Source organism: Lissotriton vulgaris, chromosome 10 (genome assembly GCF_964263255.1).
Source record: "Lissotriton vulgaris chromosome 10, aLisVul1.2, whole genome shotgun sequence".
NCBI lineage: Eukaryota > Metazoa > Chordata > Amphibia > Caudata > Salamandridae > Lissotriton > Lissotriton vulgaris.
In genome coordinates, this window is record NC_141698.1 from 999,192,308 (window position 1) to 999,264,396 (window position 72,089).

Genomic DNA, 72,089 nt, shown 5'->3' on the forward strand with positions numbered 1-72,089 from the left:
GGGGCAGGGAGGGCTGAATGAAACTAGACACTGCCTGGGGTGCACAAGGTGTCCCATGCAAAGTCCAGTTCAAACCGGTGCTGGGGCACCCCAGCTCTGGCGCGAAACTGGACAAAGGGAAAGGGGTGTAACCACCCCCTTCCTGGGTCCCACCCATAGGAGGGACCTAGCAGGAGATCCAGCCCCCTGATTTGGAATAAAGGTAGGAGCTGTGCCCATAGACATTAGATCATCCTGACTGAAACTTTGATACAAGACTCTGGACCCTTCGACATCCTACTCGACGTAGAAGACTGAAGAATCTCCCTTGTGGTCAAGGAGTGACCACCCTGCACGAGCAGGCACCATCAGCGCTCAAAGGTTTTCTTTGTTGTTGCTCCTGCCGAAGCTCGAACAACAGAGACCAACAAGATCTGGACTCCCAGACTTCCAACAGCCCGATCCACAGTCCCAGCAAAGCTGAGACCTGTGGAGGTGGCGTGAGACGTGGGACCGGCCATCTTAGAAAGCCAGCGAAGTGCTTCCTGTGCAGATCCTGAGGCACCCTCGAAGCTATGCATTGGAGATTGAGAAGCCCCAGCTCCGAGCAGCTCTTGCACCAAAGATCATCTCTCCACACTCACCGAGTGCTGCGTGGGGCCCTTTTGCATTTTTTCTGCTCGACCCGTTGTCCGGTCACTTGCCCGTTGGCTAGTGGCCTCTGTGACGATGAATCTTTGAATTTTCACTACTGGTCTGGTTGCTCCAGACTGGCCCTGCTCCCCTGAAAAGGAGCAGCCCATCAGACCTTGCCGGTCTGATCCAGAAGCCATCTTTGATTCCTGCGTGGGTTGCATTTGCCCAGGCCTGTTGACTCAGATTCAAGAACCGACACTGCCGACAGCAAGAGCCTTTATGGGACAGTCCGTGTCTACCTCCTGGTCATCGTCGATACCTCCTGGTCCACGTGGCAGCGGAGATAAGCTTCACAACATCACCTGATCGCAACCCGGCATCGCCTGGTTCCTTCCTGGTTCCATCCTGGTCACTGGCTAGTGACCCAGACTCTGTCCCCTCTGCTTTCAGGTACTCTACATCTTCGATTCACCCTTAGATCCAATCGGACTCTTCTCTCCTGGTCACCTGCAGCATCTTGTCCTCCAGGCTCCATAGAACTCCATGACGAAACCCGACGCACTTTGACACCTATGCACCCGCTTCCTGTGGGTAAGGTAACGAGAGTACTCTGGTGCTCCTGTAGTGGTTTACACCTCTAGTGTCCTAGTTTTAAGTGGTTAAGTTCTAGTTCAGTCGGAAGACTCCCAAATCAGTAACTTTCTAACTGTTACGCACCATTGACTTCTATTGGTAAACGCGTGTGCCTATAGACACTGCACCCACATCCTGTGGGCCTCCCCGACCTAACCTTCATTAGTCCAATGTAGCCCCAGCAATTCTCAAGGCCCTAGGCTTTACCATTGTTCGTGACGTGGTTCTTATACCACTATTTTAGTATATGGTTTGAGTGGCCACCAGGGCCTATCCATATTTGTGCAACTTTTGTATGTTATATGAAGTTCTTTGTTTAACGCTTGTGCTTCTGTCCTCATAAGGAGTAGAGGGGATTATTCTAGTAATAAATACATATATTTTATAATATATAACTTGTGTGGTATCCTTTCATTTGATGTTAAAAGGATTGCATATGGTAAAACAGCTGGCTTCACAGCCCTCTTGAGTTTAGCCTAAGACTGCTTTTGTCCATGCTACCCCTAGGATAGCTGGTCTATAAGGTTGACTTACAACCAATTACCATATGGGTCGTTTGGACTGGTGCAAGGTGCTCTCTAGAATAGTGATCATCATATACCAGGCCAACTTCTCACACCGTACTAGGGCCTTATTCACAGATTGCTGTACAGCGCAGTCCAGTGCATCCACAAAATCCAGCTCTAGCTGGTCATCACCTTGTTCATAGTAGATGTCTTCCTCCACCATATAGGGATCCCATTGTACAATTCTCTCTGCATGCATACTCAATTTACTAGGAGTTAAGAGAGTAAGGGGGGAGTGGAAAACACCCTGCCAGGCCAAGGATTGTGCCTTATTTTAAATGTGAAGGGAGCTGCCTGCACCAAAAAAACACTCTATTCAGAGCCTATGCAAATATATAAAGCCCTGCACACACTTGTGAGAAAGGGCTTAGGGGGGGCATTCACCCTTGCCACCACATACAGAGACAGATCACATTGTATGTAGAAAAAGCCAGCAAACGCGCTGATCAATATCCCTGAATGTTGCATTCGATTTCTGCACATGCGTGTTTTGTGGTCCTTGTTCACAAGTTAAAGATGCTGCACACATCTGCGAGTCTTGCGCTGTCCACTACCCTCTCCACTGAAGCAGCAAGCAGCGTAGGAGTCCGACCGCCGTAAGTAGCTCTTAGTGGGTATGAGTGCTTTTCAACAAATGTTCAAACCCCAGCTGGGAAAATTTGATTTTTATATTCTTTTCCATTGTTTTCTATTTTACCTAAATGAAAGATGTCCCATGTAAATCACCAATATCAGTGTCTCTGAGATCTGTGGCCTTTTCAGTCAAGCCAGTGCATGTCAGACATTTGTGACATGCTGTGGCATGTAGAAGGGGGGCAAGGTTTGCTATGAAAGAAATCCCTTAGTTTGTGGAATGAGACTTTGGGAATGGTTGTGTAAGAAAAAGAAATGCATGGGCCGAGTGCCAGAGTGAGAAAAAGGAAGGGGTCTTTGTTGATAAATAACGAAAATCAAGTGTATATTTGTGGCATGTAAAAGCAACATGACCTGAAAATGGAATAAGGACAGCACCCTTTTTCCATGACACAAAAGCTTTGGGCATAGCAAATGCATGTAGAATAGATGGTACAGTGGTAGCTAACAGGGGCTATGAGTGCTTTTTGACAAGGGTCCAAACCACAGTTGGGGAAATTCAGTTTTTCTTTTAACAACCATATTTTATTGAGTTTTTAAGACATCATTGACATACAAAAACATTATTCATATCATATCCAGTATACTTTACGCAAGATTATTACTCTCTGGTGTATTTAATTTAACACCCCTATTAACATAAAAGTCTCCCCTTGAGTTGCGCTAAAGTGGTCATAATATAACCCTAGGTATTGTTGGGTTCTCATGAGTTAGTCTTTTAGTTTCATTGTGATGTGGTGCCTATTGTCCCTGTTCCGGGTGCTCACCTCTCTCTCTTTCCCGTTCCGGCATCGCCAGCTGACAGGAGCCCTTCCCACTATTATCTTGTCTTTCTGCCGTCAGTTCACTCACTAGGTTTTCCCATGCCCTAGCTCTATCAATTTTACCTATCCCTCGACTGGCCTCCCTGAGCAGTAGTCTACCTTCTGCTCCCGCCCACTTTTCGTGTTCTCCCAGTGCCTTCTAATTCCTGGCTATCTCTCTTTTGGCCAGAACATAGGCCAGGTCTTCAAACTTCCCATTCGCCTAGTTTTTGGCCGTATGTGGGAACCATCCCAGCAGGAAGTGGTCTGGTGCTTGTGGGAGCTCTTTAACAATGAGATCACCCACCACTTGCCTTATCTCCTCCCAAAAGGATTGTAGTGTGTGGCAGCTCCATAATATATGAATTATATGTGCCTCCCTCTCTCCACATCTTGGGCATGCAGCTGTCTCCGTCCCAAAATATCTCCTAATGCGGGATGGTGTGAGGTACACTCTATGCAGCATGTAAAAATTGATTCATTTAAATCGTGCGGGGTGCGCTCTAGGATTTTGTCACACACCACCTCTGGGATCAGCTTCCCCTGGTCTTCTTCCCACTGTAATCGCAAGCACTCTAACGACCTTTGCATGTCTTGCCTGATTACCTTGTAGAGACAGGAGACTGTCTTGATCCTCCCTACTGATACCGCAAAATATCTGCATCAGGCTACTGCTCGTGGCTCCATGCCTCCCACTCCCCAGTGTTTTCTAATTCTTCTGGTAAGGGTCCATATGCTGCTTGTAATACTTAGAATGGGAGCAGTGTAGAATCTTGGTATATGTCCCCCTTCACTTTCAGGCCTGCCCCTTTAAAGTCCTCCAACCCCGTCCAGTGCTCTCTCTGTGGCAGACAGCTTAGTCCTGTGATGAGTAGGTCCGGGGAGTAGGGAATCTTGGCGCCTACCCGACTCAGGTATCTAGCCCAGCAGCGCACCACCACCCCGGTTTCCATTATGTTTTCTTATGCGTTCTGTCGCACCCATAGCAGGATCATCGCTAGGGCTGTGGCATCCGATACAGCCGGGTACCATTCCCTCTCTGGAGTACGCTCCACCAACAGCCATTGGATCAGCCAGCACAACTGGGCACCTATATAATATCAGTCAGTTACGGCTAGGCCTCCCTCCATCCTAGGATGCTTGATTCCGGTACAGGGAAAACATGGCTTAGCAGTTTGGCTGGACTGTTCCCATGAGGCACAGGGTCAAGATTGATTCGCATATGGCCATGTCTGAACTGGGGTGGTGTGGTGTGGTGAGCAAAATAACGATGGATTAAACACAGATCTGTGACTGGGGGTGAATGTTTTGCCATAGTGCAACATTCTATCCATCAATTGTTATTTTTGCATTTGTTCCTCCACTGTGGAGCGCTGTAAGGAGGTAACAGGTACTCTTCTGCGTTCCGCTCCCCAGATAAATGACGTGATCAGTGAGTCAAGGTCTTTGAATATTGCTCTTGGGATCCACACCGGGAGATCCCCGAAGTAATACAATAGTCACGGGAGTGCTACCATCTTTAATATTGCTACCCGTCCAGCTACAGATAACGGCAGCTTTCCCCAGTATTCCATCGCAGAATTCACTGATCTTATCACTCTACCCACGTTATCCTCTAGTAACTCTGCTGAGCTGTGATATATTTTGACTCCAAGGTACCTCAGGCAGCTGGGCTCCCATTTCAATTTCTCTAGTTCAGTGAGAAGTGGCAAAAGGGCATTGTGCATCATAGGATATAAGCTGGATTTCCACCAGTTAACTTTGAGGCCAGATATGGTACCAAAACTGGCTAGCATGCCCAGCGCCCCTCTCAATTCACCTGCTGTGTCACTGAGAAACAGCAAGAGGTTGTCTGCATACAGGGCTATGAAATGTTGCACCGCTCCTGTCCACAGGCCGTTATAGTCCTGCCCACTCCTTGCCCTGCACTCCAGGGGCATCCCTGCCTCTTACCCCTCTCCACCCCCTGTCTGGGTGAGAAGGTCCTCCCTGTGCGCACCTGGGCCGTTGGGGATGTGTACAGTAGTCGCATCCATGCCAGAAAGCTTCCTCCCAGTCCCATATTGGTCAGAACTTTGCAGAGGTGGGGCCACTCAAGGCTATCATAGGCCTTCTCTATGTCTCCCGTGACCACCGCCGCTTCCTGCCTGTCATACTTGTTGGAGCCCATGACAGCTAGGAGTAGTCTGATATTTATGGCCTTATTCCACCCCGGGATAAACCCTGCTTGGTCTGCGTGGACCAATTTGGGTATGTGGAGGAGAAGGAGCATCGCCAAGACCTTGCTTAGGAGTTTGTAATCCATGTTAAGCATGGATAAAGGTCTAGAGCCTGTATAGTTGTGTGGCTCTTTCCCTGGATGAGGTACTGGAATTATGAGGGCCTCCCTAGTGCTCTCCGGCAGTATGCCTGCTTCCCGAGCCTCTTGGTACACTGTGACCAGTTGGGGGGCCAGCTCCTCCACATAGGTTGCATTGAATTCCGCCGGTAGGCCGTCCGTGCCCAGGGTCTTATTCCTTGCCATGCCCTTGATGGTGGCTCGTACCTCCTGCTGTGTAATGTCCGCTCCTAGCTCTTCTGCCTCCTCAGAGTTCTGCCTCATCATCTGCAGGCCTGCGAGGTATTCCCTTGCTGACGCATGTTCATCTTCTTGCGACCTTCTGCATAGCTTTACATAGTAGAGGGTGAAGACCTCATTAATCTTCGCTTGCATATAGTGCCTGATCCCTTCCTCATCCTCTATTCCTACCCGCGGCAGGCTCCTGCTCACCGAGTTTGGCAACCACACCAGGAGTGATCCCGATGTGTCCTGCTCTGCATGGGTGCTCTCTAGATAGTTCTTATAGTCAAAGCATCTAAGTCTCTCTGTCTTGTCACCTTCTCCTAGGCCTCTAAAACTGCATGCTGAAGGCGAGGGTGTTCTGGTCTTCTACATTCCAGTCCCCTAAGGGTTGTCTCTGCTCCCTCTACTTCTCCCAGGATGATGCGCCTAACCCCAGTGGTACGTGTTATACATTGGCCCCCAGGACCACCTTAAAAGCACCCCACTCTGCATTCGGCGAAGAGGCCATCCCCACATTGGCCTCAAAGTAGTGCGCTATCTCCCCCCTAATCTCTTCTCAGAAGACCTGGTCTTCCAGGGTGTCCAGGCGGAGCCTCCATGTGGGGATCGTTGATACAGGCTGCCTCCATCTCAGGGACAGGACCTTTGGGTTGTCGTCTGATATCGTGAATGCAAGATATTCCGCAGCAACAACATGGCATTGGATTTCTGCTGCACATAAGAAAGTGTTGTGTCACGCATGTGCCTCATGCACTGCAGAGAAATAGGAGTAGTCTCTATCTTGGGGGTGTAAGGTCCTCGAGGCATCTATCCGTCCCCAACTCTGTCTCCAGGTGGTGAACGCATGCGAGATGCGCGCTGCTTGGGAATTTCACAGTAGAGGGTGGGATCTATCTAGGAGCGTGTTGTCCACACTATTAAAGTCGCCTCCTACTAGGGTATTGCCCATCAGATATTGCATCAGGCAGTGATTCAGTCTTGTGAAGAAGGCTGGTTGTTCTGCATTGGGGTGTATATGATAATTATACTTATTTCTCAGTCCTCTAATCGCCCTTCTATGGCTCCAAAGATTCCCTCTGGGTCTATCGACGAGTCCGTCAATTGGAATGGACCCTTGCTTGGATCCATATCCAAGTAGGTGATATAAAACAGCTGGACCCACCACTGCCTCTGTAAGGCTTGTCCCCCTTTCTATGTTAAGTGTGTCTTGTAATAGGGCTATCTGGGCTACCCGCCTTCAAATGTATAAGAGGACTTTATGGCATTTCGTCATTGTGTGCATACCTCTAACATTCCAAGTCATGCATTTGTTCTTTTGCGCATCAGCCATTGGATGATGTTACGATTCATGGACAGCCACCATCATCTGCCTCCTCTCTCCACTCGATCCCATATAGCACTTTGTGTGCTGCAACTCAAGGTGTCCACCCCATATTAACTTTAAACATTTCCCCCAAATCCCACTCCCCAAGATAAGCAGGAAAACCATCCCATCCAAACTAAGGTTATAAGTCTGCAAGTGACCGCTTGCAGTTCTATCAGTCAATTGCAAAGGGTGAAGGCTGCTTGTCCGCCGCTGTCCCAGTCTGTGCAGCCGCCGTTCAGTTCAGTGGTCCCACATGAACCCCCACAGTGCTCCCTCTCCATCAACCCCAGTACCTCATTGTCGGGTTAGGTGCGTCCAGTGTTATTCCAGACTTGCTCGTAGTGGGTCTCAGCCCTCTTCATCTAGGTGATATCGTCCGCCGTCTGCGGAATTACGTCTGAGAGTGCCACACTCTGTGCCTCTGAGTCACTGGACCCTTGCCCCGAGCCAGAATATGCTGCGTCTCACTGCTCCTAGGGGGTGCTGGGCTTCTCCCTGTACCACTGATCAATGCCACCATGTGGATCGTGTTTCGGCACGCAAGCTGTGCCTCTTCTTGCCTGGGGGCTAGAGTCTTTCTCAAGGCTCGCCGGCCTCGGGTGCTGTTCTCTCCCAGTAGGATCCTCTCTGTCTTTGTACCTCCCGGTAAAAATCTGGGAAGTGGTCCCTGTCCCTGTAATGGAGGAGCTGCGCTATCACCACCCGCGGTGGCGCTCCTGGAACAGGTGGTTTCGCAGGGACTCCATGCGCCCTCTTCAGGGCGAAGAAGCTCGATAGACCGTCTGGCGCTACTCCCTCTCGCAGCCATCTTTCCCCGTAGTCTATCATGTTGCGGCCTTCTATTTTTTCCGGTAGACCTTTGTTTCTAAGGTTGCTTCCTCGCAAAGTATTTCCTGAGTCTTTGGCTCGGAATTCCAATGTGCAAGCGCCGCTAATCGTTGCTTCATTGTGACTATGTCCGGCAGAGTCTCGGATAATTGGCCATCGTTTGTCTTAACACGGTCTGCCAACATTTTGTGATCTTCTCTGAGCAGGTCTAAATCTAGACCCAGCAAGTCGATTTTGGTTGCCAGGCGCTTGCTAGAGGAGCTGATGACCTGTAGAATGTCCTGCAGCGAAGGATCTCCAGAGTTCTCTGCCTGTGGTTGGCTCTTCCCCCTCTCCTCCATTGATTTTTCGGTTGGGGCCTCTTAACTGTCCTTTTGTTGGGGAATCTTCCCCATCGTGTCCTCTTTATCTGCGGTGCTTCTGGTGCAGCGTGTGCTCATAGGACGCTCCAGGTAGTCCGCGTTGCACGTGGGTTCTCTTCTTCTGGTGAGCGCTCTGTTATGTTATGTTATATTGAGCTTATAAAGCGTGCAGCTACTCAAAGTGTCCCGGCGCTAGCTCCTGAAAGAAAGAATGAACGTGTGTCAGATTAAAACAGCAAGGTCTTGAGTTTTTTTTTTAAAAAGCACTGGGTCTTGAGTAGTCCTCAAGGCTAAAGGCAACAGATTCCAGGCCAGACCGGCCCGACGCACAAAGGAGTTTCCACCAAGACGCTGACGCTTGAACTTCGGAATCTGCATCATCCTTTGGGCAGAGGACCGAACGACTCCGCCCAGCACATAAAAGTAAAATCTCCTTTGTAGGTATAGGGGGCCGGTGTCATACAGGGCCCGGTGAGCGATGGTTAGCATTTAGAATTTCAGGCGGGACTCAACTGGCAGCCAATGCAGGGCACGCACGTGTGTCCACACACTATCTCTAGGAGAAAGCCCCATAAGGAGTCTGACCTCTGAGTTCTGCACGACCTGCAGTTTTTTGACCAGGGACCCCGAGCAGCTCACCAGGAGCACATTAGCGTAGTCCAAGCGGGAAAGAATCAACGCACGGACCACGGTTTCTCTGGCGGCACTCGGCAGGAGGGAAAGAAACTTCCTGAAGCTCTTCAGTATGCCGAAGCAAGTACCAGCAAACTTCTTCACGTGCGTCACAAAGTGCAGGTTTTAGTCGAGCCAAACACCCAGATTTTTTACCGTGCCAGTTCTATCAGAGGGCCGAGAAAAACCCGGAGGCCAAAGCCTCTCTCTGAAATCAGAGGGAAAGGAGCCAAATAACAGCACCTCAGACCTCCCTTCATTGCATTTCAACTGAGCATTAGAAAGCCAGTGAAAGACAGAGGAAAGGCAATTTTGAACCAACCCGACCGAGTCCGCTTCCTTGGGCCAGGTAAACAGCAGCTGGGTGTCATTGATGTAAGCCATCACCTTAGCCCCCAGTGACTCCGCCAGATACACGAGCGGAGTCACATAGATGTTAAAAAGGAGGGGGCTAACCCTGCCCTCCCGCCGGCATCCAGACACTCTCGGATTGCCTCTACAACCTCCAGCAGGGCCGATTTCGTGCTGTGAGCAGCACAGAAGCCTGACTGGGCCGGGTGAAGCCCCTTGGATTCCTCGATGAACTTGGTGAGTTGAAAGGTGATGGCCTTCTCGCACACTTTCGCCAAACTAGGCAGTAGCGAAATAGGGCGATAGTTCTCAGGCACTAAAGGGTCCAAGGACGGCTTCTTAAGCAGCGGAAGGATCAGGGCATGTTTCCAGGCTCTAGGCACGGAGGCCGAGCAGAGTGACTTATTGATCAAGAAGTTCCCCTCTGGATTGACGGTGTCGGCCAAGTCCAACAATAGTCGAGCAGCACAGGGATCATTGGGAGAGCTGGACTTAAGAGCTTTCAAGATTTTAAGAGAGCTGGCCAAATCCAATAGGCCAAAGTCCGAAAAGGTAAAGAGGGGCTCTACCCTACTGATAGGTGGAAATGACCCTGTATCCTGGAGCCCTGAAGAGATGGAAAGCGAAGCTTGGATGCTAGCTATTTTATCCTTGAAGAAGGTCGCCAAGGAATTACACCAGGAGTCAGACACAGGAGTGACCGCCGACTGTGCACAAGGGGCCAGAAAGCTTTGAACAATGGAGAAGATCTCTTTGGAGTTGTTTTTGGCCCGCTCAATACACGTGGCATAATAGAGACCCTTAGCTTCTCCAATGGCTGTATAGTAGAGCCTCTGTCGTGCTCTGAGAGTGTTCCTGTCGGCAAGACAGTAGCCTCGGGCACGCCAGGCTCTCTCAGCAGCTTTACACTCCTGTTTCAGAGTCCTCAGCTTGGAAGAAAACCAGGGCTTAGAGGGGGATTCTCTCCTCAGCTTGGCCTGGCACGAGGCAGATTGTGCCGCAACTGAACCTGGGATCCACTCTGAAAACTGGTCGATAGACCAAAGAGCACCCGAGCGTGAAGTGCGCAGAGAATTGAATGCTGAAGTTAAGAACCTCACAGTCACCTAAAAGCGAGGAGGACTCACAGAGCACAGTCGTAATTGTAATGAGAATTGTAATTGTAATGAGATTTTTAAAACGCATGGCTGCCCGTGAGCGTCCCAGCGCTGACAGAAGATCTGAATAGATCAGGCGAGTGCGGGAAGATGGTTAAGGGAACAGCCAAGTCTTTAAAAACTTTCGAAAGTCCAGCTGTCCCTAAGCGAAATGGCGAGTCCCCCACCCCTGCCCGACTGGCGATCAAGCCGATGAACTTTATAACCAGCAGGAGTGACCAGAGCAACAATCGGATTGGAATAAGCATCAAACCATGTTTCTGTGACAAACAACATGTCCAGATCGTTATCGGAGATAAGGTCCGCCACATCGACATGGTACCTTCTCACTGACCTAGCGTTGATAAGGCATGCCCTGATAGTTCCCTCCGTAGTGGTAGGTGCAGGTATGGCCGAAATGCGCGGTCCGGAAGAGAATGTGTAGCCACACTCAGCGCAAGCAAAATCGCTGGAGAAACCAGTGGCCCAAGAACTATGGGGAGAACAGCTCGAGGGCCTGAGGGATTTCAGCCCCTCACTAGTAAAATGAATAAAACTTTTACTGGGAGTGACAGCGCCGTGTTGAACAGAGTGACTCGCCCTGAGCGCTGACTTAGTGCGGACGGGCGCAGACGGGCTTGCCTTTGGCGTGCCATCGGCGCGCCCGCTGCGCTCGTCCGCTGCGCTGCCGGGTCAACATCAACTCAAATAGGTGTGACTGAAGCTGGTGGTCAGCGTAAAACAACTAGAGCGCTGACCGCGGGTCTCACCCAAGATGGCCACCATCACAAAAACAACCCCCAGGAGAGCTGCCTCGAAGAGGTGCACTCTCTAGGTATCGGGTAATGTAATTAAAAGAATGACAGTATTAAATGAGGCCACAAAACATGAGACAGTGGGCTGCTATGTTTTAGCAAGGTGCAAAGTGCAGGCTGCAGAATTCCCAAAAACCCACCTAACCAACCCCCCAAATTCCCACTAAAACAGATCACAGCAATGCTAATTTTAAAAATGACGGAGCGAGCAAGCTAACTCCAGGAAGCACCGCTCGGCTGTGCCGTGCCTAGCTAAATAGCTTTAGCTTTGGCTGAAGCCGGCGGTCAGCGTAAAACAACTAAAGCGCTGACCGCTCGTGATGCGGGTCTCGCCCAAGATGGCCGCCGTCACAAAAACAACCCCCAGGAGAGCCCCCTCGACGAGGTGCACTCCCGAGGTATCGGGTAATGTAATTAAAAGAATGCCAGGTTTAAATGAGGGCACAAAACATGAGACTGTGGGCCGCTATGTTTTAGCAAGGTGCAAAGTGCAGGCTGCAGAATTCCCAAAAACCCACCCAACCAATCCCCCAAATTCCCTCTACGTTCTGTTATGTAGTCTGACTCGCACTTAGGCTAGTCGCATCTGTTTATGCCTAATGTTCCCGCCACTCTTCACCAGGCCTCTCCAGTGCACTTTATGTTTTCAGTGTGGGCCTGAGTCCACTCTCCTCAATGTCTGCCAAGGGTCTCCGGATTATGCCATGTTCTGGCCTTGTGCACCATTATGCACTGTTCAGGTTATCGCTTGCACCACCTCAAGCTCTCAGGCCGCACTCTAGTTAGCTTGCCAGCTTCACTTGAGTCCCCCTTCTTCCCCACCTGGGGGCCTCTGCGTTCTACCGGCGTGATCCCTGAGGTAGCGTGCCTTGGGGGTTCTCTCCCTTGTTTTGCATATTTAGTCCCTGGAATAGCTGAGCCCTAGGCCCGCTCACCAACCCCGTCAACGCCGCTAGGCCCACTCCGCTATACTAGGCCTCCTTGTTGGTGTGGCTGATCGTCTGCCCTTCTCCCCATGTGTCAATGCCTGAGTTGCTGCTTGCCACTTACTACGGGAGGCCTGCCGCTTCTCTGGACTCTCATTGCCAGTTGCCTCTGCTGGGGCTCTAGGAGCGCTTCTAGGTCGCTTCTAGGAGCCCCGCAGGGGCTCACTCCCATAAAATCTTCGGGCCCCCCAGTCTCCAGGATGCTCAGGCCCCTCTGAAGCGTGGTCCTGTTCCCTTGTCTCTGTCGCTCTCACCTGGCTTCTCTGGGCCTCTCTCTCCTTCGAGTGCCCACCAAAGTCTCGAGGGCCGCACTCGCTCTGTCGCACTGAAGGAGAGGGGAGGCCTCCTCTGCCTCTGTCCCGGCTGTTAGCTGCTGCCCCTGCTGCTCGCATCCATACCGCTGCAGTCCGCTCACCTCCTGGGACCAGCTCCACGTTCCCCAGGATTTTCCCTGCTCGCTTTCCCCAGTGATTATCAAGCTCTGTGCTCAGGCCTACCACATGGGATCCCTAGCAGTTCTGCGTCCACAACTGCTCCGCTCCTCTGGTGCGGCCATGGGGAGTCTCCAGGCCCTGTTCCAGGGCTTGTAGAGGGACAGGAGGGGACACTCTCGGTCTCTGTACATTACCGCTTGGTCAGTGCTGTCGGCTGGGTTTTCCACAACATCGTCATGGGCACTGCCATCTAGGCTCATCTCCCGGCTATGGTTAGATTTTGTTATTCCCCTGTTTTAGGTCTTTGGGACGGGTTTCTCCGTCTCCAACACGCACCTCACCCTCTGTATGATTATGAGGGCACGCTGCAGAAGCTGTCCAGTTCAGGGGGTCAGGATGGCATTCGATGGCGGCTGGCTGACAGGAGCTTGCACGCTGTGCTGTTCACTCCATCGGCGCCAAGCCACACCACTCTGGGGAAATTCGATTTTTATTTTATTTTCCATTTTTTCTATTTGACCCAAATGAAAGATGCCCTTTTGTAAATCCCCCCTAGCAGTGTCTGTGAGATTTGTGTCCTTTTTAGTCAAGCCAGTGCATGTCAGAGATTTGTGACATGCACTGGCACGTGGAAGGCGGGCCAGGTTTGCTATGAAATAAATCCCTTAACTTGTGGAATCGATTTTCCCAGCTGGGGTTTGAACCCTTGTCAAAAAGCACATTTATTGGTGAAGAAACTTAGCCCAGTCGCTTGGTCCGACCATTTCCCCATCTTTTTCTCCTGGACTCTGTAGAACTCCTCTTGCCCGGCACGTTGCTTTCACCCCCCTGCCTTTAGGAGACCAGATTTAGGGGCCCTGAGCGTTGCTCTGGGTGCTTCTCGTTCCTCCTTCTGTGGGGAGCTTGAGGACAATGTTGCCCAGTTTGCAGAGTGGATCATAGGTTTAGTTGCGGCACAATCTGCCTCGTGCCAGGTCAAGCTGAGGAGAGAATCCCCCTCTAAGCCCTGGTTTTCTTCCAAGCTGAGGACTCTGAAACAGGAGTGTAAAGCTGCCGAGAGAGCCTGGCGTGCCCGAGGCTACTGTCTTGCCGACAAGAACACTCTCAGAGCAAGACAGGGGCTCTCATTGGAGAAGCTAAGGGCCTCTATTATGCCACGTGTATTGAGCGGGCCAAAAACAACTCCAAAGAGATCTTCTCCATTGTTCAAAGCTTTCTGGCCCCTTGTGCACAGTCGGCGGTCACTCCTGTGTCTGTCTCCTGATGTAATTCCTTGGCGACCTTCTTCAAGGATAAAATAGCTAGCATCCAAGCTACGCTTTCCATCTCTTCAGGGCTCCAGGATACGGGGTCATTTCCACCTATCAGTAGGCTAGAGCCCCTCTTTACCTTTTTGGACTTTGGCCTATTGGATTCGGCCAGCTCTCTTAAAATCTTGAAAGCTCTTAAGTCCGGCTCTCCCAATGATCACTGTGCTGCTCGACTATTGATGGACTTGGCCGGCACCGTCAATCCAGAAGTGAACTTCTTGATCAATAAGTCACTCTGCTCGGCCTCCGTGCCTAGAGCCTGGAACCATGCCCTGATCCTTCCGCTGCTTAAGAAGCCGTCCTTGGACCCTTTAGTGCCTGAGAACTATCGCCCTATTTCGTTACTGCCTAGTTTGGCGAAAGTGTGCGAGAAGGCCGTCACCTTTCAACTCACCAAGTTCATCGAGGAGTCCAAGGGGCTTCACCCGGCCCAGTCAGGCTTCCGTGCTGCTCACAGCACGGAATCGGCCCTGCTGGAGTTTGCAGAGGCAATCCGGGAGTGTCTGGATGCCGGCGGGAGGGCAGGGTTAGCACCCTCCTTTTTAAGATCTATGTGACTCCGCTCGTGTATCTGGCGGAGTCACTGGAGGCTAAGGTGATGGCTTACGCCGATGACACCCAGCTGCTGTTTACCTGGCCCAAGGAAGCGGACTCGGTCGGGTTGGCCCAAATTGCCTTTCCCTTTTCTTTCACTGGCTTTCTAATGCTCAGTTGAAATGCAATGAAGGGAAGTCTGAGGTGCTGTTGTTTGGCTCCATTCCTTCTGATTTCAGAGAGAGGCTTTGGCCTCTGGGTTTTTCTCGGCCCTCTAATAGAACTGGCACGGTAAAAAATCTGGGTGTTTGGTTCGACAAAAACCTGCACTTTGTGACGCACGTGAAGAAGTTGGCCGGTACTTGCTTCGGCATACTGAAGAGCTTGAGGAAGTTTCTTCCCCTCCTGCCGAGTGCCGCCAGAGAAACTGTGGTCCGTGCGTTGATTCTTTCCTGCTTGGACTACGCTAATGCGCTCCTGGTGAGCTGCTCGGGGTCCCTGGTCAAAAAACTGCAGGTCGTGCAGAACTCGGCGGTCAGACTCCTTATGGGGCTTTCTCCTGGAGATAGTGTGTGGATACACTTGCGTGCCCTGCATTGGCTGCCAGTTGGGTCCCGCCTGAAATTCAAAATGCTAACCATCGCTCACCGGGCCCTGTATGACACCGGCCCCTTATACCTACAAAGGAGATTTTCCTTTTATGTGCCGGGCAGAGTGCTTCGGTCCTCTGCCCAATGGCTGATGCAGATTCCGAAGTTCATGCGTCAGCGACTTGGTGGAAACTCCTTTGTGCGTCGGGCCGGTCTGGCCTGGAATCTGTTGCCTTTAGCCCTGAGGACTACTCAAGACCCAGTGCTTTTTAAAAAAAAAACTCAAGACCTTACTGTTTTAATCTGACACACGTTCATTCTTTCTTTCAGGAGCTAGCGCTGGTAAACTTTGAGTAGCTGCGCGCTTTATAAGCTCAATATAACATAACATAACATAACATAACAGAGCGCTCACCAGAAGAAGAGAACCCACGTGCAACGCGGACTACCTGGAGCGTCCTATGAGCACACGCTGCACCAGAAGCACCGCAGATCAAGAGGACACGATGGGGAAGATTCCCCCAAAAAAGGACAGATAAGAGGCCCCAACCGAAAAATCAATGGAGGAGAGGGGGAAGAGCCAACCACAGGCAGAGAACTCTGGAGATCCTTCGCTGCAGGACATTCTACAGGCCATCACCTCCTCTAGCGAGCGCCTGGCAACCAAAATCGACTTGCTGGGTTTAGATTTGGACCTGCTCAGAGAAGATCACAAAATGTTGGCAGACCGCGTTAAGACAAACAATGGCCAATTATCCGAGACTTAGTCATAATGAAGCAACGATTAGCGGCGCTTGCACATTGGAATTCCGAGCCGAAGACTCAGAAAATACTTTGCGAGGAAGCAACCTTAGACACATAGGTCTACCGGAAAAAATAGAAGGCCGCAACATGATAGACTACCGGGAAAGATGGCTGCGAGAGGGAGTAGCGCCAGACGGTCTATCGAGCTTCTTCGCCCTGGAGAGGGCGCATGGAGTCCCTGCGAAACCACCTGTACCAGGAGCGCCACCTCGGATGGTGATATCGCAGCTCCTTCATTACAGGGACAGGGTCCACTTCCCAGATTTTTACCGGGAGGTACAAAGACAGAGAGGATCCTACCGGGAGAGAACAGCACCCGAGGCCGGCGAGCCTTGAGAAAGACTCTAGCCCCCACGCAAGAAGAGGCACAGCTTGCGTGCCGAAACGCGATAAACATGGTGGCATTGATCAGTGGTACAGGGAGAAGCCCAGCACCCCCTAGGAGCAGTGAGACTGCAGCATATTCTGGCTCGGAGCAAGGGTTCAGTGACTCAGAGGCACCGAGTGTGGCACTCTCAGACGTAATTCCGCAGACGGCGGAAGATATCACCTAGATAAAGAGGGCTGAGACCCACTACGAGCAGGTCTGGAATAACACTGGACGCACCTGACCCAACAATGAGGTACTGGGGTTGATGGAGGGGGAGCGCTGTGGGGGTTCCTGTGGGACCACTGAACTGAAGGGCAGCTGCACAGACTGGGGGATCGGCGGACAAGCAGCCTTCATCCTTTGCAATTGACTGAGAACTGCAAGCGGTCACTTGCAGACTTATAACTTTAGTTTGGATGGGGTGTTTTCCTGCTTATCCTGGGGAGTGGGATTTGGGGGAACTGTTTAAAGTTAATATGGGGTGGACACCTTGAGTTGCAGCACACAAAGTGCTATATGGGATCGAGTGGAGAGAGGAGGGAGATGATGGTGCATAGGGAGGGTGGCTGTCCAAGAATCGTAACATCATCCAATGGCTGATGCGCAAAAGTACAAATGCATGACTTGGAATGTTAGAGATATGCACACAATAACGAAACGCCATAAAGTCCTCTTATACATTTGAAGGCGGGGAGCCCAGATAGCCCTATTACAAGACACACTTAAAATCGAAAGAGGGACAAGCCTTACAGAGGTGGTGGTGGGTCCAGCTGTTTTATATCACCTACTTGGATATGGATCCAAGCAAGGTTCCCATTCCAATTGACGGTCTCGCTGATAGACCCAGAGGGACGCTTCGTAGCCATAGAAGGGCGATTAGAGGACTGAGAAATAAGTATAATTAGCATATACGCCCCAATGCAGAACAACCAGCCTTCTTCACAAGACTGAATCACTGCCTGATGCAATATCTGAAGGGCAAAACCCTAGTAGGAGGCGACTTTAATAGTGTGGACAACACGCTCCTAGATAGATCTCACCCTTCACTGTGAAATTCCCAAGCAGCGCGCATCTCGCATGCGTTCACCACCTGGAGACAGAATAGGGAACGGATAGATGCCTCGAGGACCTTACACCCCCAAGATAGAGACTACTCCTATTTCTCTGCGGTGCATGAGGCACATGCGTGACACAACACTTTCTTATGTGCAGCAGAAATCCAACGCCATGTTGTTGCTGCGGAATATCTTGCATTCACGATATCAGACGACAACCCAATGGTCCTGTCCCTGAGATGGAGGCAGCCTGTATCAACGATCCCCACATGGAGGCTCCCCCTGGACACCCTGGAAGACCAGGTCTTCTGAGAAGAGATTAGGGGGGAGATAGCGCACTACTTTGAGGCCAATGCGGGGATGGCCTCTTCGCCGGATGCAGAGTGGGGCGCTGTGGAACGGAATCGTCCCCTACCTCAACAGCGAGGCGCCATAGCATGCAATCCCGGGTCCCAGATCCCAATCCTACGGCGTCCCTGGCAACCTGGACTCCACCCCTCTGTCCTCCCTTACAGGAACCTATGGCAGCAAGCGGAAGACCGGAAGCTCCCTCCCGCGACCCCAGAAGTCCCTCCCTCCAACCAGAGCCAGAACCCGGAAAAGCCGGCAGAAGCGAGGGAGAAGCGTTCAATGCGGTGGACTCGTAGCAGGAGACAGCGTGCGGAGAACCTGAGCCGGAGATCGGAGGGAGCGTGATCGAAGGAGAAACCGAGGAACGGAAGACCGGAGAAGAGGAGAACGTCTCGACCGAAGACTGGTGGAGTCCCCAGGAGGTGGCTGGAGAGCGGGCGTAACTCGCGGGAGAGTTGTGGCGGGGCATGTAAGTACCTTGTCTCCTGGTCTCCGGGCCGACTCTTATATTGGTGTATATAGAGTGCCCCCCTCACGTTGCAAACCTCAATGTATTTATAGCCGAATCACTGTATATACGCTACAGCCGAATCACGTCACGCGCACTGTTGTATAGAGAACCTTTGCACTCACCCTCTTCCCTCCCGCTCTTCGTATCCCATCTCCTATCCCCCTTTCCTTACCGCCCCGCTCCTCATGCTCGCTTTACCCTCCACATGCCCCGGGTGTTGGTAACAGGTCTCAATCGGTCCTACGCTCGAGGACTAACCGCCCTGTCGTTTTTTCTTCCTCATACCTCCGAGGACACCACCAGGACCAGCCCACGAACAGGATACAGCCCCGAGACGTCCTGCATACCAGAGAACAACGCGGACCATCGTCCACCCGACACCCGACAACTCAAAACAAAGATCCTTTTCCTTAATTTCTCCACTCTACATTCTTGCCCTCCAACCACTAACTGTGTAAAACAATAAACTACGCTAAGTCATTGCACACTATATCCGGCCTCCACGCCTGTTATTCCGGTCTGCCAAAACCCCAAGCCCACAGGTGGTGTCAGACGTGGGATCTCCCGGAAGCATGGAGGCCGCGGTTAAGAAGTTGGTAGAAACCCAAGAGCAACTGGGAAGACTGATGGAACAATTCCTCAAGATGGCTGAGGACTATCGGGGCCAATTGCATGACGTCCGCAAGGGCCAAGGCACTGCGCAAGACCAGGCTATGGGGAGGCGTACGGATGTCTTGCGACAACAAAGACCGGTACCCTCCCTCCCCTCGGTGGTACTACAGAAGTATGTCCCGGGAGAAGACCCGGACTTTTTCTTCACGAATTTTGAGCGGCTAGCCCAAGCCGCTACCTGGCCCCCTGAGCGATGGGGTCACTATCTGGGCCCTCTATTGACCGGAGAATTGCAGGCGGCCTATCAACAAGACAACATTCAAGGTCAAACACCGTACGAAGATATTAAGGCCTGTATCCTCGAGCGTCTGGGGAGAGATGATGAGACCTACAGGATGCGACTTAGACTAGCCCGAGAAGGGCCACAGGAGACACCCCGGGCTCTGTCCTTCTGCATGAAAGACCTGGCTAACCGCTGGCTGAAGCCTGCCACATCCTCAAAGGATGACATCCTTTCAAAGATTTACTTAGAGCAGTTCTTGGCTTCCCTACACCCCTCCACACAGAAATGGGTACAGCAACATACCCGACTGACACTGGAAAGCGCAGTGAAGATTGCCAGCGCCTATAGCCCAAGACTACCAAAAGGCTAAGAAAGAACACATTCCCCGATCACAGCATGCCAGCCACGTCAGACCACAAAGACCTTCCCTACCCAGGAAACCGGACCCGTTCCTCTTTTGCCCTACCCGGTCATGCCCTAACCAACCCCTCCTGGACCTCAGTGCTACCACTGTGGAGGGTATGGTCACATCGCCCGAGTATGCCCTCAGAAGGAAGAGCCAATGGAGGTGGGACTGGCCAGGAACTTCGTTTGTGTCAACCCCGAAGCAGCCCCTCTGCGCTTCCATTGTCCAGTAGGGATCGACGGACACCGGGTACTGGCCCTTACTGACACGGGGTGCAGACAGAGCGTCCTGCGACCCCAGGAGCTGCCGACCACAGTAGGACCAGTGACTGGTACCGTAGCTATATAGTGCGTGCATGGCGATATCAAATGTTATCCTACAGCCAGGGTGCATGTTCAGCACCCTACAGACCAAGGAAGCTTACTGATAGTGGGTCTGGTACCAAATCTACCAGAGCAAGTGATCCTGGGTAGCGATTACATTGGATTGCCCCACCTCCTCCATGAAACGACCGACTCCCTAGAAAAATGGTGGGCAGAAGGACCTTTCTCCCAGACCCGTCCGTCTTGGGAGACACCAACCAAACACCATAAGTCGAAAGCCCAAAAGAAGAAGGAGAAAAGGAACCACACCACTGCCTATCCCGTACAGCTAGACGATCATCCCTGGGAAACAGATAGGGAATTCCGCGCCGCCCAACATGAAGATCCCATCCTACAGGACGCATGGGGTCACGCCCTGGATAATTAAGACCCACTACAAGTAGGTCCTTATTTTTTTAAAAAGAAAGGCCTGTTATACAGAAAGGGCGGACCACAGCAATCCCCCCAGTTGATAATCCCCGGCCCTTTTCGCGACAAAGTGCTATTCCTGGCCCATAGCCACCTATTAGGGGACCACTTCGGTGATGAAAAAACAGGACAAGACATCCTAGACAAGTTTTATTGGCCGGGTGGGCATCAACAGATAAAACAAAACTGCCGCACATGCACTGTCTGTCAGAAAAACAGCAGTTACCGCCCCCCTAGAGTACCTCTTCAACCGCTACCCCTCATCAACGTCCCCATCAGCACAGTAGGGATGGACCTCATAGGCCCCATGTTGCCCTCCAGAAGCGGGTGTAGGTATGCGCTAGTCCTGGTCGACTTCCCCACCCGCTTCCCTGAAGCTGTTCCTCTGCGACAACCCACCACTCAGAACATTGCCAAAGCACTCATCTCGATCTTTTCACGTGTAGGATTCCCCAGAGATCCCCTTTTGTCTCCGCTCTCATGCGACAGGTATGCTCGCAACTGGGTATCAAACAGATAAGAACCTCTGCTTACCACCCCCAAACCGACGGACTGGTCGAGCGCTACAACGCCACCCTGAAAGCCACCCTTAAGGAACTACTAGCATTAGAAAGTAAAAGGTGGGAAGACATTTTACTCCTGGCACTATTCGCTATCCGTTTGAAAGTCCAAAGCAGTACCGGCTATTCCCCCTATGAACTCTTGTATGGGAGGGCCCCCTGAACACTGTTAGACATGGCCCGTGAGGCCTGGGAAGCCTCGGACCAAACCCCTCCCCGAATACATAGACAACCTCAAAACTCACCTAGGCCAGATAAGGGAGATTGTTAGACAAAACATGGTGACCGCCCAAGCCACCCAGAAACGTCAGTACGACAAAGAACCAAACCCCGAGCCTTTGTCCCTGGTGATCTCGTGCTCCTGCTCATGCCGTCCTCGGACCACAAGCTGCTGGGTCAATGGCAAGGCCCCTTTACGATCCTACAAAAAGTGACCCCAGTCACTTATGAGGTACAAATGGACCCTGTTCGAGGTGTCACCCAAATCTACCATGTGAACCTCCTAAATAAGTGGGAGGGACCCCGACCCGTCCTGTCCAGCATGACACCCTATAACCCCCTCCCTTATAAGATCTGTCTAGATCTGGATCTAACGGAAAGGCAGAAACAGGACCTCTGGAATACCTTGTCTTCCCTACAACAGGTCTTCTCGTCCCTACCCGGCCATACCACCGTCATAGAACATGCCATTCAAACCGAACCTGGCAGAACAGTAAGACAATGCCCATACCGGGTCCCTGAGACTCGCAGGGCCATTATCAAGGAAGAAGTGTATCAAATGCTGCGCATGGGCATCATAGAGCCGTCCATCAGCAGCTGAAATTCACCCATTGTCTTGGTACCAAAACCGGACGGCTCGATCAGATTTTGCATAGATTTCAGGGAGGTCAACAAGATCTCAAGCTTCGACACCTATCCCTTACCCCACATAGATGAGATGGTGGAACGCATAGGCAAGGCCAAATACATAAGTACCCTTGACCTACGCAAGGGTTATTGACAAATCCCCCTAAGAACGGAAGACAAAAAGAAAACAGCATTCTCGACTCCTGATGGTTTGTTCCAGTTTAAGGTGTTGCCCTTCGGGCTTCACGGTGCCCCCACCACATTTCAAAGAGCCATGAACCAGGTCTTACAACCCCATTCTCACTATGCAGGCGCCTACCTGGATGACATTGTCATCTACAGCGACAGTTGGGAACAGCACTTGCAGGAGGTCATCTCCTCCCTTAATTACTATGGGTTCACCATTAATCCCTCCAGGACCCCACTGGCCGCCCAGACGGTGAAATACTTAGGTTACCTGCTAGGCGAGGGAGTGATCCGACCCCAGAATAACAAGATAATAGCCATCCAGTCTATCCCTTTTCCCCAGACTCGGAAAGAACTACGTGCCTTTTTGGGCCTTTTGGGTTATTATAGGAGGTTCATCCCCAACTTCTCTCAGACCGCTGTTCCACTGACTGACCTCCTAAAGAAAACCACTAAAACCGAAGAGGCACTACAACATCCCACTCCCCTGTTGCTACAAGCATTTAACAAACTTAAATGGTCCCTGTTATCCGAACCGGTGCTCATCAGTCCCGACTATACACGGCCATTTATCCTTCAGACCGATGCGTCGGATCAGGGTTTGGGGGCAGTACTGTCCCAGAAGGACCAAAAAGGGATCGAGAAACCAATCCTTAACCTCAGTAGGAAGCTCTTCCCTAGAGAGATGAACTATGCGGTTGTCGAAAAGGAGGCACTGGCTATCAAGTGGGCAGTAGAAAGTCTCCGGTATTATCTGGAAGGACATGAGTTTGTCCTATATACGGACCATGCCCCATTGGAATGGATGGCCTGAAACAAGGGCCACAATGACCGTGTACTCCAGTGGTTTCTGTCTCTACAGCCCTACATGTTCAAAACCCTACACCGGAAGGGAGTGGATCAGGGAAACGCGGATTATCTCTCAGGATATCCTCCCCCAACATCCCCCACAAGAAGGACAGCTAGGGGAAGGGGATGTGGAACGGAATCGTTCCCTACCTCAACAGCGAGGCGCCATAGCATGCAATCCCGGGTCCCTGGCAACCCGGACTCCACCCCTCTGTCCTCCCTTACAGGAACCTATGGCAGCAAGCGGAAGACCGGAAGCTCCCTCCCGCGACCCCGAAGTCCCTCCAACCAGAGCCAGAACCCGGAAAAGCCGGCAGAAGCGAGGGAGAAGCGTTCAATGCGGCGGGCTCGTGGCAGGAGACAGCGTGCGGAGAACATGAGCCAGAGATCGGAGGGAGCGTGATCGAAGGAGAAACCGAGGAATGGAAGACCGGAAAAGAGGAGGACGTCTGGACCGAAGACTGGTGGAGTCCCCAGGAGGTGGCTGGAGAGCGGCCGCAACTCGCAGGAGAGTTGCGGCGGGGTATGTGAGTACCTTGTCTCCTGGTCTCCAGGCCGACTCGTGTATTGGTGTACATAGGTGTATATAGAGTGCCCCCCTCACGTTGCAAACCTCAATGTATTTATAGCCGAATCACTGTATATACGCTACAGCCGAATCATGTCACGAGCACTGTTATATAGAGAACCTTTGCACTTACCCCTCACCGCTATCGCCCTCTTTCCTCCCGCTCTTCGTATCCCATCTCCTATCCCTCTTTCCTTACCGCCCCGCTCCTCACGCTCGCTTTACCCTCCACACGCCCCGGGTGTTGGTAACAGGACTCAATCGGTCCTACGCTCGAGGACTAACCGCCCTGTTGTTTTTTCTTCCTCATACCTCCGAGGACACCACCGGGACCAGCCCACGAACAGGATACAGCCCCGAGACGTCCTGCATACCAGAGAACAACGCGGACCATCGTCCACCCGACACCAGAGGACTCAAAACAAAGATCCTTTTCCTTAATTTCTCCACTCTACATTCTTGCCCTCCAACCACTATCTGTGTAAAACAATAAACTACGCTAAGTCATAGCACACTATATCCGGCCTCCACGCCTGTTAAAACACCAAGCCCACAGGCGCTTTTAAGGTGGTCCTTGGGGGCCAATGTAAAACACGTACCACCGGGGTTAGGCGCGTCATCCTAGGAGAAGTAGAGGGAGCAGAGACAATCCTTTGGGGACTGGAATGTACGGGACTGGAATGTAGAAGACCAGAACACCCTGGCCTTCAGCATGCAGTTTTAGAGGCCAAGGAGAAGGTGGCAAGACAGAAAGACTTAGATGCTTCGACTATAAGAACTATCTAGAGAGCACCCATGCAGAGCAGGACAAATCGGGATCACTCCTGGCGTGGTTGCCAAACTCGGTGAGCAAGAGCCTGACGCTGGTGGAAATAGAGGATGAGGAAGGGATCAGGCACTATATGCAAGCGAAGATTAATGAGGTCTTCGCCCACTACTATGTAAAGCTATCCAGAAGGTCGCAAGAAGGTGAACATGCGTAAGCAAGGGAATACCTCGCAGGCCTGCAGATGATGAGGCTGAACCCTGAGGAGGCAGAAGAGCTAGGAGCGGACATTACACAGCACGAGGTACGAGCCATCATCAAGGGCATGTCAAGGAATAAGACCCTGGGCATGGACGGCCTACTGGCAGAATTCAATGCAACCTATGTGGAGGAGCTGGCCCCCCAACTGGTCACAGTGTACCAAGAGGCTCGGGAAGCAAGCATACTGCCGGAGAACACTAGGGAGGCCCTCATAATTCCAGTACCTCATCCAGGGAAAGAGCCACACAACTATACAGGCTCTAGACCTTTATCCATGCTAAACATGGATTACAAAATCCTAAGCAAGGTCTTGGCGATGCTCCTTCTCCTCCACATACCCAAATTGGTCCACGCAGACCAAGCAGGGTTTATCCCGGGTTGGAATAAGGCCATAAATATCAGACTACTCCCAGCTGTCATGGGCGCCAACGAGTATGACAGGCAGGAAGCGGCGGTGCTCACAGGAGACATAGAGAAGGCCTTTGATAGCCTTGAGTGGCCCCACCTCTGCGAAGTACTGACCAATATGGGACTGGGAGGAAGCTTTCTGGCATGGGTGCGACTACTGTTCACATCCCCCACGGCCCAGGTGCGCACAGGGAGGACCTTCTCACCCTGACAGGGGGTGGAGAGGGGTATGAGGCAGGGATGCCCCTGGAGTGCAGGGCAAGGAGTGGGCAGGACTATAACGGCCTGGGGACAGGAGCGGTACAACATTTCATAGCCCTGTATGCAGACAACCTCTTGCTGTTTCTCAGTGACACAGCAGGTGAATTGAGAGGGGCGCTGGGCATGCTAGCCAGGTTCGGTACCATATCTGGCCTCAAAGTTAACTGGTGGAAATCCAGCTGATATCCTATGATGCACAATGCCCTTTTGCCACTTCTCACTGAACTAGAGAAATTGAAATGGGAGCCCAGCTGCCTGAGGTACCTTGGAGTCAAAATATATCACAGCTCAGCAGAGTTACTAGAGGGTAGTGTGGGTAGAGTGATAAGATCAGTGAATTCTGCGATGGAATTCTGGGGAAAGCTGCCGTTATCTGTAACTGGACGGGTAGCAATATTAAAGATGGTAGCACTCCTGTGACTATTGTATTACTTCGGGGATCTCCCGGTGTGGATCCCAAGAGCAATATTCAAAGACCTTGACTCACTGATCACGTCATTTATCTGGGGAGCGGAACGCAGAAGAGTACCTGTTACCTCCTTACAGCGCTCCACAGTGGAGGAACAAATGCAAAAACAACAATTGATGGACAGAATGTTGCACAATGGCAAAATATTCACCCCCAGTCACAGATCTGTGTTTAATCCATCGTTATTTTGCTCGCCACACCACACCACCCCAGTTCAGACATGGCCATATGCAAATCAGTCTTGACCCTGTGCCTTATGGGAACAGTCCAGCCCAAACTGCTAAGCCATGTTTTCCCTGGACCGGAATCAAGCATCCTAGGATGGAGGGAGGCCTAGCCGTCCCTGAATGATATTATATAGGTGTCCAGTTGTGCTGGCTGATCCAATGGCTGTTGGCGGAACGTACTCCAGAGAGGGAACGGTATCTGGCTGTACCGGATGCCACAGCCCTAACGATGATCCTGCTACGGGTGCGACAGAACGCATAAGAAAACACAATGGAAACCTGGGTGGTGGTGCGCTGCTGGGCTAGATACCTGAGTCGGGTAGGCGCCAAGATTCCCTACTCACCGGACCTACTCATCACAGGACTAAGCTGTATGCCACAGGGAGAGCACTGGACGGGGTTAGAGGACTGGAAAGGGGCAGGCCTGAAAGTGAAGGGGGACATATACCAAGATTCTACACTACTCCCATTCTAAGTATTACAAGCAGCATATGGACCCTTACCAGAAGAATTAGAAAACACTGGGGAGTGGGAGGCATGGAGCCGCGACCAGTAGCATGATGTAGATATTTTGCGCTATCAGCGGGGAGGATCAAGACAGTCTATGTGGAAAAAAATCCTAGGCCATCAGAAAGGTAAGTGAACAATTTGTCTAGAGCCAGTGGTGAAAAGAACAATTGAATGTGAATTTATATTAAAATTATATGTTTAATCAGCATAAATAAAAATCATATAGAGACTCCACAAGAGTCAAACTATATGATAAGATAAAAATATAATTCATAAAGCAACATCAACAGGTTATATCAACAATAAGTACATAGCATATAAATCATACACGTTACAATTAAGACAATTCATACAGGGTTATCCTAAGTATAAAAAGTGCTGAAAAAATATGTGTATTTCATTTGCTGTGAATGTCATGCTTTCTACATGTTGCAGTTCTATGAGGGCAGGAGTTGTAAGGTTATCAATCACCCACTGCGTGCGCTACAGCGCTAGGTCACTGCCTTCATTTTTTGAACACTTCCGGCTGTCGGACTCCTACGCTGCTTGCTGCCTCAGTGGAGCGGGAAGAGGACAGCGCACATCTTGCTGATGTGTGCAGCATCTTTTACTTGTGAACAAGGACCACACAACACGCATGTGCAGAAATCGAATGCGACACTCAGGGATATTGATCAGCGCGTTTGCTGGCTTTTTCTACATACAACGTGACCCGTCTCTGTATGTGGTGGCAGGGGTGAATGCTCCCCCTAAGCCCTTTCCCATAAGTGTGTGCAGGGCTTTATACATTTGCATAGGCTCTGAATAGAGTGGGTTTTTTGGTGCAGGCAGCTCCCTTCACATTTAAATTAAGGCACAATCCTTGGCCTGGCAAGGTGTTTTCTACTCCCCCCTTACTCTCTTAACTCCCAGTAAATTGATTATGCATGCAGAGAGAATTGTACAATGGGATCCCTATATGGTGGAGGAAGACATCTACTATGAACAAGGTGATGACCAGCTAGAGCTGGATTTTGTGGATGCACTGGACTGCGCTGTACAGCAATCTGTGAATAACGCCCTAGTACGGGCACTAGGTCCCTTCACGGGCAGCTGTGTCAGTTTGCATGCCAACAAGAATGGCAACCCCAACTTCATCTGGCCAACAATGAGGTGGGCCCATCAAAAAAGTGCAAAGTCAAGAGTAAATCACAGCCAGAGGTACATGCAGATGCTTTTGAAAAGCTAAGGCACAAGGGAGACACTGAAGACTATTATAGTGCCATCCCACAGGGAGAGTCCGCTCAGTCTCACAGCTCACAGTACGCAGAGGCCCTAGACTCAGACTGCTCTTCAAACACTGAAGACAGTGATGAGGGTGAGGAGACAAGACCCAGTAAGAGTAAATGGGCTCCAGTCCGTACCCCTCGGGTCCTCCAATTCGAGCCCAATGAAGTAATTCACCCCAGGGAGTCATTTATTTATTTTTATTTATTTATGAAGTTTTACATAGCGCGAACAGGATCCCGAAGGATATTTGAGTGCTTTACAAGAAGGGTGAGGATGGACGGAGGGTAATACATACAATATCGACCTTAAGTAGAAATAAAAGCAAGAATAATCACATAAATACGAGAAGAATAGGTCAAAGTAGCGTAATACAGTAAGCAGGTACATAGCGGACTAAACGGGGGGCACATTATGAGATTAAGAAGAGCATCATCCAAAGATGGTCCAATGGTTGTATGATCAATGACTAAGTGCAGGCGACCTTAACCCAATTAAGGTAGGAATTTGTTTATTAAGAATCTTTTGACTTCCCGTTTGAAAGCAACCGCTGAGGAGATTCTGCGCATTTCCGGTGGCAGAGAGTTCCATATCTTTGGGGCGGCACCAGAGAAGGCTCTCAGGCAAGTTCTCTTTTTCCTAAAGATTTTAGATTTCAGGCGAAAGTGTTAGTGCTTCTTGAGGCTCTCCCTCGCAGGATAATTCAAGTTTTTGCGTTAGGTACCAGGGAGGTTTGAAGTGTAGGGCTTGGTGCGCCAGAGCGGCAATCTTGAACTGGATTCGAGCTTCGTAGGATAACCACTTAAGAGATTTTAGGACTGGGGGCTATTTGAACATTTCGTTTAGTACAAGCAACCAGTCTGCCCGCAACGTTCAGTGATGCCCTTAGTGGAGCCATGGTGTATTGGGGAAGGCCACAGAGCATAGCGCTGCCATAGTCTGATCTCGGTAAGACAAGCGTTTGAACAACGTGCTTGAAATCTGTTTGTGGAAGGAATGGTTTGATATTTCTAAGTGTCCTCATCAAGTGATTTGTTCCTCTACATGTTGCTGATATGATTATTCATGTTCAGGTGCTTGTCCAGGGTGATTCTGAGAGACTTGGCTGAGCCTATAATGAGGGGGGTGCAGTTGAAAGCCGTGAGGGGATTCATCCGAAGGTCTAGTTTGGGGATGTGGTTCGGAGGAGAGATGAGAAGGAATTCAGTTTTTGAGATGTTGAGCAGGAGATGGTTCTCAGTTAACCAATTTTGAGTATACGATAGGGTAGAGTTGAGTGAGATGATGTTATCTGGGGGGTAGATTTTCAAATAGAGTTGTGTATAGACTGCATTCATATATAAGAGAATGTTCATGAAATTTAGTGAGTTTGCCAATGGTTCCAGGAAAAGGTTGAAGAGTATAGGAGATAGGGAGGACCATTGGGGTACACCCATGAGAACTTGGGAGCTCTGGGAGAGAGAGTGGTTTGCCTTAACTCTTTGTGATCTATGGTGGAGGAAGGACGAGAACCATTGTAATGCCCTACCAAAGCCCTTCTTGTTCTTTAGAATGGATAGGAAGTTGTCGTGATTGACCGTGTCGAATGCGGAGGAAAGGTCAAGGAGGATTAGGAGGCAGAATTCCTTTTGGTCAAGAATTTTTAAAATGTCATCCATAACGTGAGTGAGAGCCGATTCAGTGCTGTGCCCCTTCTGAAAGCCAGATTGAAGCTGGTTCAGGAGTTTGAAATTCTCAATGTGAGCACAAAGTTGGGTTTGTACGCATTTTTCTTGGAGTTTGGCTAGGGTGGGGATGTTGGAGATTGGGCGTAGGTTATTGAGGTCAGCATTATCTGCGTTCATTTATTTTAGTATCGGTGATACCTGAGCTGCTTTTAGACAATCTGGGATCATACTTTGTGACACTGAAGCATTTACAATCCTTGTTCAGGTAGGGATGAGAACTTTCGTGATTTCTTTGAAGATGGCCGGGGGCAGGAGGATGCTGAAATGGTTAGAAGGGTTGATATTCTAAAGAATCTTGTTGATGTCTTTTTCACTGAAAGGGGTGAAGGTGCCCCATGATGCATTGCTCCTGGTGACCAGACTGATAGGTTTTGCGTTTTTCTAAAAGGTCAAGGGGTGGAACAGACCCGGAGGATGGCAGAAGCGCCTCCTTGGAGGCGAGTTCAATTTTGAAAAGCCTTGATTTCTCAGTGAAGAAAGGAGCCAGTTTGTCGCATGAGGGTGGGCTGCCTCTGGTAGGATGGGTTCCCCCTCCAAGGGTTGCGGAATACCTTCATACCCATTTATGGCGAAGCTTTGATAAAGAGGTACATGCATGCCTCCACATGGAGTGCCCCCGCCCAGACCTGGCGTTTAAGGTTACAGACATGCCAGAGGTAGATCCTATCATGGTCACTTTTATGAAAAAATACGCAAGGGATCTAAAAAAGGGCCTGCATTGCTCATGTCATATGTGCCAAGATAAACTACTTGACCTGACAGGGATCTTGACTAAGATCTTAGACTTAGCATACTAAGTCAAAGAGTCCAACTCCCCAGTAAGTATTGACAATCTGATTGGCTGGGCTCAGTGAGCAGTCTGCATGTTAGGAAACGCACACAGCACCATGTCTATGGCGCGCTGGAGATCTATCCTGACGAGAATAGATCCTAAACTCAATGATCTATCCAAATCGTAAGCCAGCCCAATGGCCGACAGCCTATTATTCGGGGGCTCCTTTGTTAAGGAACTGTCCAGATTTTGTGCCACCTATTCGACTATATACAAGGTCCAAAGTCGCTAAAAAGAGTATTCTGGAGAGGCCTTTTTTTCAGGGCCGGGTGTCATGGAGGGTGTGCTAGGCTGTGGAACCCACCAAAGCTCTCAACAAAGCTACTATGCATACGGCAAAGGTGGTTGGTATGGAGACCAACCATATCCCACATTGTATCCCACTCAACCCAGAGGTCGCCAACCCAGATTCTGCCACAGTTGTGGACACGGATAATAGAATGCAATCAAGGACACAAGATCTACTGGTATGAGATAGTCCCTTTCCAGAAGTGATATTGAGAGAACGAGTGTTGCTATTCACCACAACTGTAAATGCATAGCCATGGACCCATGTGTACTGGAGACCAATCAGAGCTTCAAACCGGAATTTTAAGAATCTCCAACTTAGTCTGGCCCCCTAAGACAAATGTATTTTTTCCAAACACAAGTTTTTATATTCAAACTCTCCTAGACAAAGGGGCAATATGCCTGACAACTCCACACCCCAAAGGGTTCATGAGACCCATCTTTCTGTTCGAAAAGAAGGGCAGGGGTCACTACTAGTCCTAAACCTCAAAGATTTCAAAGTCTGGATATTGTACAGACATTACAAAATGGAAGAAATTCTCTTGCTCAGAGATATTCTACAGGGATGCTACTGGATGGTCAGTCTGATCCTGGAGGATGCCTACCTCTCCATCCTCATATTCCCACCTCACAGATGGTTTCTACAGTTCATATGGCGAGGACAGTGCATGGAATTCAAATCCCTTCCATTCGGTCTCTCATAGGCCTGTGGTGTTTCAATAAATTGATGAGACCAGTCGTAGAAGCACTGAGGGCTTGAGGAGTATGTCTAATTGACTAGACAACCTCCTGTCGATGGCCCAGGACCTTCAGACACTCAGGACTCATCTATCATGGACTATACAACTTCTTCAGAAGGTGGGATTCCTGATCAACTCCCAGAAGTCAGTCCTGTCGTCAGTCCAGCAAAAGGCATTTCTGGGTTTCCAGATAAAATCAGCCCAAGCACAATTGCTCCTTCCAACCCAAAAGACTTGCAATATCAAGAGGGAATTGAGGTCTTCGTTGTGCAAACAGACTGTATCATTGAGGTAGATTGCCAAAATCATGAGACTCCTGGCCTCATCGGTACAAGCCATATTTCCAGGCCCCCTCCATTACAGAACCCCTTCAGATATTAATAATCCTACTGTTGCATATGTCATATTGTTTATGGTTGTACTGTTTCTTTAACATGCTTTTGCATATTGTTTTCCATTGAAATCCCTGTTGCTATGGAGCATGTATGTTCTGTGTTCCAAGTGGAGAAGTTTTGCAGTGGCTGTTGGGAGCAGAAGTGATACTGTGTTCCTCTTTAATAAATCTATTATTTTTTATAATTTTGGGACTTATTTCTTACACCTACTCTTATGGAAGGGTCTATCTTACACAGAACAAGTCCCACTGATGGGCAAAGCCAGAACAGAGATATCATGGTGGTTGGACCACATGGAATCCTAGAATGGTCGAGCCATTTTTAGCACCTCGCTAGAAATAGGGATCGAATTGGAGGCCAGCCGGTTGAGTTGGGGAGTGAGGTGTGGGACGATGTCGACAGGGGATTGGTGGGCGAGGAGGAGCTCAGGTTCCACATAAATTGCCTGGAACTCCTGGCAGGCTCTTTCGCTATCAGAAGTCTCTCCCCAACAAAGACAGACTATTAATTCTTACTGAGAATGGACAACATCTCAGCAGACCGCTACGTCAACAAGACGAGATTGCCAAGGACTTCTGTCACTTCTGACTCGATCATCGCATCTCCCTCATAGTGGAGCATCTACCACGCAAGAGAAACAACAAAGCCGACTGGAACTCCAGACACTTACAAGATTTCAGCGACTGGAAACTGAATCGCTCAGTTTTCCAAGCTCTGAACAGAGTGTGGGCCCCGTGTGAAATAGATCTGTTTGCATCATGACTCAATCCGCAACGGACACATTTTTTGAGCTTGTGCCCAGATCCAGATGCCCAGGCAACAGATGAATTTATCCAGGACTAGGATCAGTTCTGAGGCTATGCCTTTCCCCCATTCCTCATGATTCCCTGTGTTCTGTCACAGATCAGTTGACAAGGAGCAGAATTCATTTTGGTGACACCTTACTGGAGAGCACAACCTTGGTTCTCAGTAGCCCTAACTCTAGCGAGTGTGCCTCCAGTTCTACTCCCAGTTCAGCCGGATCTCCTCCTAGACCCTGAAGGTATTCCTCACCCATTGAATCTATCAGGTCAACTCAAGCTGATGGCTTGGATGGTTTCAGGCAAAAATGGCATACCCAAGGCATTTTCACAGCAAGCTGCATCCTTCATCAGGCAGGCCTGGCCAGATAACACCCATAAAATATATTCTTTAGCTCAGAGGAGATGGTGTGCTTGATGCAACACATGGAGTGTTGATCCTGTGGGGGCACAACATTGTATAGTAATAACATTTCTATCAGAACTAGGATCTTCAGGTTTAGTATATCAAACAGTTCATAAATTCAGATCAGCAATCTCCGCAGGACACCTCACAGTAGAGGGTAAACTATTAGATGACCACCCTCTAGTCTGCAAATGGATGAAAGGTATCCGTATGGTCAACCTTCCGAGACCCAAGTATACACCCATTTGGGGCGTGAATGTTGTTCTCAAATTCATGGAGCAATGGCCTCCAAACAAATACTTGTCGTGCAAACAGCTTTCGGGCCAAGCTCACAATGTTATTATGTCTGATATTTTGTGGCTAACAGTCTTGAAAAGTAAAAGTGTTATTGAGGCATGCAAAATACATACAAAATTGTGGCAGAAGCTATGCAGAAAGAGTTTGTGAGAAACATATTTATGGGACTGGTCTCAGAATGAAAGAGAAGGAGGGTTATTTATTTATAAAGCATTAAAAGCAAGTGTGGATGAAATTTTTTATAGCCGACACATCAAGAATTCTATTAAGGACACAGAGGTGAGGAATATGCTTCTTATTTCTTTACTACTAATTTCAGCAGCCAATCTCAATAAAGTAAAACACAAACTACATTATCCACGTTTCCCTGTACCTCCCATGTCAAATGCTCCAATCATAAATGAGCTACCCATGTAACTGGAAGTCACCATTTTGTGTCCTCTTTCTTTGTTAGATTAGTCCAAAAGAACAGAATTTTCAAAAGGGAAACAGGGTAAAAGTCACCAAAGATCCTTACAGCCCTTCGTGGACTCAAAACTTCCAGTTGATCCAACAGGGATGTATATCCTAACCACATGCCTCAAAAACACTTTTACTTTTCAAGACTGTTAGCCACAAAATATCTATTCATTTTTCTCTGTATGTTTCTCTATAATAGGATTGCTAAATGTTTTCAATTATGTAAGAAAAGTGCATTTGAAACATTCTACTGGTCAGTCTTGAACCCTGGATAACGACCAAGCAGCTTCTTAGTTCCTGTATTTTGCCTAAAGGATTTTGCATCTAATAACATGAGTGAGGTCAGTTGCGCTGTTGCTGTATGCTATCCCAATGTTTGTTTTTATGACGTTGTCTTTTTAACTTTTTAACTGGTGGCTAATTACCGTTTACTTTTGTATTTTTACTTGATGGGCTCTCACCTCCACACGCTGGGGAATTTTTCTTTCTTCATGTTTCCGTCCCGTTTCGCCACGGCTGTGTGCTGATTGGGTGGAGGGCATTCCCGAACCAGCCAGACTTGTGTCTCACGGCATGTCCGGATTTTTCCTATTTAAACCCATGCCATGGCGGAAGCGCCTAAGGCTAGCCCGTATGCGCCCTTCCGCGTCAGGCCTGGACCAGGGGCCAGAACCCCTGCTTGTTTTTGCTTGTAGCCTCAACCCACTTTCTACTCTCAAGATCTTAGGAGTTTTAAACTCACCCTAATAATGTTCATCAGGTTCTTTCCCCTGATGCCAGCATCAGGTTCTGCTCTCATTTTTTATTTGATAATATCTTCCCCACTTATTCCCGCCCTGGCCCCCACCCTTCTTTCGAAGGAGAGACTTCCCACCTTTCCAGAGTTGACAATTCTGGCTCACATTCATCTAGGGTTTTCCTCTGTTTTAGTCTCAATTGTCGCTCCCTTCCCAAACACCAGTTGTACCACTTCACTTCCTAGTTGACATGGATCCAGATGTGGTTTTTTAACACAGACACGGCTCCACGACAGGTCCATACCAGATGTGATTGCGGCACTACCGCAGAATTTTGCTCTATTAGGTATAAATAGACCTCTGAAAACTGGTGGAGGAATTGCAATTATTTAAAAAAGAATCTATAGCTGCAAAATTGAGGCACTCACGATTCCCAACTGTGAAGCCCTACTTTTCTGTATGCCATTCTCTTCAAATTCTACCTTTTCTGGTGCCCTCATTTACCATCCCCCTGGCCCATCTAAAAAGTGGGGTTCCCTGTTGACCGAATAACTTTCCCCTCTTCTTCTTCATGTGACAAATTTTCTGTGGGAACTTGAATTTTCATTTTGATACTCCTAGTAATAAATCTGCTCAAACTCTTTTGGACAATCTGTTGACTCTGAATCTTTCACTCATCAATTCCTCACCTTCCCATGTAGCAGGCCATCTTTTGGACCCTATTTTGTTTAATTTTCCTGTTGTGTCCACAGCTCCTCCCATTTAGCTCGGCTGGTCTGATCACCTTACCATTCCTTTCCTTAATTATTTCTCCTTGGCTTATTTGCTTCGCCATCCCGCCTTGCCAAAGAAAACTCGGAACTGGTCTCTACTTGATATGAAGGTACTAAATGAGCTGCTTTGGCAGACTGTTCCTTCCATTTCATCTCAACTGGACTAGGACAAGCTACTTGTCGATCACTGGTTGTCTGAGGCTATCGATTCCATTCTTCCCCTTTCTCCTAAATACCAATCTAGAGTACTTCCCCTAAAGTTTAGGAGAGGCTGTGGAGGAAGCATTATGCGCCAGAGACCAAAGCCACTTATCTGGAGGCACACAAAAAAATATCATGCTCTTTGCAGATCTGCTTGTGCATCCTTTTTTTTAAATATTCTTTTTGTTGTCATTTTGTTAAAACAACATACAATCGTCTTCTATATGTATCTCACAATGCAATATCCTATTGGTCCAAATGTCCAGCACAATAGTTCTCAATACAATACGAACATGGTACATGTGCAGTTTAACCATCATATCACATCAGTGGGGTAACCGCATATGGGCGTCAGCCCCCCCCCCCTCATCCACCCCCACATCTTCTGAAATATACAATTGCTCAGGAGGGAGAAATGAACAAGGCTGTCAAAGAGTTGACATCCACCCCTCTCACAGCACCAAACCCGAACACCAACAATCCATCAGTGGCAACGAACCAGGAGGCCGCAAAGTCTGTAGATTTAAAAACCACACCCCCTACCCCTCATGCGCATGCAACATCAAATCCTTATTACCCCACGTCTGTGGCGATCGAATCTCCGTTACCCAATTCAGCAGTCTCTCTAGCAATGAGATAACATGTGAGGGGGGCCCAGATGTCATTCGGCCTGGAAGCCACCGGTAACAATTCCGCATATGTGGCAAGTCGTTCTTGACAGGTAATTAAATCATCAAGCCATGTCTTAAATGTAGGCGCCCAGCCCCTCCCCCATCTGCAGGTCACCCTTCGTTTTGTCATGAGAAGTGCCATAGCTACAAACCGCCTGTGTTCTGCCTTTACCAGAGTAACAAACCCCAACAATGCCATTAAGGGGTCCGGCATCAGTGTCTCATCTATCATGTGCTGCAAAGCCTCAAAAACCTCATTGCAATATTCCCAAATGTTCGGACAGTCCCATGCCAGATGCAAAAAATTTGCCCCAGGGTCGCGACAATCTGTGCATCTTAGCAGGTGTATACTATAATCTATGGAGGAACTTATAATGTATGATGCGGAGTCTGCTGCTCGCTGAAACCCTCTCAGTGTGCAGGCAGCAGGTCTCCCATTGTGAGTCTGTCAAGTGTCTCCCTAATTCTGCGTCCCATTTCAGCCGCGCCTGAGCTGCAGATCTCTCTGTTTGCACATGCACTATGTTGTAAATCAGTGAAACTAGGCGCATGGGTTGTGGCCTTTCCAGCACCGCATGCAATGGCGTCAGTCGTGCTGGCTCTTCCGGAAACGTTAGGGTGATAGCTTTCACCCCCTGCCTTAATCTAATATATAAAAACACATCTAACGGCGTCTGCATCTCTTCCGGACACATATGTGCTAGAGCACGGAACTCACTGTCATGGTACATATTCCCCCAAATAACCAGTCCATACTTGCCCCTGAATTTCCTAAATACCTCCTCTTGCAGTAGCGAGATATCCGGGTGATAGGTGAGGGGCATCAGTGGTGAATATGCCAATGGCTCTCCCAACATCTCTGTGATCTTGTGCCACGCCTTAAGTGAATTATAAAGTGCAGTCCGTTGCCTTTCTCTGGGACCGATCTTGCTGTATATTGCCCCATCTAGAGGGACAGGGTGGGCCAGCCAATGTTCCGCCGCTACTTGTGGCATGTAGCGAGGTTGTTTAATCCAAAACCACACGAAGTGTGCCTGTGCCGTTATAAAGTATAACTCCAAATCAGGTATCCCGAAGCCCCCTTGGGAATAAGGTCTAGTTAACACTTCCCATAGTAGTCGAGGCTGTTTACCTCCCCACACTAGGCATATTAGTTGAGATTTCAGGGTTTTGAATAAGTAGGAGCCCGGGTAGTAGGGTATATTCAGAAATAAATATAGCACTTGCGGGAATATCACCATTTTAATTAATGAAGCGCGTCCTGCCAGTGACAGGGGAAGCGCCACCCATCTCGTCACACAGTCTCTGATCTTGGACATAATAGTCCCATAATTTGCCCTCATCAATTCCTCCCTATTCCTTGTAACTTTGACTCCTAAGTATTTAAGCTCATTAGCACACCATTCCAAGGGGTAGTCCATTTCAAAACGTTCCACCGCCGTCGTGAGTGGGAAAAAACTAGATTTGGTCCAGTTAATCTGTATACCGGACATGCTTCCAAAGACTATGAATTCCCGGAGTACCGAGTTCAAATTCTGACGTGGGTCACGGATATATAAGGTAATATCATCCGCATATAGTGAGATGAGTATCTGGCGCTGAAAGCACCGCAAAGCCTTATCATTGTGACTCTGCCTCAATTTTGCCGCAAGAGGTTCCACCGCCAGTGCGAATAGCAGCGGCGATAGGGGACAACCCTTTCTGGTCCCGCTTGTTATTTCAAACATTTGGGAAGTGTGTCCATTGATCAAAACCTTGGGCATTGGTTTGGTATAAAGTAGTTCAATCCAGGCTAGAAACAAGGGTGGGAAGCCCATCCGCTTCATCACCCTGAATAGGTATCCCCATTCAAGCGAATTAAACACCTTAGTAGCGTCCAAAAAATAGCAGCCATAGGGAGGTCAGGGGAGGTGGTGTGCAGGATCGCAAATAGCATCCTTAAGTTATGAGAGGTTGCCCTGCCAGGCACAAACCCCGACTGGTCTGGGAGGATCAAATGTTCCATCAGCAGACTCAATCTTGTTGCTATCAGCTTAGCTAAAATATTCGCATCACAGTTGAGCATCGAAAGTGGCCTATAGGAGTCACAAAGGCCAAGGGGTTTGCTGGGGTTTGCCAAAGACATTATCAGCGCCTCCCTCATCGACCGCGGCAAGAGCCCTACCTCTAACGCGTCCTCATAAACTTCCTGAAGCACCGGAGCCATGATGTCTATATAAGTTTTATAGAATTCCACTGGAATTCCATCTTTGCCTGTGGCCTTGCCCGACTGCATGCTCATGATGGCTTCCCGTACCTCATCCAGCTCGAAGGGCGCACATAAGAAAGTCCTCTGTGTGTCGCTCAGCCATCCCAATGCCACATCCCCTAGGAAGTCGTCCAGCTGCTCAACCGAGGCGCCCGTAGTGGTATACAGAATGCTATAATGTTCCAAGAACGTTCTAAGTATATTGTGCGTGTCTCGATGAGTGACGCCCCCGAATCCTGTATTTCCGTGACAGCGTTGGCACAACGTGGTTTTTCACCTTTTGCGCCAGAATTTTACCAGGCCTGTCTCCTTCTCCATAATTTCTGGCCACCCAGTACTTGCTTTTGAATTTCGCCTCCCCCTGCGCTTCTTCCATGTACAGGGACATTTTTTCCCGAAAGGCTATTTGTGCTTCTACAGTGGGGGCTACTGCGAGTTCCGCTTCTAGCCGTTTAAGCTCCCTATCAAGAGCCCCGATCGTGGCCTGAATATCTTTAAGCACCCCGCACCTTTCCCTATACAGTATACCCGTATTGTTACTTTAAAGGCCTCCTAAATCAATTCTTCGCTTTTCACTGAGTCCTTGTTCCGTGCAAAAAAGTCAAGTATTTCCTCTCTAAGTTCTTCTTGAAAGACCGTGTCTAATAAAATGGAGGGATTCAATCTCCACGGGCTCCGCGGCACATTAAAGTCCGAGAATGAGAGCGCCAGTAACACTGGCGCATGATCAGAGTATGTTCTAGCAAGATGCCTCGTGTCTATTATTGATGGTGCAAGTCCTCTAGATACTAAAAAATAGTCCAGTCTGGCCCATGAGTGTGCCTGCGCTGTGAAGTGTGTAAACTCCCGTTCCAGTGGGTGTCTATGCCTCCAAGCATCTATCAAACAATAAGCCTCCTTGATGTCCTTTACCGCAGCCTGCGCTCTAGTGTAGTGATGTGGCGCCGAGTGGGATCTATCTGCACTGGGATTGTACGTGACATTAAAATCACCTACCCAGACTACGTGTGTGACCTCTATTTCAAAAATCTTGGCCCATAGGCCATCAAAAAACCTGGGGTCATTCACATGTGTACCATAGCAACACACTAGTAGGACAGATTGTGTCCCCATTCTACCCCATGCCATACAATATCTTCCATCTTCATCGCATAAGGAGCCTGCCATTTGAAATGGTACCTGCCTCTTGACCAGTATGGCAGTCCCACAGGCGTAGCTCGAGTTGGACGAAAAAAGCCTAGTCTCCGCCCACTTACTTCCAAAAGTAATTGGCCTATTATGCTGGCAGTGAGTCTCCTGTAGCATAGCAATGTGTATGTGGTGACGATCCAAGTTTGATAACACCTGTCTCTTCTTACAGGGATACCCCAGGCCTCTCACATTCCAAGATAGCATATTAAGGTCAGTGTTACCCGCCCCAGACATCATTTCTACCAATCCACATCTTAAGCAATGGGGAACAGGGTCGGGGCCACCACCCTGCAAGCCTCCCACCTGTCAGTCTCATAATACCATAGTTCTCTTGGTTCCACTTGTACCTCTGGACCTCTATTCGTTGGACCACACAATTCGAAGACGATAAACTCTCAAACAACCCACCCGTGACACCCCCCTCATCCCTCCCCCCTCCCACTGAAGCAACCCAATCTTGCCAGCACCCTTCGTCCCTCCCCCCCTTCCCTACCTAACAGGAACATACAAAATTTAGTTCCACAAAACCCAGAACACTATCAAACATTAGTGGGTGATACCCTCCGGGGACCTACTCTAGAGGGCCTCACAAGTTCTCCTCTCCCATGAAGGACCCCTGCGATGAAACACCAGGGATCCTCCACTGCGGGAGAGGTGGTCCGGAGTCCAATAATGGCCAACAACTGGTGCACATCCGAACTTACGTCCCAGTGTTATTAGCCTTCGTCATTCCCATACTTGCCACCTGTTCTTTGATTCTCACGGTGCGGCCCTCGTCCACTCAGTGCGGATGTTCGTCTTCTCTGGCCGGTGATGATCTCTGCAACCCATTGCGGCTCTCTCAATCTCGGTCTTGCCGTTTCATTGATCGCAGGTATTCCTCCACATGGGCAGGATTGGGGAAGAATTTCTGTTTGCCCTGATGCGTCACACGCAGACGAGCTGGATATAGCAGGGCCTAGTCTATCTGCGCCTCTCAAAGTTTTTTCTTGACGTCTATGAACTTTCTGCGTTCTTCTTGTACCATGGGGGTGAAATCAGGATAAATTGAAAATGCATTTCCCTCATAGGTCAATGTTTGTATATTTCTTTTTGCGCAATTGCATCCATCCTAGACGACATGCGGTCCACTTTGTCTACAACGGTTGCGAACCCCTGTCGCATTTCTTGCAATATGTGCTCCATGTCTGCACCTTGCGATCCAGTAGCTTGTTCTCCCCCTGTTGCTCCCGTGACAGGCTGCCTGCTTCTGGAGCTGGATTTAGCAGTCTTGAAGGTGAGTTTCGGGTGCCTGGCGTCTGGCTTGCCCATCGTTTCCTCGGGCGTTTCACTATGTGCGAAACAGGGAGTTCTGCGCAGCTTTTACGTTGTGTGTGTCCACTCACTCAAGACATGTCACCGCCTTGCGTGGCGCCTTCTACAAACCCCATCAACCAGCAAGCGAGCTTCCGGGACACCACTGCCACCCACTGTTCCTGAGAGGAGGAGGCCCAACCACCTAGCCACTTCAACTTGGTGATGCCGTGCCCGGCACCCTGGGGTCTCTTCTAGCGTTCTTCCCTGGCAGGCAGCCAGGCTGGGTATTGCAACGTCAGGCTATAGGGCAATACCGGGGCGCAGTGGCACCTCTGTAGTGTTCCCAAATGAAAAATTAGCGTAACCTTCAGCACCCTGCCTGCACCGCCCGGGAGGCTCTGCTTCCTATGGTGGTCACCGGGGCGGCAGGCACGGGGGTAAAGGGGGGGGACTCCTCCACAATAGCCCAGCATCAGCGTCTCTCGCCAATCCTGGCGCAATGGTGGCCCAGTCTTGCTGCCCTCACCTCGACCGGAGGGGACCTCTGGTCTCAGCGCCAGGCATCAAGCGCACAGCCCCAGGGCAGATCGTTCCCGGCCCGCTCGTTGCTCTCCGCTGCTTTCCCTCACCCGGCTGGATCCTGGCTGTATTTCCGGTCGGGCGGGAGTCCCGGGCCTTCAATGTTAGGCACTCCCACAGCAGTGTTGGGTACTGGGGAGCCGGACCAAATCTGTCAGGGTCAGGAGGCCTCCGCCGCCGCCCAATGCAGTCTCACATTCGCCCTCCTTCGCTGCAGGCTACTCAGCAAATCTTGCGGCCCCTGACTGCACACAAGGATGAGCCCCCGTTACTTGGCCCCCGCGCCTCACCAATATGTACGTTGCCACGTGGAGTGGTGTGGCTCACTGGTTAGAGGCGGCAGACCCGGAAGCAGAGAACTGCCCGGGACCAGGGTTCAATTCCCGATGCGGCAGGGTTGTGGACCAGGGTCAACGGACTCGATAATTCTCGCCTCGGTGCCTACTCTAACCAGGGATCACACTCGGCAACTCTGGGCATTAAGCTTGCCTCATCTCTACAACGGCCCCCCACAGATGCCGGGGATGCCTGGTTTCACCTTGGAGATACCCAGAAGGGACCATCTCACAGGGAAAGCCAGGACGGGTTCCCCAGCGGTCTTCAGCGCCAGGACACCCCGAGATGGGGTAACAGTGCGCTTTACAAGTATCATCATTACATTTCATTACATTACATTACATTACATAGTGGCAGCCGCGTTTTGTGCCGCGACCACCCTCAGCGCCACCGCCGCCTCCCAGGCTGTAGGGTTGTCCGCCGATGTTCTGGCTCGCCACACCATTAAAAAAATTGCCCCCCACGGTGCGCTGCACCCAGGACGCCGTCCCGCGTCAGCACCGGCCAAATAGGGCACAACTCCACCCAGGATCAAGGGCTCCTCCGCTCCTCTCGCACATCCACGGGGCCCAGCTTCCGCTTTTCAAACCACAGGCTATCCCAGCCTCTCCTGCCGCCATGCACTTCTGCCAGCCTGTCCCTCTGCAGCCGGTCAGATTACAGTCGGCTCCTGCCTGCGTATGCAGCAGCCGTTCCACTCCAAAGTTGTACTGAGTGTCCTTCAGGCACCAAGGTACGGATCACTCGCTTTTCGGACGCACACCTAAAGTCGTTAGGAGGATAATTGCAGGATAATTATTCTAGACCTCGGGAGCCTCACGTGAGTGCGGCCATACAGTTGTGCACCCTCTAGCGCCCCCCCCCCCTGCTTGTGCATCCTTCTATATGGATAACATTACTTCCGCCCAAAAACCCGATTTAAAGTTGTGTCCGAACTTTCTGCATCCAATATGTTCTTGCCATCCCCCTCCCTTCCACTACATCATTGCAATGAACTCGCACAGTTTTTTTCATAATAAAGTTGTGACTATTCATCGTGAGCTTAAGTTGGATTCCTATTCTCATGACAACTTCATCTTTCATCTTTCCCACTACAAATCAACTTTCTGACCATGTTGTGACTGTTCCCCCTGATTTTGCATCTGATGAATCTTGTCAAGTTAAGGCTTGGCTCGCAATTGATTGAATTCCTATGATAAATCTAATTGGAAACATCAAGTCTGGCTCCTCACTTGTTCCTCTCCCTCCTTCCAAGCTCAGATGCCTGGATGAGCCTTCCCTTAAGGTGATTGCTCAGCTTCTCAATTCCTCCCTAAATCTGGGCCAGTTGCCTCGCAACTGGAAGCACACTCTCGTGCTTCCACTGTTGAAAAAGACTGGTTTAGATCCCCTCTGCTGGTCTAACTTCAGGCCTATATCTCTTCTCTCCACTTTTTCTAAATATTGGAAAACACATTAACTCTCAACTTTCTGCTCATTTGGCGAAACATAAGCTATTTCATCCATCTCAGTCTGGCTTTCGTCCTGGTCACAGTACTGAATAAGCTCTGTTGGGGGTCATGGAGGACCTTAGGCAGTAGCTTTATTGTGGTGGCTAAGCAGCGCTCATCTTTTTGGATTTCAACGCAGCTTTTGATACGGTATCCCATTCCATTCTGGTGTAGCGCCGCGTAAGTTCTGGTATTGTAGGTGTAGCCTTGCAGTGATTGATTTCTTTTTTGGAGGATCACTCCTTTCAAGTCTTTTCTCACACCCTGAAATCTAACTCTGTTGCCTTGCCATCTTGAGTTCCGCAGGGTTAGATCCTGAGTCCTCCACTTTTTAAACTTTACGTTTGCCCTTTGGCAGACATTGCGGAAACATCTAGGTTGACCATCTTTCTATACGTTGACGATACGCAGATTATTTTTTCTTTATCATCTGCTCAACATCAAGATCCTTTTTCACTTAAACATGGTCTGTGTAACATCTCCTTGTGGATGTCCAGCAAAGCTTTCAGGCTAAATGGTTCTACAACGGGGGTGCTCATCCTGGGGAACAATCCTGAGCTTTGGGGAGACCACCACTGGCCTGTATCTTTGGGACCTTTACCCACCCCGGTTCCTAAGGTTAAAAACCTGGGGCCTCATTTATGAGGCCCCTTGCGCCATCGGAACTTCACTTTTCATGAAGTTCCGTGGCGCAGAAGCCTGCGTGGTATTTATCAGGCAGCAGTACGCCAGTTTTTGTGGCGTACTGCTGCCTGATAAATATCAGTCCCTTTAACGCAGTGTACTGCGTTAAAGGGGCATGCAATGGGTGTTGCTGGGGGCGTTCCCAGCAACATCCATGGCCTTTTGACACTGCCCCACATGTACCAGAAATCGTACCTCTGAAGCAGTGCCAAAAGCTTGCGCCTCCCCAGGGGAGGCGTAAGGGAGGCGCAACAGGGAGAAATGTCTTTATTTCTCCTCGTATGTCCTTTTTCTATGTGTGCTGCATTCTGCAGCACACATAGAAAGAGGAAAAGCCTCTTGTGATTATTTGTGTACAGAAAGGTTTCCCTTCCTGTACAAAAATAATCTTCCCCGCAACGCAGGCACCCTTGCACCATTGTGCAAGGGTGCCTGCGCTGGCGCAGGCAGCCCATTGTTCGCCGGCGGAGGGGAAAAGGACAGGAATGCGCCGTATCTTATAGATACGGCGCATTTCTGCCCTTTTCTTTTGCCGTAGGGAAGCGCAGCAGGAAGGCCTGCTGCGCTTCCCTATGGCAAAAAGTCATAAATGAGGCCCCTGGGATTTTCCATCGATAGCAAGCTCTCTCTCACTGCTCAGGTCTCTGGAGTTACCTTGGCCTGCTTTGTGGTCTCAAGAGGTTAAAGAAAATTCTCTGGCTAATACCACCTGCTGCTCTGAGGACTGTACTGCAGTCTTTGGTGATCTCCAGGCTTGATTAGGGTAATGTATTGTTTCATGGTGGGGACAAGACCTCTGTACGCCGTCTCCAGCTCATTCACAATGCAGCTGCCCGCCTACTTTATAGGTTGCCTTGCCACGCCTCTGTCTCCCCTTTGCTCTATCAACTCCACTGGCTCAGGGTTGGCAAGTGTATAGAATTTAAGGTTCTCTGCTACATGTTTAGAGCTCAGCACGGCCTGGCCCCCACATACATACCATATCTGTCAAGCCCTATTGACCTACTCGCAATCTAAGATCTGCTAATCTTTTCCTTTTCTCAGTCCCTAGAGTAACGCTGGCCCGTATGGGTGGCCGTTCGTTTTCTTTCCTATGACCAAAATTGTGGAACTCTCTTTTGCTAGAACTCAGGAATTGTCAATCCCTCTTTGCCTTCTGTAAAAAGGTCAAGGCTTTTCTTTTTAGCCAGGCCTAATGCCAACTGAGCTTCGATCTCACTTGTTCCGCTGTCGGCGCTGGGAAACCATGTTGGGTAGTTGCGCGCTTTATAAATCTGTAAATTAAAAAAACTGCATTATCTTTTCTATTTCAAGTATTAGGGTAATTCATTGATAGGCCTTCCTCTATGCCATGTGACACCCCTGTTTAGCTCCAGGTATTTTGTGAGGTTGTTTTCGAATATATTGCCATACAATGGAATAATCTACCACATCAACTACCACTTTTACCTGCTTAAGCAGTGAAAAGTGCCACCTTTCATATGCCGGTTGTGTCACTCATCCTGGAGAATTGCTGACAGAAACAGGATTCTCGCTCAAAACAAAAGAAAGGGGGACCAGGAGCTAAATATGGTCTAGTGTCCATGCACCCACTGATAATCCAAAATCAATGAGGACACGGTTCCTAAAACCGGGGTGCAAATATGTCACCCTCACAGTGTCAAGAGGAAAATGGAAAAGAGATAGCAGGAAGAAGCAAGAGAGGAGAGAAGAAAGAAAGAGGCAGAGGTTTCTGGATTCTGACATAGCCACTCCACATTGTGCCATTAAGACAAAGTAAGCCTAAAGCATGTGCCTGGATCAAGGTCTGTGGGGCCTTAAGATCACCGTCCAAAACTTTCCAAATCACCATGTAGTTACTGTGTAATATGTCAATGTCCTAAATGTGATCCTATTAAAGACACTTTGTCAAACGAACACTGAAATGTGCTCATTGGTGCTTATTCTAAGTCTGTGGCACAAGGTGAGGCATAAAGCGACTCTCTTTTTGGTGAAAGGGAAAATATTTTAATTGGGTTTTGGCCCAAAGAGAAAGGTCAAAACCCAAGGAAAGAAGAGAAAGACAGAAGAGAGAAAGCAGATATGAAATGGAACCTGCAAGAGTGAAATAAAGACGCATGAAGTGTATGTTGGTAGATGAAACAGACATGACTTACAGTTGGCAAAATCACTATAGGATGAAGAAAAGCTTTGGTTTGCTAATTGCTTAGCAAGTATACAGACATAAACGTAGACATGGGTGTGCAGTTAGAGTACTTAAGCATGACTACCGAACACAATTGGTGTTTACTTCAGCTGCATGATGATGATACATGGTGATGCACAGAAAAGCCTAAGGAGAGCACTAGTAGCAGTGCATAATTCGTACAATACTGAGTGCTGGTACCTGCAACTTTTATGAGAAGCCCGTGGGCCGTGCAATTAAAAGTTGGTGCTTGAAATTGCAAAGCTGGTTGTCTCAAAACTCATGATGCACCTTAACTCCACTGACACACATATACCTGCCCATTTATTTCACTCTTGCCTATCCTGCTTCCTCCCTTTGTGACATTCTCATTTTTCTCTTTCTCTATCTTTCCACTTTTTTCTCTCTTTTTCCATCTTGAAGCAACAGATGCGAAACAAAATAAGTGCTGGTCCCCAAAAATAAGTGCTACTGCCCCACACCGGCAACCACTGGCTCTATTTATGCACTGACTGGTGGAAGGATAATCTAACTTTGGGTATTATACAACTATCATGGGGCAATAAACGATTGAGCACAAGCAGCTCTCAAAAAGCAAGTGTTCTGTAGTATACTGCCCATACATAGAACTTTATGGTATCTTATAGTTTTATGACACACAACTGCAGTTAGGCACGCGTGTTCCCAAAAAGTAGGACATATGCGTAGGAGCCATATATCCCTGCTCAATGGCCAGGTGTGGCATAAAGGGTGGCGAATGGAGCCAATATATTGTGTAGTGGGCTTGAGCAGCCAGAAAATATAGCTCCATAACTGGGGCCTCAAAACCCCCATTGAGGCATGGTTGCGTCATGGTCCGCCATCCCACTCGGGGTTGTTTTTCGCCCCATGCTAGTCTGATGAGTAATGATCGGAGGGTATCAAAGAAGGGGCGTCCCGGGTTAAAGGGTATATTATTGAATATACAATACAATAATTAGGAAATACAATAATTTAGGTAATAGGACCATTTTCATCAAGGCCAATCTGCCAGCCAATGAGAATGGCATTGCGATCCATCGAGACACCCAGTTAGTGATGGTTTCAAGCGCAGTGCCACAGTTAGCGCAAAGCATTTCTTATTTATTTCTTGTTATTATCATGCCTAGATATTTTATTTCCATTTCGTACCATTTGAATGGGAACTGAACAGTACTGGGCGTGAGCTGGAAAATCTGCGATTTACTCCAGTTGATCCCTACCCCGGAGAGGAAACCAAATCTGATGAACGCTCTTAGGATCGGTTTGAGGCTAATCTGTGGGTCCCGTAAATAAAGGGTGACATCGTCCGCATATATATATATATATATATATATATATTAGTATTTGATGTGAGGGGTCTGGTATAGCATGCTCTCCATGATGTTGCCGTACCTTGGCTGCGACGGGTTCGATGGCGATAGCAAAAAGTAAAGGGGAAAGAGTGTAGCCCTGGCGTGTGCCTCGTATAATGGGGGTTGGATTGGAGTATAGACCGTTAATCTGTGTAATGGCCTTAGGCCAGGCATACTGCTCCATCAGGATTCAAGCAAGCCGGGCCGAAGAAGGCTGAAATGCCAGAAACCGGTCCCTGGTAGCTTGTCTCCTTTCTGGTGAAGAATTGGCTTGGTAGTTTAGTCTGCCCTGTTCCCATGATGCACTGGGCCAGGGACAGACTCATTTGCATATAGCCAGGTTCTGAGCTGGGATGGGGCAGTGAGATAAATAACGGTGATGGATCAAGCCCTGATCTTTGGACTGGGTAAGAGTGGTCTGTTTAACTCAGACACTCTGTTCATCACCACCCCCTTTTCTAAATCGTTTTTGGCCACTATAGGTGTGGCAGGGTATACTCAGACATGAGTCCCTTTCTCACTGCTCCATCAGGATTCAAGCAAGCCGGGCCGAAGAAGGCTGAAATGCCAGAAACCGGTCCCTGGTAGCTTGTCTCCTTTCTGGTGAAGAATTGGCTTGGTAGTTTAGTCTGCCCTGTTCCCATGATGCACTGGGCCAGGGACAGACTCATTTGCATATAGCCAGGTTCTGAGCTGGGATGGGGCAGTGAGATAAATAACGGTGATGGATCAAGCCCTGATCTTTGGACTGGGTAAGAGTGGTCTGTTTAACTCAGACACTCTGTTCATCACCACCCCCTTTTCTAAATCGTTTTTGGCCACTATAGGTGTGGCAGGGTATACTCAGACATGAGTCCCTTTCTCACTGCTCCATCAGGATTCAAGCAAGCCGGGCCGAAGAAGGCTGAAATGCCAGAAACCGGTCCCTGGTAGCTTGTCTCCTTTCTGGTGAAGAATTGGCTTGGTAGTTTAGTCTGCCCTGTTCCCATGATGCACTGGGCCAGGGACAGACTCATTTGCATATAGCCAGGTTCTGAGCTGGGATGGGGCAGTGAGATAAATAACGGTGATGGATCAAGCCCTGATCTTTGGACTGGGTAAGAGTGGTCTGCTTAACTCAGACACTCTGTTCATCACCACCCCCTTTTCTAAATCGTTTTTGGCCACTATAGGTGTGGCAGGGTATACTCAGACATGAGTCCCTTTCTCACTGCTCCATCAGGATTCAAGCAAGCCGGGCCGAAGAAGGCTGAAATGCCAGAAACCGGTCCCTGGTAGCTTGTCTCCTTTCTGGTGAAGAATTGGCTTGGTAGTTTAGTCTGCCCTGTTCCCATGATGCACTGGGCCAGGGACAGACTCATTTGCATATAGCCAGGTTCTGAGCTGGGATGGGGCAGTGAGATAAATAACGGTGATGGATCAAGCCCTGATCTTTGGACTGGGTAAGAGTGGTCTGTTTAACTCAGACACTCTGTTCATCACCACCCCCTTTTCTAAATCGTTTTTGGCCACCATAGGTGTGGCAGGGTATACTCAGACATGAGTCCCTTTCTCACTGCTCCATCAGGATTCAAGCAAGCCGGGCCGAAGAAGGCTGAAATGCCAGAAACCGGTCCCTGGTAGCTTGTCTCCTTTCTGGTGAAGAATTAGCTTGGTAGTTTAGTCTGCCCTGTTCCCATGATGCACTGGGCCAGGGACAGACTCATTTGCATATAGCCAGGTTCTGAGCTGGGATGGGGCAGTGAGATAAATAACGGTGATGGATCAAGCCCTGATCTTTGGACTGGGTAAGAGTGGTCTGTTTAACTCAGACACTCTGTTCATCACCACCCCCTTTTCTAAATCGTTTTTGGCCACTATAGGTGTGGCAGGGTATACTCAGACATGAGTCCCTTTCTCACTGCTCCATCAGGATTCAAGCAAGCCGGGCCGAAGAAGGCTGAAATGCCAGAAACCGGTCCCTGGTAGCTTGTCTCCTTTCTGGTGAAGAATTGGCTTGGTAGTTTAGTCTGCCCTGTTCCCATGATGCACTGGGCCAGGGACAGACTCATTTGCATATAGCCAGGTTCTGAGCTGGGATGGGGCAGTGAGATAAATAACGGTGATGGATCAAGCCCTGATCTTTGGACTGGGTAAGAGTGGTCTGTTTAACTCAGACACTCTGTTCATCACCACCCCCTTTTCTAAATCGTTTTTGGCCACTATAGGTGTGGCAGGGTATACTCAGACATGAGTCCCTTTCTCACTGCTCCATCAGGATTCAAGCAAGCCGGGCCGAAGAAGGCTGAAATGCCAGAAACCGGTCCCTGGTAGCTTGTCTCCTTTCTGGTGAAGAATTGGCTTGGTAGTTTAGTCTGCCCTGTTCCCATGATGCACTGGGCCAGGGACAGACTCATTTGCATATAGCCAGGTTCTGAGCTGGGATGGGGCAGTGAGATAAATAACGGTGATGGATCAAGCCCTGATCTTTGGACTAGGTAAGAGTGGTCTGTTTAACTCAGACACTCTGTTCATCACCACCCCCTTTTCTAAATCGTTTTTGGCCACTATAGGTGTGGCAGGGTATACTCAGACATGAGTCCCTTTCTCACTGCTCCATCAGGATTCAAGCAAGCCGGGCCGAAGAAGGCTGAAATGCCAGAAACCGGTCCCTGGTAGCTTGTCTCCTTTCTGGTGAAGAATTGGCTTGGTAGTTTAGTCTGCCCTGTTCCCATGATGCACTGGGCCAGGGACAGACTCATTTGCATATAGCCAGGTTCTGAGCTGGGATGGGGCAGTGAGATAAATAACGGTGATGGATCAAGCCCTGATCTTTGGACTGGGTAAGAGTGGTCTGTTTAACTCAGACACTCTGTTCATCACCACCCCCTTTTCTAAATCGTTTTTGGCCACTATAGGTGTGGCAGGGTATACTCAGACATGAGTCCCTTTCTCACTGCTCCATCAGGATTCAAGCAAGCCGGGCCGAAGAAGGCTGAAATGCCAGAAACCGGTCCCTGGTAGCTTGTCTCCTTTCTGGTGAAGAATTGGCTTGGTAGTTTAGTCTGCCCTGTTCCCATGATGCACTGGGCCAGGGACAGACTCATTTGCATATAGCCAGGTTCTGAGCTGGGATGGGGCAGTGAGATAAATAATGGTGATGGATCAAGCCCTGATCTTTGGACTGGGTAAAAGTGGTCTGTTTAACTCAGACACTCTGTTCATCACCACCCCCTTTTCTAAATCGTTTTTGGCCACTATAGGTGTGGCAGGGTATACTCAGACATGAGTCCCTTTCTCACTGCTCCATCAGGATTCAAGCAAGCCGGGCCGAAGAAGGCTGAAATGCCAGAAACCGGTCCCTGGTAGCTTGTCTCCTTTCTGGTGAAGAATTGGCTTGGTAGTTTAGTCTGCCCTGTTCCCATGATGCACTGGGCCAGGGACAGACTCATTTGCATATAGCCAGGTTCTGAGCTGGGATGGGGCAGTGAGATAAATAACGGTGATGGATCAAGCCCTGATCTTTGGACTGGGTAAGAGTGGTCTGTTTAACTCAGACACTCTGTTCATCACCACCCCCTTTTCTAAATCGTTTTTGGCCACTATAGGTGTGGCAGGGTATACTCAGACATGAGTCCCTTTCTCACTGCTCCATCAGGATTCAAGCAAGCCGGGCCGAAGAAGGCTGAAATGCCAGAAACCGGTCCCTGGTAGCTTGTCTCCTTTCTGGTGAAGAATTGGCTTGGTAGTTTAGTCTGCCCTGTTCCCATGATGCACTGGGCCAGGGACAGACTCATTTGCATATAGCCAGGTTCTGAGCTGGGATGGGGCAGTGAGATAAATAACGGTGATGGATCAAGCCCTGATCTTTGGACTGGGTAAGAGTGGTCTGTTTAACTCAGACACTCTGTTCATCACCACCCCCTTTTCTAAATCGTTTTTGGCCACTATAGGTGTGGCAGGGTATACTCAGACATGAGTCCCTTTCTCACTGCTCCATCAGGATTCAAGCAAGCCGGGCCGAAGAAGGCTGAAATGCCAGAAACCGGTCCCTGGTAGCTTGTCTCCTTTCTGGTGAAGAATTGGCTTGGTAGTTTAGTCTGCCCTGTTCCCATGATGCACTGGGCCAGGGACAGACTCATTTGCATATAGCCAGGTTCTGAGCTGGGATGGGGCAGTGAGATAAATAATGGTGATGGATCAAGCCCTGATCTTTGGACTGGGTAAAAGTGGTCTGTTTAACTCAGACACTCTGTTCATCACCACCCCCTTTTCTAAATCGTTTTTGGCCACTATAGGTGTGGCAGGGTATACTCAGACATGAGTCCCTTTCTCACTGCTCCATCAGGATTCAAGCAAGCCGGGCCGAAGAAGGCTGAAATGCCAGAAACCGGTCCCTGGTAGCTTGTCTCCTTTCTGGTGAAGAATTGGCTTGGTAGTTTAGTCTGCCCTGTTCCCATGATGCACTGGGCCAGGGACAGACTCATTTGCATATAGCCAGGTTCTGAGCTGGGATGGGGCAGTGAGATAAATAACGGTGATGGATCAAGCCCTGATCTTTGGACTGGGTAAGAGTGGTCTGTTTAACTCAGACACTCTGTTCATCACCACCCCCTTTTCTAAATCGTTTTTGGCCACTATAGGTGTGGCAGGGTATACTCAGACATGAGTCCCTTTCTCACTGCTCCATCAGGATTCAAGCAAGCCGGGCCGAAGAAGGCTGAAATGCCAGAAACCGGTCCCTGGTAGCTTGTCTCCTTTCTGGTGAAGAATTGGCTTGGTAGTTTAGTCTGCCCTGTTCCCATGATGCACTGGGCCAGGGACAGACTCATTTGCATATAGCCAGGTTCTGAGCTGGGATGGGGCAGTGAGATAAATAACGGTGATGGATCAAGCCCTGATCTTTGGACTGGGTAAGAGTGGTCTGTTTAACTCAGACACTCTGTTCATCACCACCCCCTTTTCTAAATCGTTTTTGGCCACTATAGGTGTGGCAGGGTATACTCAGACATGAGTCCCTTTCTCACTGCTCCATCAGGATTCAAGCAAGCCGGGCCGAAGAAGGCTGAAATGCCAGAAACCGGTCCCTGGTAGCTTGTCTCCTTTCTGGTGAAGAATTGGCTTGGTAGTTTAGTCTGCCCTGTTCCCATGATGCACTGGGCCAGGGACAGACTCATTTGCATATAGCCAGGTTCTGAGCTGGGATGGGGCAGTGAGATAAATAACGGTGATGGATCAAGCCCTGATCTTTGGACTGGGTAAGAGTGGTCTGTTTAACTCAGACACTCTGTTCATCACCACCCCCTTTTCTAAATCGTTTTAGGCCAGGCATACAGCAGCTTTATCCATGCCAGGAATGGCTGGGGAAGGCTCATTCTACCCAATATCATGAACATCTAATCCCATATCTCCTGCGCTGATCTCCGGGTCAATGTCGTGTAGTAATGCAAATGTTGTGGTCCTAGGGCCTTGACGGAATGCAGGCCCATTATTGCGGCCCGGATTTCGTCCTCCGCTATAGCCGCAGACAGAAACTCTCTGCGAGAGTTGTTGGTCCACCCATGAGCAGTGTCCTTTAAGTAGGACGCTATGTCAGGAGGTACTTTTCTATGCGTGCGAGTTTTGCATAGTCGGCAGTCAAAATATTAAGGATCTCCTACGATTCGATATGCCTAGTGCTTTCCTCGTCTATTACTTACAAATTCTGATTAGCGAATCTAGGGGGTCTGGTTTCCTCGGACAGAGTTCTGCCAGGCTCCCTGCCTTCGCCAAATGATCTGGCCACATGAAATTTGATTGGAATTTAGATTCACGTTCCGCCTCATTGGAATATTCAATTAGTAGATCTTTAGGCTGAACCCTTCTCTTTGGGCTAGGGGCAGAAGTTAGGAGCTCCTCTGTTTTTTTTATGTCTCTTTATAGTCTATTTAGTGTTCCCCTGATGGAACGTAGGATCCCTCTGCTTTTGGCTATACATAGCCCCCGAATGGTGACTTGAAGCTTTCCCATACACATGCAAGTGTTGAGACACTGTTTTTATTGCGAGGGAAGAATTGAAGAGTTTCCTGCTGTATTTCTTCACAGAAGGCTCTATCTAGCAAGGTTGTGGGCTGGAGTTGCCAGGAACGATATGGAGATTCATTGTCCGGCGGCTTTAGTCTCATGAGCAGGGGGGAATGGTCTAGGGAGGTTTGCGCCAAGTGCGTCACAGCCTGGATCCAAGTTTTAAGTCCCTTCGACAGTAACCATATGTCTATTCAGGACCAGCTGGAGTGCACGCTAGAATAGAAGGTGCCCTCCCCTCATGATGGATGGAGGGACCTCCAGGGGTCAAATAGCTGGTGATATGTCATGATGCCTGTGAGGTGTTTGGTTGCTGCGGATGTGAGGATGAGGTGCCATGTGAGCAATCGGAAAGAGAGTCTAGTGCTAAGTTGAAATCAGCTCCCCATATAATGGAAGTGGAACCTATTGCTAATATGCGACCCTATACCATGTCAAAGTAGCAGGTATCATCAATGTTGGGGGTGTAGCAACTAACAAGGGTTACTCTGTGTCCCTCTAATCTGCCCCACATCACAATGAATCTGCCCTGTGTATCTTGTAGTGTCCCTAGAGGGCAGTATCTTATGCTATCTTTGATGAGGATTGCTGTGCCTCTAGCATATGTCGAGTAGGAGGAGAAGCAGCTGTGTGCTGCTCATTTCTTTCCAAAGGTGGGTGCTGCTTTACGGTCCAAGTGTGCTTATTGCAACATAGCCACCTGCACTTGGTGTCTTTCTAAGTATCCTAGGATCTGCCTGCATTTGCGAGGGCCTCGGAATCCTCAAATGTTCCATCTCAGGAAGAGTACACGTGGGCCTTGTCTGCTCTAGGCTCCGCTATATCTGTTCTGTCCTCTCTGGGACCGGAGGGGTCAATGTGTTCTGCCATAGTGAGTTTGCATGGATCGTTCTCTATGCTTTTGTAATTGTATGTGCTCAGTATTAATTTGTGCAGCACTGCTGTGTGTATCAAAAGTAAGACTGCCCCCCACCCATACCTGTAGCCAAAACCTGAAGGTAAATAGTATCCCTCCCAAACCCCCCATTATGTGTTCTGCCTGAAGTGTTGTGCAAGGATAGATGTTGGCACCTCCAGGAGAATAGACTCATTAATGACAATTTAGTAACATGCAAGAGGTGTATCTTATACAAAGCTAAGACTGGTAAAAGCAGTATACTAACATATGAGTCAATTAGTAACATAACCTCCATATACTACATCATTCAGGGAATTCCCAGTGGGGGAAAGCACCAGAGAGTCTGTCAGCGCACCTCGCAGGAGCGAGGATGCCCGGGAAGTCGTTATTGCTTGGCGATTTCATTAGTCCCGGCAGTACCATCCATGCAGGCTCCAGTAGGGTCCGTACTTAGCCATTCCCCCAGGGCCGGCACATATTTTCAAACCGATTAGCAATGAAACAAGGAATGCATAGTCCTACCAGTGATGCAGGTGACCAATTCCATACAATGACCTGGCCTTAGTCTTCTTCAGGAGCAGGTAGCGTCCGTCGGGAGCCAGGATCACCATCCCGAGTTATGGGTGACCGTCTCTTAACAATTTTTAAGAAATCTTACACTTGTTGCAGGGTGTTAAAGATGTGTGTCATCCCATTATAGGGGATTCGCAGTCTGGTGGGGTAGAGCATCAAGTACTGTATGTTGGTTTGCTGGAGTTTCCGCTTGACTGGTAGGAACTTCCTGAACGCTTCTTGTACTGTCGTACTGAAGTCTGGGTAGATCGAGTGCTTGTTCCCTTCATAAACCAGTTCTTGCTTTTCCCTTGCTAGTCTCAGCACTGTGCTGTGGTCTTTGAAATTGAGTAACCGCACCAGTATGGGCCGCAGAGGCGTGCCCCATGGCGGTCTGGCTGCAAGTGAGCGATGGGCTCTCTCCACCACTAGAACTCTGAAGATTGCCTCCGCACCAAAGATCCCAAGCAACAGTCATTCTACACAGTCCACCATGCAGCCAGTTGTGGTAGACTCCTGGATCACCACTATAAGCACGTTGTTCCTGAGTGAACGCCCCTCCAAGTCTTTAGTCTTTGCAGCAATAATTTTTAACAGTTTATCCATCTCTTGGAGTTGTTCACAGCAGTCAGAGGAAGAGTCTTTGAGGGTGGATATCCGCTGTTCCGTTTTGGTAATGCGGCCATCATGCTTCTCCAACGTTTGTGTGATGTAGTCCATGTGAATATTCATGGTGTCCATTTTGGACTCGATAGAAGTGAGGCTTTGGCATATCATGAGGAGAAGTTCTTTTATATCTGTATCTTGTAGGGTAGTTGATGCTGTGCTTTCCTCTTCCCGGCATGAGTCTGTGTCTTCAGCAGTATTGGTAGTGCTTTTCCAGGCCGGGAGTTGGAGTTTGGCCTGTTTGCCATCCGTTGGACCCATGATTTTCCCCTCTACGTGGTATGGGCGGGCACGGTATGCCTCTCAGGAAGATCAGGGTGCAGCGGCTAGCTCTGCTTGTCCCTCAGGGTGTGCAGATCTCACTCAGGTCAACAGGCGCCAGTTTGTGCCTTCGGGCAGTTATACAGGCCAGTTTGTGCCTTTGTGCAGTTATTTATGTGAGCCCTGGCTCTGCCACGGCCCAACTCTTCACCCTCCGCCCTGATTCTTGTGTTGCTGAAGAGGGCCCGGCCCCACAAAAAGCAGCGTGTCTTGCTTGAGATTTTGCAGGTAATGTCCACTTCAGCCTGTCTTACCGAGTATTACAAGGCAGCAAGGCTGCTCTGCGCCCCAGGATCAAGGCCTTACCATTCCATGCGCCACCTCCCGGCGCTATACAGGTCGCACAGGTCTATCAGCATCCTTCTAGCAGCGCGTCTCAACAGGGTTCTCATCTTGACCCCTTCAGGCCCCAGGTGAGTGTGCAAATCAGGATCGGGGAGCCAGCCGCATCAGCAATCTCGCAACTCATATTAAAGCGGCCCATCACCTCAACCGAGGCCCAAGGTAGCTCAGGGGAAACAGCGTGGGCTCAGCCTGGCTCAGCCTTAGCGTCGGAGCAAGCCTACCTCAGCTAGTCCCGATCTCACTCAGCGGGCGACCCTCTACCCATAGTGTAGCTCCGCGTTGGGCAGCTCCTGGTTCCTGGCGGTGGTACAGCCGGGGTCTCTCCACAGCAATTTCATACAGCAGGGCAAGGCGATGCAGACCCGGTTAGCTCAATCATGTAGCCGCCATCATGAACAGCCGTAGGCTGCAAAACAGGGATGCGCTGCGTGTGATCACTTAGACGGTGTCAGCGAGTCCACACTCTTCTCATCAGCTCCCTGGTGAGCCACGTTTGGCATAACGTGTTTAAAGGCAGTTTTCGCCAATTTAGAAAGGAGGATTCTGGTGGTTTATGGTCCTGGGCTATCAGAGCCTCACTGCAGTGTGGTGATCTTGTTCGCTGGCTCTCAAGAGCCCCCTAAGTAATGCCAATCCATGTAAAAAATGTGTGACATGCTGTGGGACATGGGAAGAAGAAAATATGTGGTGTAAAAATACTTGTGTGTAGTATACTTCATCATGGTTATATATGGTGCACTGGTCATTACTGAGGGAAAAGCATATGTTTTTACAAGGGTTCTAACCCCACCAGGAGAAATTTGTTTTTTTAATTTTCCCTTAATTTTTCTATTTTACCGAAATGAAAGATGTCCCTTTTTTAAATCCCCCAAAATAGTGTCTAGGGAGATTTGTGGCCTTTTTAGTCTAGCCAGTGCACGTCAGACATTTTTTACATGCTATGGCATGTGGAAGAGGGGCAAGGTTTGCTATGAAAGAAATCCCTTAATTTGTGGAATGAGACTTTGGGAATGGTTGTGTAAGAAAAAGAAATGCATGGGCCGAGTGCCAGAATGAGAGTAAGGAAGGGTTCTTTGTTTATAAATAACGAAAATCAAGTGTAGATTTGTGGCATGTTAGAAGAAAAACAGCATGGAAACAGAAGAGGAACATCACCCTTTTTCTAAGACACAAAGACTTTAGGCTGACGAAAGCTATGCAGACCAGATGGTACAGGGACAGTTCACAGGGGCTATGAGTGCTTTTTGCCAAGGGTTCATACCCCAGCTGGGGAAAATCGATTTTTATATTCTTTTCTATTTCTTTTTTTCTATTTTACCCAAATGAAAGATTCCCTTTTGTAAATCACCCCTAGCAGTGTCTGTGAGATTTGTGTCCTTTTAAGTCAAGCCAGTGCATGTCAGAGATTTGTGACATGCACTGGCACGTGGAAGGGGGGGCCAGGTTTGCTATGAAATAAATCCCTTAATTTGTGGAATGAGACTTTGGGAATGGTTGTGTAAGAAAACTAAATGCATGGGCCAAGAGCCAGAATGGGAGAAAGGAAGGGCTCTTTGCTTATGAATAACGAAAATCAAGTGTAGATTTGTGGCATGCTGGAAGAAAAACAGCATGGAAACAGAAGAGGGACATCACCCTTTTTCCAAGACACAAAGGCTTTGGGCTGACGAAAGCTATGCAGAACAGATGGTACAGGGGCAGTTCACAGGGTCTATGAGTGCTTTTTTACAAGGGTTCAAACCCCAGCTGGGGAAAATCGTTTTTATATTCTTTTCTATTTCTTTTTTTCTATTTTACCCAAATGAAAGATTCCCTTTTGTAAATCACCTCTAGCAGTGTCTGTGAGATTTGTGTCCTTTTTAGTCAAGCCAGTGCATGTCAGAGATTTGTGACATGCACTGGCACGTGGAAGGGGGGGCAGGTTTGCTATGAAATAAATCCCTTAATTTGTGGAATGAGACTTTGGGAATGGTTGTGTAAGAAAACTAAATGCATGGGCCAAGTGCCAGAACGGGAGGAAGGAAGGGGTCTTTGTTTATAAATAACAAAAATCAAGTGTAGATTTGTGGCATGGTAGAAGAAAAACAGCATGGAAACAGAAAAGGGACATCACCCTTTTTCCAAGACACAAAGGCTTTGGGGAAAGCAAATTTATGCAAAACAGATGGTACAGATGTAGTTCCTAGAGGCTATGAGTGCTTTTTGACAAGGGTTCAAACCCACCTGGGGAAATTCTTTTTTTATATTGTTTTTCTTTTTTTAAACACTGTATTTATTTTAGCAGAGTGAAAGATAGTCCTTTGGAAATCATCAACTGATAATCATGAAAGACCATGTAATAAATCTGTGGCATATGTCACATCAGCTGTGGCATATGCCACATGACAGAGTGACACGTGTCACATGGCAGGAATGAGCTCCAACCCTTACTGCATGGTTATCTACTATTGCAAGAACGTGTCTATCGCAGCACATATCACTATCTTTTACTCTTTTTTCGTTTGTAACGCAGCTTTTATCACTTTCTGTATTGTTCATGTAAACTTTGAATTCATCCCCCCACTTTACAAATCCTTCAGTAGAATTAACTTTTTGCTAATTAAATGTTTCATTATTCGTCTAGTATTTAAACACATTAAGCCTATTTCAGAGCAATGCTCTGGTCACCGGCATCCATATCATATGACAAACATGCACACTTCATTCTAAAATAGAACACATACGTCGTGAATTCGTTAGTGAAAACAGGTTTCTGTTCAAATATAGGACCTTGACCATCGCCATTATCCCTAAACTGCATCACTGCACCCAGGATCAGGTCCCCATCTCTTCTGAATGGCTTTTGGTTGGTTGTTCCTAAGACACAACTGTGGTTTAGTGTTTCACACACTTCACCGGCACCAATAAACATGATCACCAGCACTGGAGTCAGGTAAATCAAATACAACTCACTGAGCACCAGCAGGATCCTGCCGGACATTGTTCTTAGACGGGTCTTCTAAAAAAATAAACTGTAGTCTGACTTTAAGTCACCTTATCATTCATTCAGGAAGGCAACTACCAGAGTGCGGGAAGCAGCAACACACAGTGACAAAGTTATATTAAAAAATAAATTGAAATCTTGAAATGAATGTTTCATTCTCCTTTGTTCCTTCTTGGCTTTGTTTTGTGGTCTTTGTCTGAAATGAATGTTAGAATTTGCAGACTGTGGCCCTGGTGCCTATTTATAAAGTAGTTCAGTGCTGTCCTACCGCCCCCCCCACCCCAACACACACACACACATCAGACACTCTTAATGCGCATAAACTCCTAAATACTTTCATGTGCTGATTTAATGGGTACTTGTTTGGTTGTTCGGGCTCTTAGCGATAACAAATTACGGGAGAAGAATAACAAGAAATTAAGCGGGTTATTTACAAGCCCCTTGTGCCGCCGGTGGTCACTCACTTTTAACATGGGGAAAAGTGATGCACCTGCGGTGCAAAGGGCTTGTAAATAAGCCCCTAAATGTTTATCATAAAATGATGGGCCATTATCTGACAGCAGAAGGGCTTCTGTGGACACAGGTGGAGCTCAGTGGATACAGAGGTGATTACTCCTAAATGTGGACGTCTCAGGAGGATCCGGGATAAGAACACAGATTCACAACATCTGCAAGGGTTGTTGTTTGCAGGGCAAAGATTGTGAACCAAGATAGAAAGTGCATGACTGGACACATGTATGGTCTCCATGTGGTAGGACTATAGTGTTTGGGTCCATGGGGTTCGGACCACCCCAGGGTCAGATTCATAGTTGCACTCACCGTACAACAGGCCAGACAATGGCAACGGAGGAAGGGGTCAGCAAGTACAGAAACTTACATTTTCTCAGAAATGTTCCTTTCACTGTTGTAGTCAATGTAAGTGCTTAGGGTTTCACTTATGGATCAAGGAAAATGGTCAGACAAAAAGCAGAGTCCAGTACAAAATGTTCATCACACATGTCTTAATTAACAACTCCATCAGAAAGCACAAACATGGAATCCCTCTGAGTGACCTGTACTGGTTATATGTGATCTCACTGTACAAATTGAAGTAATACATAGTGTTTCAAATGTATTTTCTAGTAAAATAGTCACAATACTTGTTCTAGTATTTTACCGGGCTGAGTCACCCAAAATAAAGTCCACAACTGGGTCCCCTGCTAATAGTAGAGTTAGCCCCTCTACAACATATCCCAACTTACAACTTTAAGGACTCCCTAGTCATGGTGGGTGAACCCACTTGCATTACTAACTGTGGTTGGTACCGCGTCAAGGTACTCGCAGCACTGCAGTTCCTAATAGCTGGTTCCTTTACAGGGCCAGTGTTATCACTGCAGACACGTTGCAACCAATCCTGCTGGGATACCTGTGTCCATGTTCCGCCAAGTCTATACAACTGTGTGCAGTATTGTGTCATTGTGCTGCACAAACTGTATGACGGACAACAAATGGCACAGCAATGCCAACCCTTAGCACATTTCATTTTGAAGATGCACTTGGAGCTGTTGGCTGTGCAGAAGTGGCATCACATCTCTCTAGCAGACTCTACATCTGTATCACAATTACTGCCTCTGGCACTCCATGATGTGCCAGCTGTATGGACTGCCAAGGGGTTTTCCAAAAATATGTAAGTCTGGGCATAGCAGCCTCATCTTTCTTTCCTCTGCAATTCCAGTATAATCGCCTGCCTATGAAATGGAGCAGTAATGCTGGAACAATTTTCAGAGTGGGGGTGCTGCCATCAATGTTACATCACTGAAGTCATAGGGATTGTGAAACATCAAAGCGTCACACAAAGACCAAGTGAAGCAAATGAGCCACGCCCACTCAGCAGGAGAAATGGCAACATTTGTACTGATATGGAGTTTTACTGAGACAACTATATACCACACCAACAATAATGTGTGGTAATAGGTTTTCAGCAAATGTTCATAATTGGCACATCGCTATGTAAACTGTCTTGATACATTTTGATCCGATTAAACTCTTTGTGCCCATCACGCTTCAGAATTGGAAACAAATGTGTTTTCATTTGTGCTCTCAAAACTACTGGTATGTTTCATTTACAGTTATTTAAATGTTGTGTGTTATGAAAACTGACATCCTACAGCCTGTTCTTTCACACTCCTGGTATCTCAGCAAGGTTATCAGATAATTCGTTTTAAGTAATTCTCTAACTTTGCAGTCAGAGTAAGAAAAGTAAATTGACTTCTGAATGTCAAAAGAATAAGTAGCAATTTGTCAAAAGACATATCCTGACATTTGATCCCTGCCTTTGAATGAGTGGCAAATGTAACAAGATTAAAAGAAAATTTAGAGGTGTCTTCATTGATATTTCACTTTTTGAAATCAGGCATACTTATTTTGGGGGTGTTGCAACACCGCCAGCACCCTTACGTCCGGCGCCTATGAAATAGAGATGTGGTTGCTTAGTGACTATCTGCCCTTTGCCTACCAAAACCGTGTTAACCTAGTTCAGGTCAATTGGTACAGGAATAATGTGTGCAGATCTAATACCCACATAGAAGAGCAGGCTAAGAAATGCATGCTCGATAAAATATGTATATTTAGTATTTTGCAATTCACTACTACCTACCTCGTCTGTTTTCCTCGTAACAGTCCTTACACATTGAGCGTTATCGCTATCTGTGGATGGCATTCCACAGAGTCGGAGTTCCGCTGGGTTCTGTGTTGAGCCCGACTCTTTTTAACATCTTCATGACCCCTTTGGCAGCACTGGCGGAGTCTTTTGGGGCCCAGATCGTTTCCTACGCCGATGACACCCAGCTTCTCTTCACTTGTAGGAAAGGTGAGGACTTCGATGGAGAGAGCATCCGGGATTGTCTCGGGCGGTTTTCAGCTGGTTTCAGCAGAACAGCCTTAAATGTAACTCTGACAAGTCGGAGGTGCTGTTCTTTGGCTGTACCTCGGACCCTGATTGGCAGGCATGGTGGCCGACTGATATGTTTCCTCCAGCTCAGGCATCCCAGGTGGCAAAAAACCTGGGAGTTAAGATCGATAACAGTCTGACGATGAGATCTCAGATCCTCGGCCTCATGGGCACATGTTTTGGCATTCTCACGATGCTCCGGAAGTTTCTCCCTCTGCTCACGGAAGAGCATAGGAAGATCACGGTGCAAGCTCTGATTGGCTCCAGATTGGATTATGCCAACGTGCTCTATCTGGGTCTTCCGGATTATCTTGTGCAGCGATTACAGGTCGTGCAGAATTCTGCGGCGCGTGCTATTTTTGGCCTCCGCAGCCGAGCCAGAGTGTCCGGCCTTTTACAGTCACTCCATTGGCTGCCTATCCGGAAGTGGATAGTTTTTAAGTCGCTGACCCTGGCCCATAAAGCGCTCTTCGGTTTGGGAGCAAAATATCTCCAACGCAGGCTTGTCTTATATCGCCCCACCAGAGCTCTGCGTTCTGAATCTTTGTCTCTTGAGGTGGTCCCCCGAGTTAGGAAGGCCCGTATTGGGGGGCGCTCCTTTAGTCTGAGGGCGCCCCAGCTTTGGAACACTCTGCCACTGGCCTTACGCAGTACCTCTAATCTGCTGTCTTTTAGGAAAGGCCTAAAAACTTGGCTTTTTACCCTCTAGTTATGTTATTTCGTTGTTCCTGAATGTCGTCTTCTATTATGTTTTCTTTTTATGAGCTGCCAAATATAAAGCGCCGGGACACTCCGTAGGAGTAGCCGTGCGCTATAGAAATCAAATTTAACATAACATAACATAACATTCTCTCAGCTAAAAAAACAAAAGCCATTTTCCCCCTCCCAATGCACAAGTTACTACTTGTGTAAAGATATATCTGTCAGAGACATTAGTTAGTGATAGATTCCTTACCTTAGAATATCCCCAGGCGTCAGACTGGATCCGGAAATTTTTGCGTAGCAGTACCCTTGTGCGTCGATAGGCGTCGTCTGCGGCTCCGCGTCCGTCGTCGGCGTCGTGGGTGCCGTGATGACGTCGTCGGAGTACTTAGACGCCGCCTCCGCGTGCTGACGTCAGTTCTTAGACACAGCTTTTCCGCAGCAAAAACGCAGAGCCATGTCAAAAACCAACACTGGTGCCATTGAAACTAGGGCCCTGAAAGGGGATGACCTTAACCCTAGATATCGGTTCGCAGAACGGGGAGGATGGGTGGGTCGGTAAGGAATTTATCACTAACTAATATCTATTACAGATATATCGCTACACAAGTAGTAACTTGTGCATCTGAAAGAGACATGTTAGTGATAGATTCCTTACCTTAGAATAGATACCCCAGCAATACCAACCCCGGTGGTGGGTCTGTGAACCAATAATCCCACCAGAAAGTCCTGGAGGACAAAGAAGCCATCCCTCTGGACTTGGCTGTCCAGGCAGTAGTGCCTTGCGAACGTGTGCAGGGAGGTCCACATAGCTGCCTGACAAATGTCCTGCACGGGGACTCCTCGGCCCAGGGCAGTAACAGTCGCCGTGGCCCGAGTAGAATGGGCCCTCAGCCCAACAGGAGGTTCCTTCTTAGCCATAGAGTAGCACGCTTGGATGCACAACACGATCCACCGAGAGATGGTCCGTTTGAGCACCGCCCGTCCTTTCTTAGCGCCCACGTAACCAACAAAGAGTTGGTCATCCACCCGGAACTGGCGTGTGCGATCCAGATAGTATGAGAGCGCACGTTTTGGGTCCAGACGGTGGAGCCTATCTTCCTCTTTCGACGGATGCGGAGGCGGGAAGAAGGTGGGCAAGGTGATGGACTGCCCGATGTGGAAGGCTGTGACTATCTTGGGCAGGAAAGAGGGTTTTGTCCGCAACACAACCTTGTCCGGATGGACAGAAAGGAAAGGAGGTTTAGAGGATAGAGCCTGGAGCTCACTCACCCTCCTGGCACAGGTGATGGCAACCAGGAAAGCAGTCTTTAGAGTAAGAAGGCGGATAGGACAGTTGTGAAGTGGCTCGAAGGGAGCGCACATCAGAAAAGTAAGAACCAGGTTCAAGTCCCACTGAGGCATCACGAAGGGAACAGGTGGAAACGTGTGTGTGATGCCCTTCAGAAAACGATTTACAACAGGGGACTTGAACAAAGATGGTTGATCAGGCAGCCTTAGAAAGGCTGAAAGGGCAGAAAGGTATCCCTTGATAGTGCCCAGAGCAGAGCCCTGCTGGGCAAGAGAAAGAAGTAAGAGAAGAACCTCAGAAAGAGGGACAGAGAGAGGATCCACAGCCTTTGCTTCAGTTCACGTCTGCACGCGGGCTTCCGAATGTTTGTACCTTGAACGAGTAACCCAGACGTCAGTCTCTGCGGCTGATAATCTTCATACAGGATTCTCGGAACTCCACTTCTAAACATTCTCTTCGATGTCGCAGTAGTCGCTCATTCAAAAGTTACCTATCTTATCGATTAATCTCCACATTGCGAGTACGCCATCGCACAGAACGTCAACGTCATCCAAACTCTGCTACTCGAGTCTAATTAAAAGAAGAACTCCGGAGACTATTTTCGGTACACCCCTAAGACAGGACCGGTGATCTTAACAACATTACCAAGCAACCTAGACCCCAAGAATGTTTCGGTCACCGCTCCAGTCTTTCCAATTTAGTTCCTTCTATTTCATTTGCGCCCCTGACGAAGGGATATAATCCCGAAATGCATTGGGACAGGATCATCTTTTTTCTTCAATTATAATTTCTTTGTATGCCAAATTAGTGAATGCAATGTCTAGAAAAAGACAGATAAACATTTATTTCTCTTGTGATATGCAAATGTAGAAAGCATAAAATTCGGAAAAAGTGTTGAAAAAAATTGTTGTTTCAATTAAATATTGTTGAAAAACTACACTAACGTGTTCAACTTGATAGATTACACAGGCGGATGGATTTCTGCCAAAAGTAGCGCGGGAAGGGTCTAATGACGCTAGTCACTAGTCTATATCCATTTAATCCACGTGGAGGGTGGCTCCTCCTTCCCTCCCAGCACACCCCTTCAAAAATTTAGAATAATCAGATTTAAAGGTTACTATTGATTAAAAAGGAGTGCACTTCACAACCCCAATTCGTCAGTTTGCTGTGCACCATGCCACAAATCTGTTCCACCTGCAGGCATATACCGACTTAGTGGAGGGCCGCCTGGCCGCCAGAATGATATTACAGACTTCAGGAGGCAAGTCAAATGGCCTCAACTGTCGCCACTCAATCTCCAAGCATGGAGGTGGAGACTGGACAGGTTCGGGTGGAGGACCGTCCCCTGCTGCTGCGACAGAAGGTCCTCCTGAAGAGGCAGACGAACCGGGGGATCGACTGACATACTGAGTAGCTCGGGATACCAGTACCTTCCTGCCCAGTCCGGAGCCACAAGGATGACTTGGGCCCGGTCGCGTTTGATCTTCTTCAACACTCTGGGCAGAAGTGGTAAATGCGGAAAGGCGTACAACAGACCGCAACTCCACTCGCGACGAAAAGCGTCTCCGAGCGAGTGCCGCCTTGGAAATTCCAACGCGCAGAACTGATGACATTGCGCGTTCTCTTCTGTGGCGAATAGATGTAACCAAGGCTCTCCCCACTGCTGAAAGAGGCCTTGCGCCACGTCCGAGTTCAGACGTCATTCGTGATCCATCATGCACCGACGGTTGAGTTCGTCCGCCAGAGAACCTGCCAGGTGTTGAACCACCAGGGTCACGCCCTGATGTTCCAGCCATTGACAGAGGCGCAGAGCCTCCTGGCATAGGGTCCACGACCCCACCCCGCCCTGTTTGTTGCAGTACCACATGGCAGTGGTGTTGTCCGTGAACACCTGCACTACACTCCCTCGGACAGAGGGGAGGAATGCCTTCAGTGCAAGACGAATCGCCCGCAGCTCCAAAAGGTTGATATGGAGCCGGGACTCCGCCGGAGACCAGAGGCCTCTGATCTCCGCCTCTCCCATGTGGCCTCCCCAGCCCTGGAGGGACGCGTCCGTCACAACTACGTGCTCCGGTTGGGGAAGGGAGAGGGATCTGCCGCTGACCCAATCGCGGTCCGTGAGCCACCACTGCAGCTGTCCCGCAGTGCCCTCCGAGATCAGGACATGGTCGGACAGGTTGCCGTGATGCTGGGCCCACTGAAACTTCAGGTCCCACTGCAGAGCCCGCATCCGCCAACGGGCGTGATGCACCAGAAGGATGCAGGAAGCCATCAGCCCCAGAAGCCGCAGAGTCGACCTGACCGAGACTCGGGATAAAGGCTGAAAGATCGGAATCAGAGCCTGAATATCCCGAACCCGCTGCTCGGGGGGATAAACCCGAAAACTGCGCCGAGTCCAGAACCGCTTCGATGAAGAGGAGCTTTTGAGAGGGACACAGGTGTGACTTCGGCACGTTGATGGAGAACCCCAGCAGGTGCAGGAGATCCACCGTCGTCTGGAGGTGTCTGACGACTGTCTGGGGCGAGCCCGCCTTCAACAACCAGTCGTCGAGGTAGGGGAAGACTGAAACCCCTAACCTGTGCAGATGAGCTGCGACCACCGCCATCACTGTCGTGAACACCCGTGGGGCGCTGGTAAGGCCGAAGGGGAACACAGTAAACTGAAAGTGCTCGTGGCCTACCGTGAACCGCAGGTAGCTCCGGTGGGCCGGCAGGACGGGGATGTGGAAATAAGCGTCCTGCAAGTCCAACGCTACCATCCAGTCTCCTGGGACCAGGGCAGCTAAGACCTGAGCCAGTGTCAGCATTTTGAACTTCTCCTTCCGGAGGAAGCAGTTGACGTTCCGTAGATCCAAGATAGGGCGTAGGCCCCCTTTGGCCTTCTTGGGTACCAGTAAGCTGTGGGAGTAGCAACCACACCCTACTTCTGGCCCAGGAACGCGCTCGATGGCCCCCTTGGCCAAGAGGGCCGTAACTTCCTCCTGCAGAAGCCTCATATGATCCCCCGATACGCTGTGGTATTGCGGTGACATGGCTTGAGGGGTCGTCTCAAAGGGGAGGGAGTAGCCCCTTCGGACGATTTGCAGCACCCACCTTTCTGATGTGACAGTGCGCCAGTGGGAGTGGTGATGGCGAACCCTGCCCCCCACTGGCGTCACATGGGCCTGAAAGGAGGGTTTTGAGGCAGATGCTGTGGGGGAAGGTGTGGACTAGCCTCGCCGTTGTCCACGACCGCCTCCACGGCGATTTCCACCGCCGCCACCGCGTTGTATGTTAGTCTGCGGTGCGTGGCTGGCAGCACGTGTGGGGGCGCCCCTTCCTTGGCCACGAAAGGAGCGAAAGGCACCCTTTTGTTGGCGCGGGGCCGAGAGGCCCAAGGACTTGGCCGTAGCCCTGGAGTCCTTAAAGCGCTCAAGCGCATGGTCTGCCTTGTTGCCAAAGAGGCGACGGCCATCAAACGGCATGTCCATCAGTGTATTCTGGACATCCGCTGAAAAGTTGGCGGACCTCAACCAGGCGTGGCGACGAATCGCCACCGTCGTTGCCATCGCTCTGCCCAGTGAGTCAGTGGTATCGTGCCCACACCGGATGGAGAAACGTGCCACATCTCGACCCTCCGCAAGGGCTTGGGCGAGTTTAGCCTTGACCTCCGCCGGGCATTGTGGCAGCACGTCCGCGACCGTGTCCCACAGGGAGTGGGTGAAACGGCCCAAGAGGCATGCAGTGCTGGAAGATCGCAGTCCCAAACTAAGGGAGGAGAATATTTTCTTTCCATAATTCTCATATCTCTTGGATTCCCGATCAGGCGGAGCCGACGGGAATGCTGTCTGGGAATTGGAGGCCTGGATGACCAGGCTCTCAGGGGTGGGGTGGGTGGACAGGAAACAAGGGTCGCCCGGAGTCGGGCCGTGGCGTCTGGCCACGTTCCTATATACAGGCTGACCTGTAGCAGGCCTGGACCAAGTGCCCAAAAGAACGTCAGTCAAGGCCTCATTAAACGGCAGCAGAGGCTCGGTTGAGCTTGACTGCGGTTTAAGGACCTCAGTGAGGAGATTAGTCCTCACGGCCGCAAAGGGGAGCTCAAGGCCCAAGGCCTTGGCTGCCTGCGTCAACACAACACTGAAGGTTGCCCCCTCCTACGTAGCCACGCTAGGAGGCGAGACAAAACCATTGTCTGGCGAGGTGTCCAGACCACTGGCATCCCCAAGTCCACCTGTCCAGTCCTCCTGGGACTGACACTCACGTGTCAGAGGGTCCTCAGACCCCTCCCAATACTCCTCCTCATCACCCATTGCCTGGTACTCAGGGTTGACAAATGATGGGTCCGGTTCATTGAAGTAGAACTCCCCAAGCGGCGTCGAGAGCGGCGCCGCGCCGGAACCGGGTCAAGGGAGGTATTGGGGACCGCGCCGCCTGAGGACGGCGCCGGAGGTGACACCTGTGGAACCGGCGCTGGTGAGGTCGTCAGGTCGACCGGCGACGATCCGAATTCTGAAGCGGATCCAGTGGAGCCCTGCGGCGCCGGGCAGAAGGCGCCAGCGGCGTCGGGGCCGAAGCACCCGCCGGGGCTGAAGCACCCGACCCGCTAGGACCCCCAGACTGGTCCGCTGGCCATGTGGAAGCGCTCGATCTCCTCCGACGTCGCTTGCTGCCCAGGTACCGAAGGGTATGGGGCAGGTTGCGACGCCCGCGACTCCGAAGGAGCCGCGTGGGCGGTGTCACCCGAACCCCTGGCCGCATTGCGCGAGCGTCGGGGGGAGTCGGAAGAGCAATGACGTCTCTTCGATTTCTTGTGCTTACCTGACGACGACTTCGAACCTGAGGAGTGATGTCCACTCCCGGAGCTGTGATGGCTCCGCCCCTGTGACCGGTCCCTCGACCTCCGTCTGGACCGGGACCTCTCACAGCGCGGGGCCGACTGCCGGAGCTCGAGCCGCTTGCAGGACCGCTCCCGCCTAGCTTTCGAGGTTAAGGCCCGACAGTCGGAGCATGCCTTGTCATCGTGATCGACGCCGAGACAGTGGAGGCACAGACGGTGATGGTCGGTGACCGACCTCAGTCGGTCGCAGTCCCCACAAACCTTGAAACCTGGCATCCCCATAGGCACCGATCAGAGTCGAAGACTCTGAGAATGATCAAAAAGATCTCAAAAAAGTTTAGTCAAAAAGTGACTAAGGTACCACTTTTTCCAGATCTGCGCTGCTGGCTCGGAAAAAAGAACTGACGTCAGCACGCGGAGGCGGCGTCTAAGTACTCCGAAGACGTCATCACGGCGCCGACGACGGACGCAGAGCAGCAGACGACGCCTATCGACGCGCAAGGGTACTGCTACGCAAAAATTTCCGGATCCAGTCTGACGCCTGGGGATATTCTAAGGTAAGGAATCTATCACTAACGTGTCTCTTTCAGATATGGCCACTAATCATACTGATGGGACAAATAGTATGGGAGAGATGGAGACTTCCTGTTTTGATTTCTGTCTCCGATGGATTCACCCACCAAAACAATAAGTATTGTCTTATCCTTATTGTCTTTTGTTAGAAATTGGGATGTTGGTTGACTGGTTTGTGAACTTAAGCCAAACAGCAACCACAATCCTAGTCAGAGTAAGTGCCAGGCAAACCCTAAATAAAGCTCTGCTCACCGGTGCACAGTCTAAATATCGATTCCGAAATATCGACCTACAGTAATATCGAGTTGGAAATATCGAAGGTGAAGAATATCGAGGTCAAGAAGATCGTTGGTCAAGAATATCGTTGGACAGAATATCGACCCTAAGGTAAGTAATATCGATTTTTTTTATATCGATGATAGTAATATCGAAGTTAGTAATATCGATATCAAATATATCGATGTTACTAATTTCGATGTTACTAATATCGATATTTGTTTATTATGTATTTTATATGTTATATGTTTTTTGTTAAGTATTTTATTTGTTTTAAATTATATGTGTACAATTTTGTATATATTAATGCTATTATTTTTAAGTAAATTTTATGTTTTAGTACTGGAGCGGGTTGTGGGTTTATAGGGGAATAGGGTGGGAAGTAATTTAATTATAGTAAATTAATTATTAATTTTTAGTAATTGTAAATTAATTTTAATTAATTTTTGCGTTTAAGTTCTGTAGCGGGTTGTGGGTTTATAGGGGAATTGGGTGGGAAAGTAATTAATTAGTAATTAAGTAATGATTTTTTTATTGGTATTGATAATTATTTTATTTTTAATTAATGATTAATTGGTAATTATTTTGATTGGTAATTAATTTTTGTAATTGGTAATTAATGTTTGTTATTGGTAATTACATTTTTTAATTGGCAATTAATATTTTTAATTGGTAATTACTTTTTTTTAATTGGTAATTCATATTTTAATTGTAAATTACTTTTTATTAGTTGGAAATTATTTTTATTAATTGGTAATTATTGTTTCATAAAAAAATGATTTAAAAATAAATGTATTGTTTACCATCTTTTAATTGTTACTCAATTTTTAATTATTAATATGTTTTTTGTTTTAGAAACAAATTTTGTGTTGAATATTTATTATTTGCTAACTAATATTTATTAATTAATATTTATTGGTATTTATTGTTAATTTATTGTTAATGAATTATTCAATAGTAATTATGTTTTTAATAATTATTAATGGGTATTTGCAAATGATGTAGAGCAGAGGTCTTCAATCTGTGGGGTGCAACCCCCAGGGGGGTCGTGGAGTCCTGGGAAGGGGGTCACAGAACAGATTCTGTCAGTTTGCCTAAGTGGCGTCCGGCTGATTGAGGGTGCTCACGGCGGAGGCCTAATTCACGCAGAGGGGTGAAAAACATCAAAGCCTCATTTGTAAGTAAAAGGTCTTTTAAAGACCTGTGAAGTACGCGGGTGTGGCTTTGTGTGTGTCCAGTGAAGCTGTTTTAGCCGGGCTCACATACATGAGGGGAGGGGTGGGGTGGCTGAGGGACGAGGCTGTAGCCCTTTGAGTTCAATGGGTGTTGCGCGCCTGGAGCTGTGGGTCCCGTCAGTAAAGCACGTGAAAGGTGCTCATTGGTTCAAGTCCCACAAGCCCTCATACCTGGTGCAGGTGTGGGAGAAATGTGCCTGAGAGTCTGTTCTTCATGGTGAGATGTTGTTACAGCCTGTCTGCCACCCTCCCACCCCCCGCCCCAGCAGGGAGGCACAGAGATGCCCTCCCATGAGAGAGGAAGAAGAAGGAAGAAGACACAGAGAGATACTGCCTGCCCCCCCCCCCCCCCATGAGAGAGGCACAGAAAAGGTGGGTGAATGAATGATGGATGGATGGATGGATGGATGGATGGATGGATGAAAGGGTGGATGGATGAAGGATGAATGTATGGATGAAAGGGTGGATGGCTGTATGGATGTAAGGATGAAAGGGTGGATGGATGTGTGAAAAGGTGGGTGGGTGAATGAGTGGATGGATGAAAGGGTGGATGGATGAAAGGGTGGATGGATGGATGGATGGATGGATGGATGGATGGATGGATGGAGGATGTATATATGGATGGAAGGATGAAAGGGTAGATGGATGAAGGATGGATGTATGGATGGATAAAAGGTTGCAAGGATGAATAATGGATGGATGTGTGAAAAGGTGGGTGGATGAATGATGGGTGGATGGATAGATGAAAGGGTGGGTGGATGAAGGATGGCTGTATGGATTGAAGGATGAAAGGGTGGATGGATGAAGGATTGATGTATGGATGAAAGGGTGAACGGGTGAAGGATAGATGGATGGAAGGAAGAAAGGGTGGATGGATGAAGGCTGGATGTATGGATGGAAGGATGAAAGGGTGGATGGATGAAGGATGGATGGATGGATGTGTGAAAGTGTGGGTGGACGAAGGATGGATGGATGTGATGAGGTCTAACAGGCGCATTTATGGTTGTCGATAGTTGTTGATGATGAGTACCAGTTTCTAGAAACTTTTGTCGGAAGGGGGGTCCTTACACCTAAAAAGGTTTTACAAGGGGGTCTCTGCATCAAAAAGTTTGGAGACCTCTGATGTAGAGTTATTTAAAAATTAAATTATTAATTATTTTATGTCCAACAATCATTTATAAGTATGTTCTAT